Raw genomic sequence first — 72,089 nt, forward strand, 5'->3', positions numbered from 1 at the left:
CAGCAGTGTGCCCAGGTGGCCAAGAAGGCCAATGGCATCTTGGCTTGTGTCAGAAATGGGGTGACCAGCAGGTCCAGGGAGGTTATTCTCCCTCTGTACTCAGCACTGGTGAGACCGCACCTCCAATACTGTGTTCAGTTCTGGGCCCCTCACCACAAGAAGGATGTTGAGGCTCTGGAGCGTGTCCAGAGAAGAGCAACAAAGCTGGTGAAGGGGCTGGAGAACAAGTCTTATGAGGAGCGGCTGAGAGAGCTGGGGTTGTTTAGCCTGGAGAAGAGGAGGCTGAGGGGAGACCTTATTACTCTCCACAACTACCTGAAAGGAGGTTGTGGAGAGGAGGGAGCTGGCCTCTTCTCCCAAGTGACAGGGGACAGGACAAGAGGGAATGGCCTGAAGCTCTGTCAGGGGAAGTTCAGGTTGGATATCAGAAAAAAATTCTTCACAGAAAGAGCCATTGAGCACTGGCAGAGGCTGCCCAGGGAGGTGGTCGAGTCGCCTTCCCTGGAGGTGTTTAAGGAATGGGTGGATGAAGTGCTTAGGGACATGGTTTAGGGAGTGTTAGGAATGGTTGGACTCGATGATCCAGTGGGTCTTTTCCAACCTTGTGATTCTGTGATTCTCTGATTCTGTGATACTGTGAAAGCTTTGACAACTCCAAGCACTTGATGCCTCACATGATGTGTTCTGCTATACTGAAACCTATGCAAAAACCTCATATGTGTGCTGACCAAACAAGCCACTAGAAAGCCATGCAAGTTACTTTCATCTAAAGATTTCATATTTCCTCTTGTTTTCCTTTGGTGTTTTAATTTTCCTCAAAACAAACTCAGCTCGTCCGTTTTCTTTTCTTTCTTTACTAATGACAGTTGTGTGTAATGAGCCTTTGTGACCAGGCTACTGCCTCTGCAAGGATGGACTGGACTACAGAAGAAAATACACTACATTTTCTGAAATTTTAGAAGCCTCAGTGACAGAACCATATTTTCTTCCCTCACTAGGAGCCTGTCAGACACCCTGGACGCTGGGCAGAGGTGCAGACTGAGCCAGCAGTACTTGCCAGAGCAGTCCTCACCTCCTCCTGCACTGCTTTAGGGAACCTAAGTGGCTGAAAATTAGTGCTGGAGGCAGGTGGGGCAGTTATTGCCCAGTCCAGTGAGTGCCTTGATGCTCCTCACCACTCTGCCCCAAAGGCTCAATCTGGCATGAGCTGGGGCACAACGTAGGGGCAGGACTGGGTGCTGGAGAGGATACAAGTCCTTTCTCCTCAGAGAAGTGCTGGATTAGGTGTGCGCTGTGCTACTGCCTCCTCTCCTGCGGTCTGTTCTGCTATCCCACTTCTTGTGGCTGTGCTTATATCACACAAGTGATGTTCTCTTTATTGAAAAACTACTATTTCCTTATAGTCATGGAAAAGAAAACAAAAATTCTCTGAACAAATTTCTCTTGATCATGGGAAGAAAAATCCCATTCAACCTCCATCTTCTCAGCAAATTGAACCTTTTTATTGTCAACAGCACAATTTGGTGCTTCTATAGCTGTCATTATATCAGTATATTTCACAGGTCTGTAGACAGAGGTGTACTTCATACCGATACAACTGTAGCTGTACTGGCATTATATTAATTTACACGTTGTGATAAATAAAAATTACAGCCCTCCATCTAACCGGTATGCCTATTCAAAACTGTATTAAGTGAATGTGTTATAATCACATTAGAGAGAACTGCAATTTGTGACACAGTAGAGTCATTTGTGTAATGAATGTGGGGTTGGCTGAAAAGTGAGGATTTCAAATAGGAAATAAACAGAGGAAAATATTACATTCTAAAAGGTAATAATGTTTTTATGCAGGCATCTCTTGTAAATAAAATATAGACATCATATGTAGAGGGCCGAAGCCTTTCTAATACTTTTGCATCTGCAAAATTGCTTCAAACCACAATTTTTTCCAGAGATATCCCTGAGGTGTCAACGTTCTTTATAGGTTTTATTTTTTTTTAAAAAGAAGTTGTTAAAACTGGAGAGAAGTTTAACTGACATAACAGTGGGATAAATTACTGGGAAAAGGGGAGACAAACCCAGCAGCTGCCAGTTTGGAAAAGGATACGGGTTTTCTCTCTCTCTGGAACTGAATCTCTTGTGCCTTTAATCTTGGGAGGCTGATGTTGCCTAAACCCCTCCTTATCTTTCAGATGGCTCATCACTGCCTTGATTCTGTGCCCACCGATGTTTGTATAAGACTCGCACATTTTTTAAGCAGGAGTTTTATTCCAGTTTCTCCCTCCCTCAACAATTCAGCAAAAAAGTTATATCTTAACAGTCACTTTTCTTCACGGGTATAGGTCTGTTGCCATCGTCTTCGTCAAAGAGACATGCTGTTAGACTTGAAATTGTTTAAATCAGGAAATACTAATGTAAATAGCTTGTTTATCTAAGCTAAAAAAATTTTTTTGAACAATGAGCTGGCATTGTTTTGCATAGTGCCTAATGAGTTCCAGCTCTCATTGAGAATGTTATTATCACTACAGCATGCTATCATAATAAATACTAATTAGATGTTATAATTGTCACTAATGTTTATACCACTCTAATCCATTCCACTCTGGAATATTTAGCAGTGATATGATTCATTTGCCTAGAAGCAAGGTGTCTTTGATACCCATCCTCCGCAGGTATATTTTATGTTAGACCCTGCTCATAGACCACAATGCTTTTCATAGCTGTGATTCATTAATCATTGTTACTAGCCATCTACCAGCTTTTGCAATGTCGTTCTTGCTAGCATGTCACAAAAAGACTTGGAAATATCCCTGAGCAAAGTTTGCTTCAGACAAGCTGAAAGTTTCAACTTCCATAATATTTTAACTGAGCTAAAATTATCTGTTCCAAAGAAGTTTTTAGCAGTTTAGGAGAGTTTGGAACCAAGAGAAGCTCTGTAGATAACATATTTTTATTTCTCTTCCTTTAGTAAAGTTCTCAATTATTCAACTGCCAAAGTAGACATGCAATAAACTCAATACAAGAGGCTTACTCATAGGCTACCTAAGAGAGAAATAAATCACAAAAAGTAATGGAGGGCAATGAAAAAGGCCCACAAGTATTGATCTTTCACTGCCTTAGAGTGCTATCAGTATTGAGTCATCAATTTAAGACCAACAGAGAAACTATATTAAGGGATTACCAGCAGCACAATTTGGCTTCTGTAAATCCTAAAATGAAAGCAAATAAAACTCCAAGGACCTGCCTAATCTACATTTGTTTCTATCTTAATTCTTCTATATTCCCCATAAGCCTTGTGGAAGAAAAAATAATTGGTCCAAAACATGGAATCCAGTCAGTACCTTCTCTTTTGAGCTGATTTAAATGATGTATATCAAATTCCATCCATTCACTCACATGAAAGATCAAGGTTTGTTTTGAATCTCAAATGGTTGTAGCTAAACAAGAATTCGACCTTCTTTGTACACATTTTTGTATTGTAAAGCAGAAATAAATGCAGTAAGCCAGATCCTGTCAGCTCTTCATGGACCAATAATCCATAGGTGGGAGCCGTTGATGCCCCTGGAGTGTCCACCTTCCTACAAATAAGAGCATGCAACTCCACAACTGACGTAGTGACCTTCCAGAAGAAGTAGGATTTGGGTAATCTGTCTCAAAAATCTCTGCAGGACAAGAGAGGCAGGAGGAAAATGTTAAATAGTCACACTATTTGTAATATTTAACAATGCCTCTACCCTCTGCTTGCTATCCTTCCTCTCCACCCCTTTTATCTTCTAGGAAGATTTAATGCCACAGACACAGAAATTTCCTCAAATCTGAGTAAATCAGTGGTTAGCACATTATTGTGCACCCTGAATTCCATTTCTAAGGGGTATCAAGCTGATTTCCTCCCCAAACTCACTCAAATGTTTTAACAGGTGATCAGTGATGACTTAGTAGGATTATGTGCTGTTGTCCTGCTGCCAAAAGATGACCTTATTTTAAAGAGCTCGCTGCAAGACATATAATACAAAGATTTGGAATTTGTTCTCCCCTGTCCCAGAATTCGCTCTTTTACATGCATTTATACAACTTGTTCTTAATTTACTGGTATTTAGTACATATTTCAAAGTCCAAAATATATCAAGCCAAAGAAGAGGAAAATTCTTGTGTATTAGAAAGTAGCGTAAAAGAAGGAAATGTAAGAAAAATCGTATATAAGCTGGAATTTGTTCTTGAATTTTTCATTTTATTTTGACATAGCATTTGTCAATGTTTGACAGGAATTTCTAGCAGTTGCTTTCACTGCTCTTGTATATTAGGTGTGAGAAAAGTGTGGTATTCTGTTGGAGGAATCTTAACATAACCCAATTGCCCTGCTGAATGCATCAACTGTGCTGGGAAATTAAATGTATTCTCCAAATATTTCACACTTAAAATTAGTCTATAAGGACAAAAATAAGTTTCAATATTAAAATAAAAGCCTCAGTGTCATAGCTCAGCTGTAAATGAATTATAAAGGAGCAGGAATACAAAATAAAATGCCATTTTTGCTCCTGTGTTCTTAGACGCTAGACTGTATCATGACTCTATATATGCAGGAGAAACTAGAAAGGCCTTTATGACTTTAAAACGATGGTCTCAACGTGAAATACAGTCTACTTAATATTTGACTGTAATGTAGTACCACATTTGATCTTGCTCCTGAACTCTGATTAGTATGCACCTATAGTGGTAAAAATTACTATGCTTTAAAATACTTCTTGCCACTGTATGAGGGATTTCAAAAAGCAATAACACAGTGGAAAAATTACAGTCTTGCCACAAATGCTGCAAAATATATAAAACACAGAAGCAAACCTAAGAGTCACTACAGTATTTCAGCTATTGATATCTTTAAGTTATGCTCCCATCTCTTAATTTTCAGGAAACCAGGAGTGAGCTGAAATTCTGAGCAGAAATACCCACCTCGCTACAACCTCCTTTAACTCTACAACTACCTGAAAGGAGGCTGTAGCAAGGTGAGTGTTGGTCTCTGCTCCCAAGTGATAGCCATTAGGATGAGAAGGAATGGCCTCAAGTTGCACAGGGGGAGGTTCAGATTAGACATCAGGAAAAATTTCTTCACTGAGAGTTATCAGGCACCAGAACAGGCTGCAGAGGGAGGTGGTTGAGTCACCATCTCTGGAAGTATTTAAAAGATGGGTATAGGAAGTGCTTAGCAATATGATTTAGTAGGGGACAGGTACAGTTGCACATGATGGTCTCAAAGGTCTTTTCCAACACAGAGGTTCTATGTTTCTTTGAAATCTCTCAGTGTCAGGTTGTACTGTTTTGGCGTATTATGTCATAGGTACACTCAGAAAAACCAGAAGCTGCAAAAGACAGCCTAAGTCAATCAAACTGCCTTGGCAAAGACATGAGTCAACCTGCGTCATTTCACTGTTACGACTGTTTTTGTAAAGCTTACAATGCATTGTATCTTTTTTTTCCCATAAGCCAAAAGTTTGCTGAGAAGGACTTGCTGTTTTTCAAAGGCTGGAACAGACACTATAATATCAGGGCAAGCGTTTGGCAATCTTGATCCCAGGGGAACAGCCATGAGCAGATTCAAATGACCTTCTGCAGACTAAGGCTTTTGACTGTTTTGTGAATAGGGTCATGCAGCAATGCTGTCTCCAAACCTCTTTTCTTTGTTGCTGCCTCACCTGTGCTCCTGGTTCTAATATGGGTGTCACAGTATCCAAGTGACATAGAAGACCTGGCTTTCTGCACTGGGAACCGCATCACCTTTCATGCTTAGATAACCATACAGTGTGCAAGCAGCCATGGCTCAGATTACGTCTGTGGATGAAAGAGAATTTTCATATCGTAGTTCTCACTCAAGAAAACCAGTACACCAAAATGGAGGAAGATCTTTACCAAATCTTCATATTTGCATTTCTGGCTTCATGAATGACAAAAGTATCTATTGAGGTATCATTTAATATTCAAAACTAAATAATGTGCATGTCCATCCCTTACGAACATACTCGTGAAGAGCTGTAACAGGTCAGCTGATAGGCATTATCTGGTAAAGCCACTGTATTCCCTTCGCAACTTCAGCCTTAGTAAGTATGTCCTTCTCACCACAGGATCCTTGTCTAGCAGTGAGTATATCCTGCTGTTGCAGGACAGCAACATGCCAATGAGTGCACAGTGAATTATTGAAGGCATTTCAGGATGTAATGGGCAGAGAAGGAGACAGGAAGGTTGCTCCTCTCACAAATGCCTCCATAAAAAAAAATAAATACAAGAACACAGGCTTTACAGGAACGTAGATGGAGACGTCATCATACATCTGAGCTACACTAAAATAAGTAGGTGAAAAAGAAAAACACTGTCATTGGTGATGCGAATGCATTGAATAATTAGTAGATCTAAGTATGCCACACAGAGATCCAAACTTGCCATTCTTTATGACACAACTGAAGAAAATAGTGAGATACTTTTATCATTGTTTTAAGAAATGCACTTTTGCATTTGAGGTTGGGTGGTTTTCTTCATATTATAAAAGAAAAAAGAGAGGGAAGTTAATGATTCAGTGTCTGTTAAAGAATGGCTGACATAGGAAGAAAGATTTAATTAGTGTGCTGAGCTCTGAGTTTTCAGAAAAATATTTCACAACCTCTGATCCCATCAGGAGATTCAGAACTCATTGAAGCACAAACACTTGAAAAAAGCAAGAAGAACTTTATTTAATAGCAAGTAAACAATGAAACACATTTCTAGTGACAGAAACGGAACCAGTGAAAGCTTAGGCCCATGTACACTGTATTATGTGACCAGAGAGTTAGGATTGCACAAACCCACACATCTGCCCAACTGCCTTACCTTATCTGTGCTGAAGTCCAAACATTGATGTGATTGCTATTGTCATACAGGTAATTCTGGAAGATATGAGTGAAATGTGGCTTGGGTTTCCTGGCACCATGCAGAACAACATCTGCCTAGGGACCAGCATGAGGTACAATGCAGGAAAAAAATCTTCTCCCCTTGGTGTCAGACATTACCCTCCGGAGAATCCATTGAAAGAATTTCTCTTGACCACAGGCGATGCGTTCATATACTCCAAGAGACACTCAAGACCTACTGGAAACACAAAAGGCAGATGAATCCTAAGGATGATGTCAATGAATTCACAGTAGACATAGCAGATATTTTTCCTCCAGTGTCACTTTATATGTGAAACTGTGTTTGTACATTTTGGCTTATTTGTTACCAAAGAATTTCATTCTATAGGTAAACTTGATTTTTTTGATATTTTAATACCATTCTTTAATGCAAATGGGGCCATTCTTTTCGCAACAAGAAAGGCGAGATACATAGCAGCTACTGAGGGATATAACAAGTCAGTCACGGTTTCAACTTGTTAAGTGTCTGCTGCTTACAATTACCTTTTTTCTTATAGAAACCAGAAAACAGCAAGACTAAGGGAAAGCAGAGTTATCTTTGTCCTCTAATCTCACAAAAAGGGTAGTTCTACCCATTCTATCACTTAATTCCTAGCAGATGCCTACAAAGTTCGCAGAGGATTTTTTCTTAAAAATTTTGCAACTCCCCATCTGTTAAAGGCACTTCCCCTCATTAAGAATATTTACATGCAAAGTTTTAGACTGCAGCTGCTTTTGTCATGACACCATCAAAATATTTGGAATGGTTTGGGTTTTCTTTTTTAAATGGGGAAAAGTGTATTTTCCATTTGTACTTGGCATTACAGTACTAAGAACCTCTTCTCGTAAAAATCAAAATGAATTTGTTGTGGTGGCACTAGTCTAGCTAACGAAGTTTGGCCCAGCATTGCATCCCTAATTATGTTAATATGTTTCAGAGTCCTTTTATGAACTAAATAATGGCCATTCCTTTCGTCTGACTAGGAAGAGCAAGAAGAACCTTGCCTAAATGCCTTCCCAATCTTACGCTCCCTATTAAATTAATGTTCTGTCACTGAGGTCATAATTCTTAAGATTTGTTCCTAAGGCTTATTTCCCACTTTAAGTTTGCACCTTTTACAATAAGGGCGACCGTGTTTGTGTTTAATAATCCTAACAGATAACACAAGGAAAATTTTGTAACTCAGTATTGATTCTTCTAAAAGCTTGACTATCTTATGTAGTTTATCTATGGCTATCTTAGCAAACTGAGCTGCCGTGCATGATGATAACAGGAAGAAATTTGCTGTTGGCACAACAGATCTTTTTTTGTACAAAAGAAAATGAATTATTGCTAGTAGCCAGTTGATCAAGTTGAGAGAGAGAGCAAGAGAGAGTGCGTTTCACAGTAAAATTTAGGAAGAAAAGTCTGATTTTAAATAGCAACTGCTTGATGCAGCTCTTGAAACAAGTAATACAGCTGGAAATATATTTAGATGTATCTTCTCCACAGGAAGGAAAAGGTCCATATTCTCCAATCTGGACAAGGAGTCAGAAAAAATTAGTCAGGGAGAGAAAGATGTAGGTGCTATAAAGCTCTCTAAAGCTCCAAGAAAGATATGACAGGAAAGTCATGGATAAGCCACAGACAAACAGAAACCAACATTTTGCTTCCACCGTTCCAGGTGTTTCTTTTGAGACCATAGAGCACAGAATATAAAGGGACTGACAGTATAAAGTAGAGGTGATAAAAGCTGATAATATTTTCCCTGCATCGTAACAGGGGTGCTAAGATGGTTGCATCACTCTAACATGTTAGACATGATGATAAAAAAAGTTTTATGGATCATGTAGCTAGAAGGTACAGTGAGAGAGGGAGATGAGCTTTCATCAACTCAGTCAACATAAGTGTTAATACAGGAGACCAATAATTATTTAATAATCAATTAAATAAATATATTTTAACTTCGATGAATATCTACAACTTCTTCCTACTCCAGTATCCCCAAGCAAATGATAGCCAAATGTATATCATGTAGTATGTTCTAAAACCCATCTTACTCCAGCTCCGTAGGTGCACACAAACCCAGAGGCAGCAGTCAACAGAAAGAGAAATATGGAGGAGTTTTCCTTCAGTGTTAATGACAAGGTCATGGCATTACCATTTCTTGAGTCTATCACAATCTACAACGTAAACACAAAACTTCTTTTTTCTTTTGTAGGTAGTTTTCTTTCTCAACCTCCCCCCCCTCAAAAAAAACACCCCAAAACCAAAAAAGCAGCGGAAAAAGAGGCAGCCTTTGCCAAAAACAAAGTTTTAAAAGAAATTTAGCATCAGTTGTGACAAGACTCTTAGAAAGTACAATTTGAAATACAAGCAGTTTACTAGTAAAGAAGTCCAAAATATGACTGTTTTCTATAATGAACACAAACAGGTATAGTATTTATCTAGTTAAAACATGTACTCCAAAACCTGGAAAATGCGTTGTAAACTGCTGAATGGGGAAGAATCCTAGAACAGGGTGCCACAAATGACTAGAACATTTAATCTGCAAATTATTACATATAGGTATACACAGCAGGGAGGCATTGATAACAGATAAACACTAAAATATGGCTCTTCAGCAGTGAGGCTGTAGTTCAGTGGGGAGGTGGCACAGGGTCACGTTTTGGCCATCAGATCAGTAATATCACTAGAGGTACTAATGGGCAGAAGTGGCTCTGCATGGATAACCTCATCGAAGCTTCCTTAAGGAGTCTCTTTCACTAGGTTTTCTGATCCTCTGCAGAACTTCAGCTTCCTCATTTCAGTGGCATTAATTTACATCTATTTCCATGTTTCTTTCTCTGATATCTGAGAACATCACTGCATTATGCTCTTCCTTACCAGACTTCAGGTTGGAGTGCATCAGAGAAACAGTACAGAGTAGCAGTGCAATGCCTCCAGAAATTGACTCATGTACTAATTGCTGGTACTACGCTGCTTGGTGTCTTTTGTCACTACACTTACCTTCCTAAAAGAGGTAACAGATCATGAAACACCAGACTGATTCCATTTGTTAATTTTGGGCTAATCTTCGATAGCCTGAATGAACACATACCCCTCTTGTTTGAAAACACAGATCCATAAAGCAACCATATACCTAAAATGGCAAAGTTATGCCAGTCGTTTTCTTTACAGGACACTTGTATAGCTCATTAGCAAATTTAATTTTGGCCAGGAATACCAATGCCTGAAAGAAATAAATACCAGCATAAAAAGAAGTGGCTTCAGCTTCAAGTCAAATGTAGGAAAAGTGATGTCAATCGAGAAGCAATAGCGGTTTGCACTTGAAGGCAAACAACTTCAACTGCCAAGGCAACACACAGCCAGAAGGCTCTGTCAAAGCTTAATATCAATGTTAATAGTATCAGGAAATGTCTGTCTTCAGCCAAATTGCATGTCTTTCTCCAGACTGGACTACTGCAACATTTTTCCAGCAAATTCAAGGGGAGACTGCAGAGGTTTTGGGTTTTCTTAAACAATAAAAGAAATGGGGACGGAAGGGGGAATCCAATTTCAGCCTATACTGGAATATGGTTTTGGTTTTGTCCTGGGCTCTGAACCCCTTTCTCTGCAAAGTTCTTAATGGCCTGACAACTCACTATGTTTGAGCTCAAGGATGGAGGGCTGCTCCCAGTAAAGTCAGTGAAGCAAGCTTTTTACATCATTTTTCACAATAGTAGCCAGAAAACTCAGATTTTGCCACTGATAAAACTCAACGGATTTCAGTCCTGGAAATATTCTGAGAGGAAACTTAAGATAATCCCCCAAATGTCATATTTCACTTTGGTTGAAATCTATAGTTGAGGAAACATTTTCTTGACTTTTACTTTCCAGCCTTTACAGAGAGCAAAAGGAAGAGAGAAATGCTCCGATATGATATACTGAAAGAAGGATGAAAGATGATTTTGGAATAAAAACTGGAAGTAAGTAGAGCTTCAATTAGAATTTTGTGAGAGAAATTCAAAGGTTATGTAGATTTGTATTTTCAAACGCAAGTTCCATAAACAACAAGAGAAATTTCAATATATTTTCATGGACAGAGGTTCATATACCTAAAAAATCCCATACTTGGTCTGGCTATGGTGATATCTTGGCATAATAATTAAAAATTAGATAATAAAAGTTGAATTGCTCCCGAGGGAGAGGAAGATGGGACAACTAGTCTTTTCTAATTTGCTGTTGTCCTGAAAGGACAACAAAGGAAAAAATTTTCCTAAAGAAACTTCTCAAAGAAGTCCCATTAAAAGCAAAGTAAACAGTCTAATACAAATTTGATTTCTTGGGAGCTTTTATTATAAACCTAAGAAGTAGGTGCATGTGTTTTTTCAAGAATTCACTAACCTATAAAATTTTCTGCTCCTTCACAAGCAGTCATGCAAGTGAAAGAGAGAAACATCTCTTAAAAATAAAATTAAATGTTCCATCTACCTAAGTGCTATGGTAAGCCTCAAAGTATAAAGAGAATTGAGCCATAGGACTTAAGCAGACATCTATGGACACATAAAACTTGACTTCTCCACGTGAACTCCCCATCCGGTGCTCAGAGTCGGCAAGGCACTAAGCTGTCTGCAGCAGCCGCTTAGAAGAGTAAAGGATATTTCCAAGGTCTTTAACCTCAGTAAGTGGTTTTCCAGGAGCTGTATAGTGTTTTTTATTATGCATTGTTACAGTTTAATAGTCAGTCTATTGAACCTGAGGATGACTCAGCAGATATTTCAGAATAACTGTTTCCTTCAGGAATGGGTCTACATGTAACCTTTATGGTTTTGGTGTTTTTATTTCTACCCTTTGTGTCCCTTAGGACACATACATGAAAACGTCATGGATTTTAAGAACTCATTTATTCAAGAAAACAATATTTTACCAGACATGAGTGAAATTTCTCCTACTTCTGATGTGATATATAAGTAACAACTCATTATCCTCTGACATTGCACTTAACAGCTAAAGAAATTATTTACACATAACAACAAAATGATTCTAGAGTTTTTTTAGGAGTTAGTGGTTGTAAAAACAACTAATTTCTGGTTTTCAGATAAAGAATAAGCAAAAATAATAATTGAAATAGAATATGCATCCCCAACCCACCACCCCTCTCACCTCAGGAGTACATGCACAATTAATTTGGAAAGGTGATATGGGTATGCTTTGACAAAGTGACATAATTTTCAGCCCCATACTCCTGGTGTAAAAGGACCTTAAAGAGGCAACTGAATGAGCTCCCTGTGCAGCTGTGAACTGTGACTCCGAAGGCCAGGTTATAGCATTAGCAGACCAGAACCACTGTCTCTGGTTACATATACACCAATGGATACCTCAGTTCAAGGTGGTCAGCAGCTCTTGCTGCTTCTCCTCAGCTGCTCACCATGCCTTTTCTCCCAGTAAGATCCGAGAAAACACCATCGTTTTGCTGTTCTGTAAGATGTTAGCAACGCTCATCCTCCACTAATTTTAAAGAGACTGAGATTTTTCACAAGGTCTAATTCCTGTTTAGAAATTATTCTTCTTCAGAAGTCCTTGGTGTTCAGCAGCTAACAGGGTAAATCCTTTCTTTCCTGCTGATTTGCTGAGGAGCACTCATGGAGGTCATTAAAGGTCAAAGTAATTTGTACGTTCAGTAAGGCCATCACATTCAGTAGTCATTTGACATATGAGTAACTTCTACTTGTCACTATTGTTTTCAGGGTAATCACCAGTGTGATGGATTGCTATATTTCAGAGCTCTGCCACAGCGCACTAGTGTGCTTACGTCTGAATGGGCAGGAAGAGGGAATTAAAAAAGGAACATAAAGACTTTCAACTCCTAATCTTCAATTAAGAACCAGCCCAAATCATGACTGAAGGATTGTTATTGCATCAGCCGTTGTTTGGTTGCCATAGAGAAATGAACTGTGGTTCTCATTTCAGTGCTTAGCAAGCCAGTCCTCACATGCCAACATCCATCCTTGATGTGGGAACCAGTTGTGGTGCTGCCTCAGGAGAAGCTAAAATCTGAACAGACATGATGAGAGGATGGAAACGTTGTGCTCCACTGACACTGGAAAGCATGCGTGCTGCTACATGCTCTAGCTAACTAGCCCCTGGAGTCATAAAATCTCATATGAAGTATAAATAGTTATTAAGGAAGTCTAAGGAATGACTGAATTTATATATGAGCTAACAAGGGTATGCATGTCTGAACCTCAAACTTCTTTCACAAATTTTCTAAATGACCCCTGGTTACCATGTAAGTTATTGTTTGGCCTAGAGAGCAACATTTGTAACTCTACTAGAAGGTTTCCTGTTAGGAGCAAGAGGTAAAACCAGTCCAACCTTCCTTCTTCACAGTTTGTAAGAAAAAAAATGTTTTCTTGGGCCAAGGCTGAGCAGACAGAATCACAGAATCACAGAATCACAAGGTTGGAAAGGACCCATTGGATCATCGAGTCCAACCATTCCTAACACTCCCTAAACCATGTCCCTCAGCACTTCATCCACCCGTTCCTTAAACTCCTCCAGGGAAGGTGACTCGACCACCTCCCTGGGCAGCTGTTCCAGTACCCAATGACTCTTACTGTGAAGAATTTTTTTTCTGATATCCAACCTGAACCTCCCCTGACAGAGCTTCAGGCCATTCCCTCTTGTCCTGTCCCCTGTCACTTGGGAGAAGAGGCCAGCTCCCTCCTCTCCACAACCTCCTTTCAGGTAGTTGTGGAGAGTAATAAGGTCTCCCCTCAGTCTCCTCTTCTCCAGGCTAAACAACCCCAGCTCTCTCAGCCGCTCCTCATAAGACTTGTTCTCCAGCCCCCTCACCAGCTTTGTTGCTCTGCTCTGGACCCTCCAGAGCCTCAACATCCTTCTTGTGGTGAGGGGTCCAGAACTGAACACAGTATTCAAGGTGCGGTCTCACCAGTGCTGAGTACAGAGGGAGAATAACCTCCCTGGACCTGCTGGTGACCCCATTTCTGATACAAGCCAAGATGCCGTTGGCCTTCTTGGCCACCTGGGCACACTGCTGGCTCATGTTTAGAAGTCAAGCTCTTTTTTGCTTTCCGAGTTTCGATGCCAGCTGCTCCTGCTCCACCCGACAGGGTCCTTGTTGTTTCCTCCCAGGGCCACAGTAAGTGGTTCATCCATAGCCCTGCTTTTGCATCCCATCTCTGTCTGCTCCAGGCAGGCACTGCAGCACCAGGATAGGGCACATCCCATGCCCAAGGCCACGGGCACACAGGCTTCAGCTGCTCTGTCAGCTCCCCCAACTCTCCTCAGCCCCACTCTGCCTCCGGGCTGCAGACCCGGACCAGCTCAGGAATCGTAGCGCAGAGCTCACCACGACAACATCTTGTGCCTGAGTGGCACCTGAAAAACACACGGGTGATGAAGCCTACAGAGGGTGCTATCTTGAGCCCAAAAAATATTGTTTAAATCCAGCTATAGACTTTCTATAAGCTGCCATTATGGTCCAGCATGGCAATGCTATTTCACGGTAACATAAAAAATAGCAGTAAAGGCCTTACTCCTACATGCACAAGATTCAAAGGCATGATTTTTCAGAAAATAGTCCTTGGCTAACACGGCTGACATTTCTTGGGAATCCACTATCCGCTATTTTATTGCATAAACGTTTCGTAAGATATCTTACCCTAGTTAAGACGATGAAAATTTTCTTATCTTGTGCCACTTCTGGTAATGTTGTGGTTTGGTTTTTTTGTACAGACTGTGACCTTAAAACACATGAATAAAATACGAACCTTAATCTTATAGTCATAGATTTTGTAATAATTGTCCTTTGTTTGGAAAAAAGAAAAAAAAGAACAATAAGTAGATGTTCCTTTGGGGTACCAGAAGCTGCAGTCAGAAGAAAACTGACAACTTTTACAAGAAAATGAATGTATCATGGATAAAGACTTTCCATACATAAACAACTTGATTAATAACACTGCTGGTATGTTCATGGAAGCATTATAACAATTTTGTGGCAAAGGTGGTGTATCATTAGTCAGAACACAACTTCTTTACAAGGTCACCATCAACCTCAAGACTGCTATACTGAGGCTTGCATCCTATTGCCGTAGCACTTCCCTTTCTTCTTCTGCCCATTTTTAGCTTGAAATTTGTATGCTTATAACAGAAAAAAAACCTAAAAATAACAAACAAAAAAAATAATTGAGTGAATAATATCATGGACAATGGTCATCATCTGCCCTGGAGAGGACAAGCAGGAGAGGACATCCACCAATGTATGCAACCAGCCTTCTCTGAGTAATATAAAACACATTCTCAAAGCTGGGACATATTGAGCACATTCTGTTTTATGGAACAATTTGAAGTCTTTCAATTGTTCAGAAGCTTAGCAATGACAGAAACCTGGCTACACTAAAGTAATTTATTTGGACAGCCTGAAATTTTACCAATGGACCTTCTTTGATGTACAATTTTACCTATAGCTAAGACTTACTGTCAAAATTATTTTTTCATGAGGGTTTTTTGTATCCCACCATTTAGAGGACATCACCTCTGGAAAACTCACTTGAAGTAAAATAACTTTGTGTTAAAATGGAATGACTCAAGTTTCTGACTTGTGAATTACAAAGAAATTAAGGGGAAAAAAAAGGATAAAAGTATACAGCATACAGAAAGCAGCTGAGTGTGGCATTTGTGTAGCTGGATCACCAGCAGAGCACAAACTGTACAGCTGTGCATATCAGACAGCCAAAAGTTGTGTTTAAAGCATGCTAATTAACCAGACTCTTCCCGGAATAAGGAGAAAGAAATTGCCCAAAGTGATTGCATAATATTTAATTCTTTTTCATCTATCCATTCAGTTAAGCAGTTCACATGCCAATAAACTTCAAGCATTTTTAAAGAATGTGGATTACTTGCCCAATTGTTGAGAGATCTGAAGATATTTCTCAAGTATTTGTAGCTATCCTCTGTGATTTTTTGTTAAATTGTGGCATTGCCTTTTCTTAGTTACGGTGGGTGGATACTAAATATTAAACTAATGAAAATTATTGACAGTTGTGCCATAGACCACATTCATTTACCCTGGCAGAAATCCATTAAAATTAATTAAAAAAAAAAAAAAAAGAGTTGCTTCCAAGACACTTTTTTCAGGGCACCTAAAAAATTTAGCTGCCCAGTGATGATGCAACAAATCTGCACTCTTCAAAGTTTTATCAATAGAACATGGTAAATCATAAAAGCATTTTCACCTGAAAATATCCAATTGCTTTGTAATGAAATAGGATGGACAAACCTCAAAACATTTAGTTTAGATCCTTTTAAGTAATGAGAAGTGTTCACACTTATTCCGGTTTCAGACTATAAAAAATGGGATGCACATTGCATGTCACACAAGACAGCTTGTAAAGCTGGAAATGCTGTTTAGGAAAAGTCTCATGAGTTTTCAGCCACTCCACTTTAAAAAATATATTTCCTCTAATGTTTCAATAGAAGTATATGCCGCACATATCATATTTTCAATATCCTTCAGCTGCAGAAATACTTTGGTTATATAAGTGATTCAGCCTAGACAATATCTGCGCAAACTTGTCCTAGTTGGGAGCCAGAAGCTGTTCCTTTTCAGAATGATCTTATTTTAGGGAGCTGTCTGGACTATTTCTCAGAAGCATGAATTTAGATTGTTCTACAGTTAATTCACTCACCAGCCACGGCCATCGTCGACTGCCAGTCCATTTCACCAGCACCAAGAATATATACATCTTCATTTAAAACAATCAAATCAAAGTATAGACCATTCCGTAAAATAATGCCAGACACTGACTCTTTTTCACATCAAGTGTTTTCTAACGAAGTCAAGAGACTGTCAAATCAGCTTTCCTTGGGAGATGTAGGAAGATACATTGTCAGAGGAGAATTGTTTTTGTTAATTAGAATACTAACAGCAAGAATGTCAACGCAATCAACATCTATCTAATTAATTTAAATCTAATACAACACAACATGAACTTTAAGTACAAAGGAATTGATCTTATTGTCAGGACTTTTCATAAATAGGAACTTGTGTAATTGCCTCAGCAATTAAAAACTGAAATTGTGAGAAGGCCAGCTCTTAGTCAGTATAAATTAGTGTAGCTCAATTAATTTAAACATAGCAATATCAATTTACATTAGCTAAGGACTTGACCTCAAATGGAGTTAAAAACTCTTTAAGCAACTATGAATAATATATATAAAAAACTATGACAGTAACATGCAACTGTAGGTAATAAAATATTGGTTGTATATACATACCTATGGAATTATGTCATAAATCCATAGTATGTCCTCTTTATCCACATAGAACAGTGTAAGCTGCCCATGAAATCTTAAATATATTTTTCACCAAGGCTACACCGTTACTGTGTTCATCCATACCCTCAAAGCCTATATAAAATCCTCCTACATCACATCTATTCTTCATGCCTGCGCAGTGCACAGACTAGAGGACGTGCATGTTTGTATGCTCAAAAGAAATCTCTTTAGCATCAAAAAACACCATTAGAAAAGGCCTCACAAAGGCACAGGAATGGTCTTTGAAATGAGAGAGGCTTTACAACATAGTACCATCAAGGTAGGTGATAAATATTAAGGAAGAGACCTGGGAGCTAAAGTACTCTTCCGCTTGAGAAGTTATCCCATGCACAGGTGCTTCTGCTGTGAAGGCTTCAGGTGATGGTGGTTTGGTGGCTGTTTACAGAAGGGTGGTTCTCATGGAGAGCAGGAAGCCTTGCAATCAGTGCAGCTGAGAGAGAAGGAGGTGACTCAGAGTTACACATCCAAAATCTTTTCTTCTGCAAAGGTGAGAAAAATGTTCACTTCAAAAAAGCCAGCCAAATGGATCAAGACTTTCCACTGAAAAATAAATGAGACATCTTTTCAGATTTCATCTGATATCTGGTTTTATTTAAAGTGATCCAGGAACACTGTTTCACCATCGCTGTGGAAGAAAGCCTAGAATCTGCTTCTACAGGTCAGGCTTCATGTAGGACTAACATCTCCCACAGCACAATACAAAGTGGTACCTGTGACATCTGCATGGATATGGCACTCAGCTCCAGCACTGGGTGTATTAGAGTACAAGAGAAATACTCAGAATTTTGAAGTCCAGCCCCTGTGAGGTAAAGTGTGACCATGGGAAAATTTAACTTAATTTTTAAAAGAAAAGTGATAAAAGCATCTCTGATTACTTTAATAGTTTGAGAGATAATGCTTCAACTTAAGGAATGCCAAAAGTATCTGGATGCAGATTCTTCCAGAACTTTCATTATAATACTTTTTTTGTCCTGATTTGACAAAAAAAGCAAATGTTAAAATACGTAAGTTTCCTGTGGGACAGAAATTCCAAATTTAGTTCTGCTACAGCAGACATAAAAATAGATTTGTCATAATGCAGAAAGATATGTGTTTTCCATATGCACACGTACTTTGATACTCCTGTCTTCCCCTGCTTTCTCCAAGAGGATTTTTCCTACCCTAAATGATAGGAAATGACCTTTCCTTGTTAACCCTTATGTAGATCTGTGTGCTTTGTATTTGTGTCCCCAACATTATCAAACTCAAGAAAAAAAATATTACTGTCCGTCGAGGTAAATTAAAAGCGACATACCTGGTAACACCAAGTTACCAGCTAGTGAGTTGTAATTATCTGTGTGGGCCACCAAAAAGAGCTTTTACTAAATGAGCAAGGTACTTTGAGAGATGGATCCCAGCCTGTGTTCATCTGCCCATTTCAGTACCTTTCTTCTAAGCCATTTGCATCTCTTCTTCCCAATGATGTCTGGTCATTCTTTGATGCTGCTTCTGCTGCATCCTTGAGAAGACCTATTTCTAGTTTATCCCAAAACTCCTACACTTTAAGGCATCTATGGAAGTGTTGATAATTAAACCGGTGCAAATCATGCATATACTTTCTCAGTTTTAAGACTTTCATTTTTCCAACATTAAAAAGAAGGATACATGCAGCAGAACTAAGGATAAGGAGAAGAAGTCCTGTAAGGATAATGGTAAATTCTGAATCATTGTCTCCATGCTGAGGTTCCACCCAAATGATCAATCTTTGTTGATCCAAAGGGAGAATATCAGGGCACAAAGCAGCACTACTCAAAGCAATTCCCTCTTTCCTTTCAGGGCCTTATTGTCTTCTGATTTGCATGAAGGCAAATGAGAATTAACTCCGTTCTAGTCAATTGAGTTAAATGAATATGAAATTCATTCTACAGAAAAGGAAAGTCAAGCCTATTTTACTGATAAGGACAAAATTCTGTACACTGTACTGTACATTGTAACAGTTCTCATGCCTTCAGTACATTCCCTTAGTGCCAGTGATTCTGAAATAGAATGAGCTTGAGGTTATCGTACTGTTTTCACCTGCCAAATCTGACTTTACAAGCTTCTGATGAAATGCTAAATGCATCAGTTATAAAATATTTTCATTCTACTCAGATACTTGAGAGCTATTTCAGTCGCAATGCTTTCCTTCTAAAACATCATTCCTTGACTGAGAAAACCATTTATTCAGGATGATTTTGAGCAAAGAAAATCTCATGGGTGTACACTATAATTTCCCAAACATGACATAAATCAGTAGAAACATCCACACTTTTTTTATAGCAATATTCACATAAACTACATGAAGTAAACTTCTGTGTGGAGCTAGCCTTTAGCTTTAGGCATTTTCGTTTCATAGTAAATACTGTGTCAGTCCCAATCAACCTGGAATATTGCATGATCAATAAACATCTGGAGATTTAAACAACAGTGTCCGTGATGCGTGCGGTATGGTCTGCGTAGGAGCAATTCTTTCACCACTCCCTTCTGTTTTATTTCGGTTTTAACCAGCTAAATCAATTCATGTGGTAGATTAAGTGTATATTATGCTGCCATCTGAGCACCATCTGAGACGTGCGTTAGGCCCCATGAAGGTGAGTGCAAAGGGATGGTTTGCCATGGTGCCAGGGTGTGGCAGATGCTGCTACCTCCGTCTTTTGCCAGGTCAGGAGACCTCAGACTGTGGCAACAGTCCCAGCAGGTGATGCTCGGTAACCAAACACTCAGTATCTCAGTTTTGCTCATAAAGCAAGGCTATAGATAGTCTTTTTATTTCTTGTTGACATCCTTACTAGACATGTGGAATAACTAAACATTCTCTACTGGTTACTAAATTAACTTTGCAAGGCCTATTTTATCTACCCATACTCATCAAATTAGCTGCAAATGAAATTAAATACAAGCCTTTTTCATACTGGAGTCCAAGATGTTACATTGTAACACCATGTTTTTCCTTAAATTAACATATTTAGAAATTGTTATAATTAACTTTTACACACATGTATCAATAATCGTTCACTGTTTGTCATAGTTTTGTGTCTTTGCTGATACAGTACTAAGACATTTTAGGTAATCGTCAGATATGCAGCATTAAACAATTTTAGCTAGCTGAGCTGTTCTGATTGAGATTTCTAATGCAGTTTTCAAGTAACTTTACACAAATTCATTTTTAAGGCTACCTAATTTGAGAGGACAGATAAGTTTAAATCAGGCCTTCTATTGGATGATATTAGGTCCACAATATTAAGAAAAGTGTTAAGGATTATCTACAGTTAAACCACACAAAGAAGACAAATTAACTTCCTGGAGTACAAAAAGTCCTGGTGGAAAAACAACAATAAATAATAAGGTTTACTATATCTGTTTTGTTAAGATAAACAAGCTTTTGATTCCTTCTCCTTGTCTGAATATGAACACTTTTTTTTTTCATAATAAATTCTTGGTTTCAAAAGCCAAACTGAATAACACATTTAAGAGCTTAGGCATACCTCTGAAAGTCTGGCACATTGTTTAATGCAATTTCATTTTACATGTTTTTTTCTTTCTGAACATAATAAACACCTACAATTACTTAGGTAAGGTAAAACAATTTAAAACCCTATTTCTTTTCAATCTGTGGAAGCTATTCAATGAATGGACAAAAGATTGCGGTAACGTTACTATGCATCATAGATAAGTGAAACTTAAAATCCAGATTGAGATGCAGTTCAAAAAAATATTAAGAACTTTTAACATTTTCCTGGATTTTTTCTGAATTCCTTAATGCTCAAAAATGCCTGAAAAAAGGGTTCATGTGTATAGACTCCTATAATATTTCCAACACATGCATTAATATGATTGGGTAAATATTTTATAAAATCAATTCAAAAGATAAAAATAAGGACCACATATCACTCATAGCATTTTCTTCATTCTATTATACATTAAATCTATTTTAAATTATAAATATTGTCTATTAGCAACATATAGAATCATAGAATATTTAGGGTTGGAAGGGACCGTAAAGATCACCTAGTTCCAACCCTCCTGCCACAGGCAGGGACACCTCCCACTAGATCAGGCTGCTCAAGGTTCCAACCAACCTGGGCTTGAACACCTCCAGGGATAGGGCATCCACAACTTCCCCTGGGAAACCTGTGCCAGTGCCTCATCACCCTCATAGTGAAGAAATTCTAATTCTTCTAATGTCCAGTCTAAATCTGCCCCTCTCCAGTTTATACCCATTCCCCCGGTCCTATCCCCACAAGCCTTTATGAACAGCCCTTCTCCAGCTTTCCAGGTACTGGAAGGTCGCTAAAAGATCCTCTCGGAGCCTTCTCTTCTCCAGGCTCTCTCAGCCTGTCCTAGTATGGAAGGTGCTCCAGCCCTCAGGTCATGTTTGTAGCCCTCCTCTGGACCCGTTCCAACCGTTCCATATCCTTCTTATGTTGAGGATTCCAGAACTGGACACATTACTCCAATGAGGTCTCATCTCATACAAAGAAGTCTTCAGAAGCTACTCATGTATAATGTGCAACTTTGCCATTTCAACACCAAATACTCATCATTATATTACAAAAATAACTTTATTTATTTATCTTGGGTCAGTATCTCCTTCAAATTACCTTTAAAAACCGTCTAGTCCAAAACCCCTGCAATAGGCAGGGACGGCAGCTGTTAGCTTGTCCTGCTTTTAGTCATAAAGGATCATTCCCACTGTGAGAACAAACTGCCGCATGAATAAAACCTCTGTAGAATGTACCTCCACAAATCATTATGCATTCTTCCAGATCTCAACGATAACTCCATTGGTTCCAAGTATAAGACTGTGAAAATCATAGATTGAAAGAGCCCATGAGGTTGTCTAGTCTATCCCTTTGCTAAGACAAGGTTGAGTTTTGCTCTGCTTGCTGACTTGTATCTAGTAAAGTGCAATTCTTCAGCAATGATTGCAAGTCTTCAGGGATTGCTAAGGAAGAACCATATTCTTTTATTCCCGAAGTTATGATGTATTTGTAACATGTCTTTCCTTTTATTCGACCTCTTTCAGTAGTCTCAAAAGAAATCTTCCCAGCTAATCTTTAGAGCTTTCTCTAGTCCTTCAGCCTACTTTCTAAATAACTTCTTACTGATGACTGACTAGATTTAACTTTTTCCCCAAAAAGTATTTGTTTTCTGATTTCCACTTGTTATTAGTGTTTTCTTAATTTCATTAAACACCCTCAACCAATGCCAAGTTCCTGGCACTGTATACAAACAAAAGCAATTACAAACAACTTATTCAATAAGCATTGCAATATTGCAAAGCATTTGTCGCCAAAACTCTCTAGAAAACAGATTTTCAGGTACATCAAAGTTTGTCCAAATATGAATTTGGTCTAACTCAGGAGGTGCTGCTCTGATTTTCAGCTCAGTGTCATAACTATGGAACCATGATGTCCTATTTTGTCTGTATGAGACCCACTGCACTTCCATTAGGCAGGAAAAATTTTATAACTGCAGGAATTGCTAGCATTTTGTCACAATAATTGCTAATACTGTAATTGTTTAGTACTCTCATGAACAAACCTAGTTTAAAAAGCAAAGACTAGATTGAGTCCACTTAGGCAAAACCAGCTGGCAAAAGCAGGAAACGTATGGCAAAACGTGCTTTCATTTGTATAAGCATACGAATGACACAAACACACATGTAAGAAATTGTCTTTCAGTATGGCTGCTTCTATTCTCTGTTTCCATTGGTTCTGGTTATACTCCTATTATGATAATGTGTTTTTTTTCATGTGTCACCAGCATTAGAAATGAGCTTCCTCCCACTAACATCAAATACGAATTTTGCTACTCTTCAAAAAATTGAAATCAGGACCCTGCTGTCCAGTCAGTCTCACACACAGCTTTAACAAACACATGCAGATGTTGTGATTCAGGGGCTGCTAAAGGCCCTCTGGCCAAGGCAGTCTCTCCTAACGATTTCCATTATAGGGAATCCCAGTGAACATCAACAAAATCAAGCAGTTATTATTGAAAATAAAGCTTTAGAAAGTAAAGTGTCTTTTCTAGGGAAAGACGTAAAATTTTCACCTGTTCAGGTTTGATTCAGCCTGAAAACAAAAATCATTGCCTTTCAGCAGGTGTGAGTATTTAATCCAGAAAAGAAATAAAACCCAGTCTGCCCACACTGTCAGCTAACTACAGAAACACAGGTATCTGCTCTCTGTAAATTCTCGTTTTTGCTCTTTAACCTCCATTTCCCACTGATTTCCAATGTGATTTATGAAATTAACTACTTGGTTAGCTTAAAGATGGTAACAAGCCACAAACAAAACATCCCATATGTAACTGAGAAAAGTTTTATATATGTTGCAGTTCTTTGGTTTTGAGAAAACAATCTTAGTATCCTGGTGTTAGGAAGTCTGACACAAGATCCGTAGTGTTATTTTCATCAGTATGTGTACAGTAAATAACCAACTGAACCAGCTTGGAAAGGACAACCGTAAATGTATACTATACACATATTATGTTGACTTGTGGTATTGCCTTGAGAGCTGGTCTTAGGCTTTTAACATCACCATTATGGACAGGTAAGTGATTACTTTTTTAGTTTAGTTGAAGGTGTAAAAGGCTTGTTTTAGTTGCTGAAGTTTTTCTTACTGTTTTAATCCTGTTGACACTGGGAGACAGTATGATCTGAGGGTGCAAACAGGGCTCTCACGTCCATTTAGAAGAGTTGTGTTAGTTCCACTTACTATCCCTCTACTAACGCTGAGATGTGAATGAGAAGGGTCAAAGGCTCACTTTCAAAATATTGGCTTAGACTGATTTTTGGCAGGCAAGAAAGTTAACTTTTTACTTATATATGAAGTCCAGACTATGGTGAAGCTATTGAAAGAAAGGTATCAAAGTTAATAATATTGGTGGTCCAGTGTGCAGCGTGTACTATGTCCAGAACACATTAATGCTTTAAAACAGGTAATGCTAAGAGCTTTTGTGCCTTCTTTCTCTCTTGGTAGTGCCTGTGCCCCTCCAGTGGCCCTTTGGAGTGATGTAGGACCTGCCATCTACAGTGACAGCAATAACAACTTCTAATGTTAAAAGTTGCATAGACACATTTGGCGGAGTCTCCTGTAGTCTTTCCTCACCAAAGAGCAGAGTAGAGTTTCAGTCATCGTAATGCTGAAAGTAAGATTGAGTCAGTCAGTGAACTGAAACTGCAGAACCAATCTCAGCATCAACAGGGCAGCCTATTCTCCCTCTGCTCTTACAGCTTTGAAACACTTGCTCTCAAAGAGGCAATCTTCCCACTGAACATGAGTACTAATCCAAGTACAAAGACATCACAAAATATGAGATCTCAAAGAACAGACAGAAAGCTCCCTCCTTTCCTTTGCAAGTTTGTAAAGTCAAAGGTTTTAAAGTCATTACTTCTGTTGAGTAATACCTCAAGGCACCAGGAAGAGCTTATTAGCTGCCCATGATTATACTGAAAACCACAGCAGAACAGTATTCAAACAAAGCGGAGGTGATTCCTCAAGATGAAGCCCATAAGCAAACTACACACAAGACTGCAACAACATTTGTCCTAGACACATGCTTTGGCTGGGAAAGAATAAGGAGTTTCAGTCCCTCATCTGAACCTTTCTTGGTCACAGGAACTGCTACCCAGTATGTATGCTCATCTTATTATTAGACTGGAAGGAATAAAGCATAACAAAGTGCTGAAAGAAGAGTAGGACAATGCACTGAAATCCTTCAATTTTATAGTACAGAAGGAGAAGCAGCATACCACAAGGTCATTTCCCATTCCTGAAAATCTTTATATCACCCTAGGACATTGCAAGTGTGACTGAGCATGAAACTCATCAGCAAAATCTTTGCAGTCAATGCAGAATTTGCACAAGCATGTACAATCATAGGAGAAGAAAGAGATTTATAGGATCAGACAGGGAGAAATGTCATGAAATTCTGAGACACGTGCACATCCATAAAAATAAAATGAAATCCAGAATTCACTAAAAGAGAACTAGTCAAAACAGAACTATGGGTTTACATATGTATTTTCAAATGAAACAAAATAATCATAGTGTTTGCCCTTAAAAAGTATCAAATGACTCTGGAAAACAAATAATGTGACGCCAGCAGTTGATGTACTCTTCAGTTATTTTACGTAGGAAACCATATCTGTTTATCTAAAGTGAAATTGGCAAGATTTAAGTGAAGTTTTGCCAAAAGGTTTTGTTAGTCATAAAATATGAGACAATAAGAATATATGCCATGCCTTCTGGGCGTAATCTTGCTTAGAGCAACATAAATCAGGAGTTACTTCAGAAAAGGTGAAAAAGAGTTCTGCATGAAAGAAAACGAAAGCCAGAGTGGTCTGAGCTGATTGGGATACAGTCATGAGAGTGCAACAGCTCTTTCCCAAACATATTATTTTTTAGGATGCATAAAATGGCTGAGAGCCTGGCTATGCAATAAGGTAAAAAAGATATGGCACAAAAATGAAAAGACTATACCACCTGAACTTAGCATCTTCACTTTGGTTTTCTTCCTGTCCCAAAATGTCTTCCCTCTTTTAACCAGCTGGCAATGTTAACATATTAACTGGGCAGGGTCCATGTGTCTAGCAGGCTATTTTTCTACTGCTACTTGTATAAATGGGGTTCAGTAATTAGCACAATATAGATACTGGCAGCAAATGTTTGGCTTAAGACTATTTTTTCACTCTTTTCCTCTTTTCTTTATAGTTAATAATATAACTGAAAGAGTTTAAAAGTACTTAATGATGAATCACTGTCAAATGCAATCCCCAATTTCTTTATGAATCACTGTAACTCTCTTGAAGCATGCAATGAGGGGAGAAAAAATAACCACACTCGTAAGTTTCAATGCAATCTTGAGAGAAAAGTTTAGCTATAGCCTTGGCCAAGATGAACTAACTCCAATGCAGCTCTGCATGCTAAATGTAAAATAAGAATTGGAATTGTTGTTCCTTCCCATTTGTTGCCTTCCATTAGCCCACTTTCCAGGATATCCCATTTTGCAGATTGGAGCTTCAGTCAGAGGGTTGTGTAGCATGAATTACATCGTCTCTCCTCAGTGACCAGCAAGGGACAGAAGGGAGAAGGCAGTCAGTGTAGCTGACAGCTTTAGTAGACCCCAGGAGACCCCAAAGGCAGGCATGCTGGGAACTGCAGGAGGGTAAATACAAAGCCGTACACAATCTCACTCTCTTCCAAACACTGAGGTGGGGAAATAGAAGTTTCCCTTCTTATAGAAAACAGGGTTAATCTCTTTCTTTCTGGTCTTTTGAATCTCAGGCAACAAAACTAAATTATTCTGAGAAAACAGTCCATTAAACCATATCGTATAAACAGGACCTGAGGGAATGGCAGGAAGATGTGTCAGGAGACATTTAAGTTGGATACTAGGAAAAGGTTCTTCACTCTGGAACAGGCTTCACAGGGAGCTAGTCATGGTGCCAAGCTTAACAATATTCAAGAAGCATTTGGACGATGCACTCAGACACATGGTGTAAATCTTGGGGTTGTCCTGTGCAGGGATAGGAGTCGGACTCGATGATCCTTGTGGGTCCCTTCCAACTCAGGTCATTCTGTGATTCTGATTCTGTGAGTTTAAAATTTCTGTTCTGTACAAACAATCTTTTCAAGCACTGTTTTTCCAAGAGATATTTCAATATTAGCCACGGCCGTGTATCCTTTCCTTGTCATAATGAATGTCAGCTTGCACTGGCTGTTGGCCACCACTCCACAAGATCCATCTTTGTGGCTATTAGTACCAGATCAGAAGCACAATCACTTCAAGACGCAAACCGCTGAGAGGTCCCACCAAAACACGAATACACAGGGCTGAACTCTGTCAAAAAACATCTGTCGCAATAACATTGTCCTGACAGACCTTGAAGAAGATTAAGTATTCTCTGCCCTCCAACATCCTAATGCTAGCAGAAAGACTGTGTCATGTGTGTTAGTTAATTTGACAAAATGTGACACTCAGCTCAGACTGGCTTTAGATCAAATGTGCCCTGGTAGGTGAGACGATGTGGTACAGTGCTACTCAAGGTAGAAGTTCAGCAGGAGACTGAAGTTTGGTTACAAATACAGTAACACTCGGACAGGTTGAAAATATTTGGGCAGATGTGTTATAGACCAGAAAATTAAATTCCTGTCAAAATAAAGGCATCTCAAGGAAATGTGTTAATTTCTAAGGCATTTCTCTGCAAGTGTCAAAATATCTTCAACTTTTATTTTTGGGGGACTTTGACAGCATCAAGTTATGTTATTTAGACACAGCTAAAACACTTTTTCAGTTTCATCAGCTGGTTTTATGATATTCACTTGGACAACACATGGTAAAATGAGTATTTACTATAGCTGATAATTTTATATTATGATGTCAACATAATCATAAACTGCTGTCAAAACATTTTAATGTTTCTCAAGGTTTCATTCCTCAAAGACTAGCAGACATTTGGTTTTCTTTAACTCAGTATTAAATAAAATGAAATAAAATTTCTCACTGGATAAGACTTCTCTTTTGTGAACTGCTCAAGATTCTTCACCTTGATTTCATAATGCCATGTTTCAAACAGTGAGTTGCACAAAAACCCTTCTCTATGTGAAAATTGCTGGAGAGGTTCCTTTGTATTGTCAAAAATAAAGGAAAAGTGGGGAAAAAAAGTAAATGTTTATCAGTGTTGGTTTTCTCATGTACCTGAAAAGACCTTAAGTTTGAGGAAAGCAAGATGGTAAACTAGAGGAAATGAGCGCTTTAGAGATACTCCTGAGGACTGACTGAAAATGAACATTGTCTCCTAATTCTAGCCTAGCTATTGCTATAGCACCCCTGGATCTGAATCTCTCGTTCACTATTCACATCTGCTTCTGAGGCAGGTTCAGTTGCAAAATCTTATAAAATGAAAAGTGAAATTTTATAAAGATTACAAAAATAGGTTCTACTTAGAGTTGTTTTAGCATCCTTGATATTTTTGAATGAAAAAATTAACAGTGCAGGATGGTTTGAAGTTTAATTGCTCTTCAATTCTTATTTCCATTTACAGAAGTGAGGACAAGCATTTTGAAAGAAAGTCATTCTTAAGTCAGAATTGATGATACGTTGTCCATCATGCAGTAAGAAAAGAAAAATAGCTGCATATTCTTTAAAGATGTTAGTAACCCTTCCGTTATTATGTCATAGTCCTGGAGTTAATACCTTACAAAAAGGCAGATAAACTCCAGCTAATGCAAATGCTTTTTTTCTGGAAAGGAGAAATGTACTGCGGAGGATTACACTCTTCAAGAAAGAAGTCAAGCAGGATGCTATGTACATATTAGATCTACTACATGCTTTCCCGCATCCCTCACTTGAAACCAGACTGACTGTAATTGAAGGAGTAAAAGTCACCTGCAGGTAACCTGTCTCCACATCTTCTTGTAGCTTTTCAATATAAAAGATAAAGAAAAATGAAGGTTTTAGTTCCTTTTTCAGGCCCAGGGACAGCATACTAGCTGCTTAAGGAATGCTTCAAGATCCAGTAGAACCAGGACTTTCCCACAGATTCTGCCAATGTGTTTAAATTCTGCCTATAATAATAGTCCTGCTATTCCTAGTACCAGGCCTCTGGCAAGCAGATAATCACAGCTCAGCCCAAATTACATAAGATTAAAAATCTGTACTGTGAAGTAAATTTTAAGTTCATTTCCCTTTGTGTTTTTCTCAGATATCTACACATACACTGCTAAAATCTCTGCCAGCAAAAACAAAAGCATATGTCTTTAAAACAAATGGGAGTTGCTTGCTTCCAGGGAAAAGCAGTCAAATCAACTAAAAATATTTTAATATCATGCCGCTATGGGAAGACTAGGCAGTCCTCACATCCTGCATAAACTCAGCAGAGGGTTAGACCAAACATGACTAAATCAGAGATATGGGGCAAAGATGGCTTAAATTGTCCCACCTAGAAGAGAATAAAACAGCTAATTTTTCATTTTACACTTTGGAAATGCAGAAATAACTGTAGTGTTCATTGACAGATTGTTATGAGCAATTTACAGTGTTTCCCAGATGAAGTAAATTGCTATAAACATAAGAAAAATATTGAAAACAATTGTAACATGTCTAAACCTTCTTGTTCACATTTAAAAGATGGATTTTTCCTTATTTTAATGGGGATTTGAATTGGCCAGGAATTTCCAGACTGTCACCCTTACCCATTTCATTTCAATCTGTCTGTCACAATGGTCTCCTTTATTCATAAACCATTATAAGAAAATATCATTGCATGGGGAGATTACTAAGGAGAAAAAATAACTTTGAAAACAATGGAGTGACGAGTGGTTCTATGTAGTTGTGATACTGAAATGCAGACATGAGTTACCATAGTTTTAAATAGAAAATCTAGATTTCATCCTCCTACATCCACCTTTAGGAAAAAGTGGGATAAAGCTGGAATTGCAGCTCACTCAGTGATCTATGTTTGTTTTACTAGCGGGGAAAAAAAGGGAAAAAAATACCTGGACACCAATTAATAAAGCAAGTCAGATTTGCACCTATGTAATAGTCCTGTTACCAAGTTCCCATTCCCACCAAGTAGCAGCTTCATGGCTGCCTTAGACATTTGCTGTTGGCCCATTGCCTTTTCCCAAGAGCTGATAGGAGCCTATCTCATAAACTTCTCTTCGTTTGTCCACAAAGAGTTAAGAGCTGCAAGTCTGGGCTGCAGTGAACACATTTGTGTGGAAGAAAGGCATAGGGAGGAAGGACTCCTTCCCTTCTAAGTGTATATTGCTGACCTACAGGCAGGAGCTGTCACTGGAGCTGGCGAAAAATCATCTGAAACCTGAACGATGGTGGAAAACATGGACATCCCTCTACATGCTATAGTCCCTTCACTGTCTTTTAGGCAGCGGCTCCTTTTACACCATGATACAGCTTTGTTGACAGTTTCTCCACTGGCTGGTCATGGGTTGCACACTCTTACGTCTTGCTACGTGAGGTAGTACAATCAGGGGAAGCGTATTGCTTGAATACCTTCCTGATCCCATCACTCATGGGCTGGGACACCTTGTTGTCACTGCACAACCAAAGATAGCCTGGAGGCAACTGAAGGTTTCTTGAGCTGAAGCTAGTGACCAGCACCAAGCTGAGATGCTATTAAGCTCTCCCTAATTTTCATTTTGGCCCTCTTTCCAATGCATCTGGCGTGGGCCCTGCATTCAGTGCCACTTAACACACAGCATCACATTAGAAACTTAACTTCTTTAGCTACAGGCCATGAGAAAAACAAACAGGATCAAGGATATACCCAGTTGTGGCCAAAAAATATTCTGTGTTTGTCAGTACCTATGTACCTTGGACAGGTGAAGAAAGCAGCCTGGTCAGTGACTCACCCTGCCTAAAGTCTTTCCAGCACAATGTCGTCTGCTTTCTGTATTTCTTCTGCCTTGGTGGAGAGGTTTTCTGCTGGGATACATCCTAGGGGGACGTTTTGAGACCCAGCCTTGGCCTTGCCAGAAGATTTTAACAAATTCATGGCAGAGGTTAGCAGGGGTCTATGAGAGGTCTACAAGGCTGTGTTTTCTTAATGTCACTCTTTTATCTCCACAAAACGCGGTCTAGTGCAGCTACAAGTGACAGATATGGATTTGTTTGTGTAGATGTAAAACCTTTCGGAGTGGGAAGAGGGTGGAGAGAAAAACTGGCTATTGGAGATGTCTCTCACAAAGGATTTTCTATTAATATTTGATTACATTTCAAAGTATTTATTCCTGCAGTGCCCTGCAGATAAGATATGCCAAAACACTGGCTGAGGCTTTTCCTAAACATAAATCCTACACAGTGCAAGCAGTGTCAGTAGCAAGCTCTATCTGTTCTGTATGTATGTGCCTCAATGTAACTGTAAGTAGGTTTGAACAAACTTAATGAAACCTTCTGCTTTCAGAGCACCGAGGGCCTGTGCTTGCTTTTCAAGACTTCTTCTAATTGCTTTGAAACTCTTCATTGTCTAATTAAATAAATGGGAGAGGTGAGGAGGAAGTGAAGGTGTCCCTTATGTTTCCCAGCAGTTTTCAAGTCATAGTTTTTATGATGTACTCCTCCGAAAACACAAAATGTGGGAGTGGAATAAAATGTTCCAACTCACTGAAGGGTCGTTGTGACAGATGCCTCACTGCGGTTTCTCAAACTGCTGAAAACAAGCTATGAGGCAAAGCTGAAGGACCACTTTATTCCCCATCACCACATTCAGCACTACTGCAGACAGAGAAACTCTGTAAGAAAAGTCAGGGCAAATCCTTTACTTCTGCATCAGGAGTGCCTGTTACCTCTGATTTCTAAACAGCCCTGAAACATCAGCAGCGACTGGTTTCAGGCATACCTAAGAATGTATACCCATATATATAGCAGAAAGAAAGGAAGTATTTTAATTCTAGAAAAAGCATACTGATTAAATAAAGATTAGAATCCTTCAAAGACTCTCAAGGGATTAAAAGGGGGATTTGCCAAATAAAGGGCTCACCTTCAACAGGCTACTTCTGCAATTAATAAAACACATTCAAGAAATTTATATGTAACATGCCATATTGTCTTATGGGAATCTTAAATCAGGAGATACCATTTAAGCTTTGATGTTTCCCCAAACCTCATCAAAGTTCCTTGCATTTTCAGCAAGAAAACATCCTTTTTTTTATATCCCCAGGTGCATTCATTCTGTCTTATATGAAGAGAAATAAATTATGGTGTAGCTATGGATCAGATACTGGAACAGATTCCTTTCTTTCCTTCACAAGATATGCTTGAGGCAGAAAAACAAAGAGACACCTTCAAAAATCCACTTATGTCTCCCAGGTCTCTTATGTTCCTGCCACAGTCCTTCAGTGATCCAAAGGGATCACAAGGGGAATTTTTGAGGCAACTGACTCACACCATACAGCTCAGGTGATACAAAGGGAAACCGAAAGTTGCCAAGATTCACCCTGCAGGAGATGACTGGGCTCAGCACTAGTGTGTGTGATCAGCATTTTAAGACACAAAATAGTGATTATAATTAATGATACTTAAAGAAAACATAATGATATTTAGAAGGATTTCTGAAGGATCCTTGGTATGATTTATTATATTATGTTCATAACAAAGAAAATTTATTTTCAATATGTAAATTGTAGTTGGAAGAAAATAATTTATCATTTAAACAATCACAGCCAAATTACAGCTCATAATTTATTAGATGAGAGCATCTAATGTCCCCAAAATGTAAGTATCTTAAGTGATTTTTGTTCATTTTTCTTGGATAAAATCAAAGAAATAATCAGATACAAGTCACTTGGCAAGCTGCGGTTTTTCACAAAACTAATTCTTCCTCTGATAAGAGAGGAATAATGCAAGTTCCAAAATACTTCTGAATACTCAGACAAGAACACTGTATATCAAATTAGCTATGAATTGATGAAATAAGATTAATTTTGAACAAAATCTCCCTAGTGTCATGCCATTGTTGTCTGGCACTCGTATTTTCCTTCAGCTGAAAAGATTACATATTAATGCCTGGATTTATTCACTGAACTTGCAGCCCTTTAATTTTCCTTTCCCGGTGAAGGCTTAGCATTATAGTTGCGTGCAGTAATTGCTAAATTGTGGCTGTGTCTGGAGCTATTTGTCTGAGCCATGACATTCACTCTAGTCACTGAAATAACCAACCCAGTATTATCAGCATGGTTTACCCCCCATCTTCTTTGTTGGGTAGCATAGATCCCTCTTGCTGTGAAAATCAGGGCCCAGCAACTAGTGGCAAAAACTGTTCATAGTCAGTGTGTTAAAAATGAGAAAAGTCACCAACAGTGCTCTTAGACGAAGTAAAAAGTTTTGGAGGAGGATAGTCTTACAGTATTCATGCCACAATACTGTACATCTTTACAGTGCAGTTTTATATTTTCACAATTCATATTGAAGATAGGTGTTCAGCAGCCTTCTAAGTCTGAATTTCTAGCTCGTTGTTTTCCAGTGGTTAAGGATCATTTACTCTGTTCCTACCCATGCCGACAGACTATGACTTTCTTAATTCTTCACATCATGTACGTTATCAATCTAATTCACCACACTCTGAAGTGTATCGATTATCTGCCGGTTTTCTCTTCTTTCCATGCACAATGTGAGGAAAAATTGAGCAGCATCTCTAAAAATAACAGAAAAATTGCAATTAAAAGTAGCTTTCCATTTTAGCGCAAAAAGAGGTCTTCATTCTGTCATCTCTGTGCTTCAGACAATACAACTAATAAACTTTAAATTCTACTTGCTTATGTGAATTGACTAAAATGGTAGGAGGAATCTCCTTCTATGGGATCAAAGTATCACTCTGCAGTGCTCAGAAACGTTGCACCTACTAAAAAGCTGTTTATTTACTGAATCCTGAGATGTTTTCACCAAAGTTCTGTTGTAATTTCAAGTCATATCACTGATCAATCTAGTACTTATTTGCTAAATAGGCTTTAATTTTTACTTTTTTTTAAAAATATCATAATTGTTAAAATGGAATTAAAATAGATGTAGTAATCGGCTAAATAAGTTTAGCATTTATCATCCATGAAATCTTTAGGATTATTTGGTGAGCTTTTTACCACCATCAATCTTATATTTCTCTGGCAGAAAGCTCAAATTGCTAGACATATTAAATAAATATGCCATTTATAAACACATACTATGGGGGGATATTTTCCCAAATGCCAAATAAATATGACAAAGATTACATCTCAAGTAAACTGTCTGGCGAAGACGTAAAATTGCATAGCTTGCAATTGTTCTCATTCTGTTGTCTCCTTAATATTTATTTTTATAAATAAAAATTATTTATTGTTGTCTCCTTTATATTTATTTTTGTCTTATATGGTCTTTCTTTTCTTTTCTTTTTTTTTTTGAGTATTGAAAGACAGATTCTTTCTGGTCTATGGACCTAAAAGGTGACCCACTTTCTATATTTGAGCAGCAAAGAAAGAAGGCTTCCTTTATAAAAAACCTTTGCCGCCAAGAGAAGTAATGTTTTGCTTCAAAGAGAAGTCTGAAATTGATCCCTCCTCCAAAAGACTTATCACGTACATTTTCTCTTCTCATTGTCTCCTCCAGGGTTGGATTCACCTTTATAAATATCAGCTACCCAAAAGAAAGGCATTTGGATAAGTTACCCATCTGGATTTTTTCTAGAATCATCACAAATCGATAAATGCATGAAAATATGATTGATGTCCTTTGAAAACATAAGTCAAAAATAAAATTAATTACTTTCTGGAGAGATGTCATAGTCAATTGACCATGGAGTGATCACAAACACCTACAGCTGAGACCACTAAAGGCAGCAAAATCCATCCCATCTCAATGCACCACTGACACACTCATTTCACTTTTCTCGGTATGTCATTTCTTTCCTCCTTGATTTTAGGTATTTTTAACTTCCTGTTTTAGCTGTAAAGTTCAGGCACCTTTTTTCCTTCTCACTAACACTCAGTCTAGTATCCCAGCTTAAGAATAAAAATAGAATCACCAGCCTGTCCAGACCATTACCAACCTCTCTTTAGACATGCAAAGGCCAAGGCAGCTTGAAGACTACAGTCCCATCCTATCAGCCTAGTTTGAACAAATGCAATATTTATACATATATTTACAGAATGTTATATACTATGCACTATGCCCTAGGAAGACACAGTGGGGAAAATATTTTGCTATGAACAAAGCCTTCTTCTTTACAAAACATTCTATTTCTCTGGCCTCAGGAAGTCTTGTTGAAGTATTTAGCAAATATTTTTACCCATCAGACACAGATAATTATGAGTTACATTACAGTTGCTTGAAATCATATACTACATTAAAGGCCCTTCTACTTGATATCTGTAAAATTCAAATGCACTTTGACAACTTAAAAATAATTTCTGTAGGTCTCTAGTAAAGAACTTCTGTGCTTCCCCTATAAACATTACTGCTTCCCCTATATTTAGGACTATTGATCAGCAGACCTGTGAGTGCTTTAACAATCACTACTTTGTGCGCACAGAAAAAATACAGTTCTCAAGCATTAACATTTTCTGTCATGACTTTGGCACTCTCACTTGTTCCCCCTCTTTTCTGCTACGTAAGCAAAAGAAAAGTGTGGAAGCCCAGTCAGTGAAAATATATTAACTGAGTTTTAGTAATTTAATTCCAAATGTTTCAGAACGTCTAATGAACTCTCAGAAAATAAGTTCATTGTCTTTCAGCTGCTCGACATATTTTCAGCTAATTTAACATTTATAAACACACACAAAAATCAATTTTTGATGTTATATTTGCATGTGAAATCCTGGCTGCACTTGAAGCTTTGTTTGTTTAAGAAAACCAGATTCTCATTAGTGGAGAACAAAAATATGAGCAAAATCATTGCTTACAAATAAAGTAAAAAATGCGAAAATATATGTAAACACAGACAAATAAACAATAGTGCTGATCTTTCTGGTGGGAAAAACATGCAACATTTTCTTGAAGTTATAACATCACTTATTATTTAAACATTTTAAAATACTTATTATATTACATTTGGAATTATTGTACAGATGAGTAAGCAAAAAATCATAAAAGAAAAGTCATCTTTCTGCAGATAAAAAGTGAGCAAGCACACATTAGTTCCTAGTAGAAAACACAGAGGTTCCTTAATAGTTCTGTGGAAAGGGAGGAGGTGTTAATTTATGAGCAGATCAGTTTTTATGTTACAAGTCTTGCTGTCATACTGGTTTTCCAAGAGAAATACGTTTTCTGTGAGCCATCATTTAAAAGAATCTCTTAATATGAATAGAAAAGTAATAGCTTCTAATTATCTTCTGCCTGACATGGTTTGTGATAATAGAAGCAGTATCATTTAAGTGTAGAAAAATTCCCCTAAATGAGACACACACGAAGTTCATAGAATTCCTGGTCAGCTGTCACGACTAGAAAGAGATTTCAGTGCTTCTTAAGACAGCTTAAAGAAGGTAACTTTGAGTTCCTAAGTTGGTAAGTTTTACAAAAGTAGTGAGAAAAAGAATTGTAATACGAGAAGAAATGTAAATATTTATGCATCCTCATTTCATAGTTATGCTTTCTTTTTCCTATTTATCCTATGTGGAAAGTGCTAATCCAACAGTTTGTAACTTTAGAGCTAGCTTTAAGCATTAAAAAGTGAACCATGATCATAACTGTATCTAATCAGAAGTACCATACGTGATCACAAGCATCTCTGAAAAAGATTTACCATGCAATTTGCTTATTCTACTACACAAGACAGAGGGTACAAAATCAGCAACATTACAAATCGTACTTAAACAAGGAAAAAGAAAGTATCTGTCACATCTCTCATGAGCAGCAACATGCAAAGCAATATGTTGTTTCGAGAGGTGTAATTGACGCCTTTACATAGTTTTCAGAAAGTGTACCTTAATAATAAACCTTTGAGGCTTCCCTTTGGGAAATTTTATGTCTCTTTTAGTAACATACTTCTGGGTGAAGATCTCTGAAACATGTAACAATACATAGTATATTTAGGTTGTGTAATATGGTTGGTAAAGATCATACTTTTTTTTTATTTTTCTCTTTAGCACAGTGTGATACCAGTGCGACACTGGGCTTCCTATAGCTTTCTTTCCCCTATTCTTTCCAAATAAGAATAGCTATTCTTTCCAAATAAGGATGCTTACAAACTACCTGACTAAAGTAGAAATACAACTAAATAAAACCCAGCTGAATTCTGGGCTTCATCAGCATTTGTACAAGCACAGATGGGGTCAGCCTTCACCAGGCAGTGATCAGGGTGATCTGCCAGATCCTCAGAGGTACATAATCATTCAGACCTTCTGGGAACATGTATCACACACCTATTATCAGAATTGCACATGAAACACTATTCTTCAAACCAAGAGGTTGCTGAGAGCTCACATACGGACCTGGTGGTTTTCTATCCAAGAGCTATTTAATGTAAAATACTCAGCTGAAGTGAGACCACTCTCTTCTACCTGACAGCCTTTATATTTTGGCTGCAAAGTCAGGCCTTTCCTTGCTCACTAGTCTTCCAGGCATCCAATATGTGTGCGGTGTTCAGTTCACTCCAGGTGGCTGGATATGAATGTTTCAGTCCCTTCAACCTAAGGAGGTCAGAGAACTCAGTTTCTTCCCTCTCAGGATGACTGCCTGGCGATGGATGATGCTATTTCCTTCATGTAGCAGGAGAGCCCTGGTTAGTGAGGCATTTACCCTCAAACAATGCGGCATCTGGTTTCTAAGTGTACAGAAATGTCTAATGAGCTGCTGACCTCAAACACCTACGTCCTACGAGGTGTGATGTTTCAGCTGTTTTTGATGGCCAACCGCAGATGCATTCCTGCTCCGCAGGAACAGCCCTCTGTGGATAATCCTCTGAGGCACTGTGCTCCTTCTCTCACTGAAGTCAGAAACAAAGGAGTACCTCTTTACAGTCTTCACATCTCGCTGAGAAGAAAAGCAGCAGATTTTTTTAGTTTCCAGAAATCAAGCAGGAGATAACTTCTATCATAAGACCTCACCAGGACACTAAACTATAGAAAATCCTGAATTTGATATTTATGTTCTTCACTCACCCATATTTTAAGAAGAGAATAACAAAGCACCACTATAACTCAAGAGTTAGGCAAGTGGTTTTGTGCCATTTAGTGATTGCAAGCAGTAATAAAATAAATTTGGGAAAGACCAAACTGGCAAAGTAATAGCATAGTCCTTAGGAAAACAATTGATGAAAAGAAGGGTCCTGAGAGACCAGGATATGAGTATTTGTGCAGTCTGCTAGGACATTAGGAGGACATCAGTCCTGTCCCTCCTGAAGCATGCACCAGCATGATGATACTGGTATGCCTGGTCCATCCACCCCAGGTATTCCTCTGCTGGCAAGAAAGGCACAACTCGTGTCCTCAATCCTCCTGTCCTAGGAAGCAGTTTCAACACATGGTGTGGTCAGAAACAGGTCTGATTTATTGTCCTGCTTAAGGCTGCAGTGATAAGAGGTATCCTGGGGCACCCACTTGCATACCTTTGCATAGCTTTTCCTGTTTCTTGTCCTCACCTTTCTTTACTCTTTACTCTTTACTCTTTACTCTTTACTCTTTACTCTTTACTCTTTACTCTTTACTGCTTTTGCCACCTCCATCCTCTCACAACTAAACAACCAGAATTACTTCTGCTTTGGTCCCAATTTTGCTACATTTGTACACAAATTTGATTGTCTTGATACTATCGCCTAGGTATATCTGGCTTAATATGCTGTTTCTGGTATGGTTAACTAGATAGTGTTTGTGTTGCATGACAGTGTTCCCAAAAGGTCCTTCAGATTCCCCTCTAATTATCTGGGAAATCCAGTGTCCTGGTTTAGCTCTTAATCAGCCAGGTCAGCAGCTAAACTGGGTAGTTGTTGCCCCAGTTTCACCCCACACACAATCAAGGGGAAAAGGAAATAAGAGAGAGACTTGTGAGTTTGGAACTAAAACTAGAACAGTTCTAATGAAACAATAATAATAAAAAGGAAAATAATAATATTAATCAGAAAATAATAATATTTACAAGAAAATAATAAAATCTAAAGAAGTGTATAAAGCCAAATAAAGAACTAGATTCAGGAACTGAATTCAGAAATGGAAGAATCAGGAACAGACAGACAGACAGACAAGTTCTTCACTGGGCGTCAGATGTAGAAGAAGAAGGCTTAACCCTTGTGATCCCTAAGCTTTATACTGAGTATGACATGTATTGCATGGAATACTCTATTGATCAGGTTTGGGTTTCCTGTTCTATCTGCTCCTCACTGCAGGTGCAACAGCCTTTTTCACTCTTTAACCAATGACATGCCACCAACTCTAGAATGACATTGACTTGCAGAGGAATAAGCATAAGGCATTACCTCTCTACGTACCAATGCCCCGTACCAACACCTGATAAAAGTCATCGGTGTTTACTTCTAGAGGCAGGTATGGTCTGTAAAACCTGTTGTTAACTTTCAAAAATTGAAATTACTTAGAAAAGCCTTAACTGAAAGGTCAGGAAATTGTTTCTGCCCTAGATTCAAATGTGAGCATCCAACGATTTCTTCAACAACTCTCCCTTAAACATCTGTGAAATCCAGCCTCCCTTCAGAGTGCTATCTGTAAACTTTGTCAGGTTCATGCACTATCAGTCACATCCAGCAATTCCAGCTATGCTGTGTCCAATGGTTTCTCACGTGCGTTGCACTTATCTTACCCTGGGGCCAGGACCCCAGCACCTATCTGCAGCCCTGACATAATCACACTCTCTCCCTTGTCCTGCATGTAGGTCCCAGGTGAACGTTGAATGGATCAGCCAAACAAATAAGAAAATAAACTAGTTGTACATGAAGGAAGAATGGAGAAGTTTAGGTGTGAATCATCTATCTAGTGTTTTGTCATGTGCAAGTCCATAGCCTAATGGAGGAAGATTGAGTCTTTGCTTACAAAATTTGAGAGCAGAATTCATCTCATTTAGCATGAGCTACCTAAAATTTTTCTAATGAATGTACCTATACTTTCTTCTGAACTCAACACAAAAAAAATAAAGAATGGAAATTAAGAGAAGTGTCTTCCCTGACTGAAGAGGAATAATTTTTTTTCTCTGAAATTTGCAGGTGTCCTCTGTAGAGCAAAGCTGCCCCTTGTACAAATTCCCTCAATCTCTTCTTTCTTTTTTTTCTCTCTTCCTACCCTCAGAGAAAAATACTAGTTGGGCTTAAAAAGAGACAGAATTGGAACAAAAATCTGGGGCATTAATCTGTATTCCTTGCTCCCAGCACTGGAGACAAAGAGAACTAGGGTGGAAGTTTTGTTCTTTTACTAGTTTTGATTGACAGAGCTATTGCCTTCTTGCAGTTTCACAGGTAAGGTGGTCATGTTGAGTGTAATTTTCAGACAGACGGTGGAATTGAGACAAACAGTGAAGAACAGATGGCCCATAAGAAAGACCAGAATAAAAACATGTGGTTTGGACCTGGACAGCCTACTCCTTCCACATCAAACTGTTTAAGCGTTAATCTATCAAATTCTAAATTTAGGTCTTACGTTGGTGTCTCATATAACAGCTACAGTTAGTACCATTCACACATTTAAGTTCAGCATTTTGTCTTCTGAGGTAAATAGTCTAACTAAAGAGGGTAAATTAAACTGGCTTTGTATTTTTATTTGCATTTAAACACTAGTTGAATGTGGGGGAAAACACTTCTAAGAGAGGTATTCTGCTTTTTCCAGGGACAGTAAGAAAACTTTAAAATATTTTTAGAAATACTCTTCACTGGTTTCCACTCTTCCTACTTGTACTGCTATAGAAGACTGGGATTATACCTGCAAGATGGAGAGAAGAGATATTTGTATAAAAAGTTGATCTTCCTCTGCTTCTGAGATTTAGATAACCGGTATTAAGGGACATATCTCAAGTCCAGCCTTATTCATTTCAGGCTAGTAATAGCACCATAGAGAGAATAAAGTCAGAATACAATGAAGTGGAATAACTCCATTATTCAGGTGTAGCTGTGTAATTCAGGTGCAGGTTTGGAAGATACTTTATGATTAATGCATCTCAAAGAGCTTGTCATTAAAGTACTGTGGGATAGAAATGGATGTGCACAGATCAGAATGGAAGCTCTTTTCTGAAGGAGGACGATAAACAATTCTTTTACTCTTGGAAATACAAATTATTTTCATCTGTTGAATTCATATATATTTTTATACATTAGTGATTCCACAGCTATTCTGGTTACAGAAATTTGATGGAACTCAACATTGATTTAGGGCTTTTTTTTTTTGGTTGGTTTTGGGGAGGTTTGGGTTTTTTACCTGACAGTACAGTCTTTGATGATTTGTGAGCTTTGAGTGAGCTACAGAAGAGCAATAATATGTCTTTCAAAGGTCTCGGTCTTTTGTATTCTTATGAAATAAACTTTGTAAAACCCAATTTTGATCTTATTTACACTGCTGCCAGCATAACTTTATCTATTCCGGTTGACAGACTGGTGCTTAGTAGATTACATAACCAGAGTGTGTTTAGATGGTACAACCAACTTTTGATTACTCATCTTTATGAAATGACAGAGGGTTTTCATTCAAAACAGAATGTGTTGAAGACAACTAGAGAGAAAAATTAACAAATATTAGCATAGCTAACTTTAGTGAATTCCAGCCCAAAGTAAAGAAAAAGAAACCTAATTGACAGTACCAAGGCTAATATTATTTCAAGCAAGGGCAACAAAAGATACAGCAACTGTCTCATTGTGAACTTCTACACACAGAAAAAAAAATTACAGTTTGGATGCTGGAATCAACCTATGTTCTGGGTGCCAGGATACCTGAAGAGTGTTGGTTTTGGTTTCAGTTTAGCATCTGTAATTACCGATCCTCTTCTGCAAACTTAAATACTTTTTCAAGAAAAGTCTAAATTTAAAGAAAGTCCATTTAAAGAAAGTATAATACATTACCTCTCTGATTCAATAGCAGTGTGTATCACAAAATGTAATTCCTATCTGGCTTATAAGGATACCAGGAAAACATGATAGGGTTTGGAGCCTGAAACTTCCATGCTACATAAGGCCAACACTACATGAAGAATTCAGTCTTCAGAAATCGAGAATCCTTGTTCATTCTTCTGAGCTTGACAGACAGTCTTTTCCACAGGCCTGCCAAAATAGATAATTTTTACAGTCATGAATCCTTTCAATCTCTATGCATAAATAGACCTAATGATGTTATATATGTGGTGGTTTTAACATTGTTACGTGCGGATTTTTCCTTATTGCCACATAGTTTAGTATTTTACTGGACAGCCCTTACCTATTTATTTAAAGTTAAGAACATATATGTGTGCATATGACTATAGGAGTCACACTATCATTTCGTTCTTAAACAATGCAGATAGTAGAATAACAGAGGGTGCTGTTACCAACAGTTGTAAACATTTCTCACCTATAAACAGATACAAAATTGGTCTCTTTATTCTGATAGCAAGACTAACTGGGATTATACAAGTCAATCTGTGCACAGGTTATATTTTATTGAGGAGTCTGCGTATATACTAATTATTCCCAACCTTGTGAGGTGATAAATATCATCATTATTTTGCATAGAACAGAAATTAGGAGAAAAATATCTCCTTCAAGGCTCTTCTGAAAGGAAATATGATAGATTAAAGCATAACTTAAATTCACTATGATCTCAGCTGTTATACTGTGCTGTCTAGATTGATGTGATTCTTCCTGCTGGAAAACTCTAGGAGAAAACTCTAGGAGAAAACCCAAGAAGCTTTTAAACATAAAAAGAAAGGTTTGCTGTCTTCAGACTACCAGCCTACAAAGATGATTCAGCTGTTGAAAATTTAGCTAAATAACTATTAGTTCTTGTCCTGCCCTTAAAGCACATACATAACCATTTATTTTCTTTGCTAAAAAACCATTTAGATAGTGTTAACCCTGCTGACATTTCTGTTTTTCTTGCTATGTCACCATGCGTCAATCTGAATCTAAAGCTTTCCCGTGAGAGGTGGCCACACAGTGACTATTTGTGAAATAAGCTTCATCTGTGTTCAACATCCATTCAAAATATTTGATGGAAGTAAACATTGATTTAGCAGGTTTTTTGTTTGGTTGGTTTTAGGGAGGTTTGGGATTTTTACCTGAGAGTAATTCCGTGGCTGAGGACATATCAGTAACATCACAGCAACAACCACTTATTATTATTTAAGTAACTTTTCACATCCAGGATGTACCCATTCATATCTGATTTTTAGCTTCAGCAACGTAGATGGGGATGAGTGCCCTCATCTCTTCCAGATCATCTTAAAATCCTCATTCAAAGCTGTTACAGTCCATAGGAATCACCAAAGAGAAGTGCAACCAAAGGAGCTGTTGGCCCTTGGCAACCATTTTGCAGTGTCTTATATGGGGCTTTTGGATGACCACACTTTGTGTAGACTGGGGCTGGTTGGGAAAAAAATCATTCCTCTTAGGAAGAGCAGCCAACTATTGCAAATACCTTGGCTCTCTCTGAGAAGCACTAGTCATGAACCTCCCAGGCTCTGAAGAATGCAGTCCTGCAGCCTCTATCATCAGGCCCAACTCTCTGCTGCATGCAGCAAGGGCAACCTGATTGACTGTAATGGGCCTTCCCAAGCAGCAAATCTCTAGTCTCATTTGTGAGACAGTCCCCAAGCATGCTGCAAACCACAACAAACAAGGCAAACTCAACTTTAAGAAATTAAGTTTCTTTTCTTTGGGTTTCTTTTTCTTAGGTCCCTACAAACTTCCTCACTCCGTTTCTTAATCCCGTGGAGATAAAGGTCTTCTTCACTTTGATCCATTTTCCTGAATAAAGAGTTAAGTGTTTTATGCTCATGCTGACAATACAGCTTAGTTAAGTGTTAGTTAAGACAGAAAGATGTGTGTAATTACTCAGCTTCACTCACTTACTCTTTATTATATTGCTCTCATGGGAAAGAACATAAAAAGTAAAGCCGGACTGGGAAAGAGGCTTTGGTCTCTTGAGAGGGGATGCTGATAAAAGCTACAAAATGAGGATTGAGGAAAAATATGCTACCATATGTGCTGATAGAGCACAAGAAAGATTTATTGGGAGCTAGCTACGCAAACTGAATAACAGGGCTTTTGTGTGGTCTGACGACTAATTGACATGGGTTAGATTACGAGATAGCTGCCTCAGAACCTCTACAATCAGAACTGCTAACAGAAATACCATTAGAGGAAAGCGGTGCAGACAATCAGGACAAAAAAAAAAATATTGTCCATTAGTTTGTGTCTGACAGCTTTTAAAAAGCCAACATGGCTCTGTCTGAGAGGAATCCAGTCCAAAAATCCAGTGAACAAGCTTGTCACGGGAAAACATGAGAGTTATTTGCATCTGCTTTACAATCACAGCTAGCCAGATTCCTCTCTCCACACAGTGAGTTTCATTTACAGAAAGCGGTACAATTTTTATTACCCTTCTAAAAAAACAGGTTCGTGTGAGGTCACAGGGCTAATAGTTCTGAGTGTGGGGTAGCACTTCTCTTCCCCATTGTAGCAGACAGACTGCGGAGCACACAGTGGCCCTATGGAGGGGCAAAAGCAGCCTTTGCTCACCCTATAATTGAAGGGGAGAAATTCTCACATATGAAAACAGATGTATTATTTAACACTCATACCTTCATACCATAATGGCAGAAATTAACTTAGAAGGAAGCCTTACCTGTGATAACATTCAATATTATATTTTATGTTAAAAATAGATGTTTTGCTTAAACAGAATGGGTTTGTTGGTAAAGTTACTGTTTTTTTGATATGTTCTACCCATTTCAAAAAACGTGACTTGAATTTCTAATGTCATCAAATCCTTTAATAGTATTTTTTTTAATTTGTGTTCAGCTGTGTTCTGCTTTCTACTATTCCATGAGAATCAATTTTATGAGCTCAAAAAGTAATGTAAATCTCCCTTTCATTAAGATGATTTCAATACACAGAGTACTATGGTTCAGGAGCAGTGAGGTGCTCAAGCACTACAGTAATGCTAAAGGTATCAATTGGCTTAGATTCAAGTATGTGCTAAAACATGGACTTGAAGTATGTGAGTAAAATAAGTTATACCGTTACTTATATACCCACTGATATTTGAAAATGGTGATCTCATATTGACAGAAGAGAAGAAGGCTGACGTACATAACAACTTTTTGCCTCAGTCTTCACTGATAATCTCTCTCTTTATCCTTCCTGGGTCGTGAGACAAGATGGTGACCAGGACGGTAGACTACCTCCCACTGTAGAGGAGGATCAGGTTCATGACCACCTGAGGAACGTGAATACATATAAGTCTGTGGAACCCAATGAGACGCACCCTAGAGTCCTGAGGGAATTGGCTGATGTGGTTGCCAAGCCATTCTCCATGATATTTGAAAAGTCATGGCAATCAGGAGAAGTCCCAGGTGACTGGAAGAAGGGTAACATTTTGCCCATTTTTAAAAAGGGTAGAAAAGACGACCCTGAGAACTACCAATCTGTCAGTCTCACCTTTGTGCCTGGGAAGTTCATGGAACAGATCCTCCTAGAAGCTGTGTTAAAGCACATGGAGGGCAGGGAGGTGATTAATGGCAGCCAGCATGGCTTCACCAGGAGCAAGTCCTGTCTGACCAAATTGATGGCTTTCTGTGATGGGGTAACCGCAGCAGTGGACATGGGTAAACCGATGGAGGTAATCTATCTAGACTTCTCTAAAGCCTTTGACATGGTCCCACACAACATCCTTCTCTCTAAATTGGAAAGATATGGATTTGATGGGTAGCCTATTTGGTGGATAAGAAACTGGTTGAGTGGTCATATTCAAAGAGTGGTTTCCAGTGGCTCAAAGTCCAGATGGAGACACGTGACAAGTGGTGTTCCTCAGATGTCTGTACTGGGACCAGTACTGTTTAATATTTTCATCAATGATATTGATAGCGAGATTGAGTGCACCTTCAGCAAGTTTGCAGATGACAGCAAACTGAGAGGTATAGTTTGCAAACCAGAAGGATGGCATGTCATCCAGAGGGACCTGGACAGGCTGGAGAAGTGGATCTGTGAGAACATCATGAGGCTCAGCAAGGCCAAGTGCAAGGTCCAACACCTGGGTCAGGGCAATCTCCGATTTCAATACAGGATGGGGGATGATGTGATTGAGAGTTGCTCTGCAGAGAAGGACTTGGGGGTGCTGGTTGATGAGAAGCTTCGCATGAGCTGGCAATGTGCACTCCCAGCCCAGAATGCCAACGGTGTCCTAGGCTGCATCAAAAGGAGCATGGCCAGCGGGGTGAGGGAAGTGATTCTGCTCCTCTATTCCTCTCTTGTGAGACCTCATCTGGAGTGTTGTGTCCAGTTCTGGAATCCTCAACATAAGAAGGATATGAACTGTTGGAACGGGTCCAGAGGAGGGCTACAAAGATGATCAGGGGGCTGGAGCACCTCCTGTATGAGGAAAGACTGAGAGAGTTGGGCCTGCTCAGCCTGGAGAAGAGAAGGCTCCGAGGAGATCTTATATCAACCTTCCAGTACCTGAAGGGGGCTACAAGAAAGCTGGGGAGGGACTGTTTACAAAGGCTTGTGGGGATAGGACGAGGGGAAATGGGTATAAACTGGAGAGAGACAGATTTAGAGTGGACATTAAGAAGAATTTCTTCACTATGAGGGTGGTGAGGCACTGGCACAGGTTGCCCAGGGAAGTTGTAGATGCCTCATCCCTGGAGGTGTTCAAGGCCAGGTTGGATGGGGCGTTGAACAGCCTGGTCTGGTGGGAGGTGCCTCTGCCCATGGCAAGGGGTTGGAACTGGATGATCTTTAAGGTCCCTTCCAACCCAAACCATTCTATGATTCTATGATTCTGTGATTCTATGATTCTATGACTCTATGACTCTATGACTCTATGACTCTATGATTCGAGATACTCACTCACTCACTTACTCCTTTCTTCAGCATTTTCAGATGGCTTTCAGAAATGTTGTAGCCTGCCTCTGTTTAAGAAACAAATAAACAATCAAAGTACCTTGAAAACACAGATTATGATCTTTCTTTCTTAAAATGTCATCTGAAAAACTCTGAAGCCAATGAACCATATAGCACAGAAGCTGTCTTTCTCTTCATCTGCCTTTCCGCCCTGCTTCACACGTATTCCTTCCAGTGAGATTGGAAGAAAGTTGCAGCTGGAATTTCATATCTACAGAATCAGTGGGATTTACCACTTATTTCAGTATGGTCAGAATATTTTTCAGGCTGAAGGCTTCAAGTCTTTTCCTCTCCAGTTAACCCAAACTGAGGAAAAAAAAAAAAAAAACAGAAAAAAAAAAAGTAAAGGATTTACCAGAAAATGTTTTCTTATAAATTAAGCAAGATAAATCTCTTTTCATTGTAACTAAATTGCAACAGGTAAGAAAGATTTTTACTGCATTTTGTGACACCACTTTTTGATTGATTGGGACAACTGTTTGGTACTGACTCTTATGAGTTCTTTTTCTTTAGTTTTGTCATTGTAAGCCAGATACCAAGTACACAGAGACGGGGTAACAGTACTAGCAACAAATGAAATAGTTTTTGCTATGCTTGCTATGCTTTTTTAACAAAGTTGGTTTTGGCATGCTAATTTCAGTTAAAGTATGAATAAATATGCGCCATCTATTTTTGGACTTTTGTTGTGTTAAGAGCTAATTTTAAATCAGGGCTTAGACTAAACTATACAAGTGGGATCTTATAACACTCTTCTTTTGTGATTTAGGTTCCCTCATAGTAGACTCTTCAGGGACAGGGACGTCGGAGAAGAATAGCTGTTTTATGTAACCTCTCACTCTCTCATCGTCAAAACCTAAGCTCAGTTAAAGCATCTCAACAGTATGACCAGAAGAGGAAACTGTTTTGTAAGGAAAAAAAAAAAGTGAAAGCCAAATATTCATCTATATCCCAACACGGTTTATCAACATATACCCATGTGCAATTGTTCAGATTCACTCTGGGGAGACAAGTGGGTGCACAGGCCAAGATGTTGTGATTCAGGTAGTCTGCAGCCTTGCATATTTGCATCACTGCAGACAAACTATCCTTTCCAGTGTTTTTTCTGCTCCCTTCTAGGTGGGCAGTAGTAATGAGAGTTGTGGTTGCTGTACGAAAACAGCACCGGTAGTTGCAGACTGTAGGACATCACAGTTAAACATTTTTTTCCATATTCACTAGAATGGTACAGTAGTTAACAGTCGTGACTTCAATAATGAAGTACTATATAAAAGCTGTATTAATGAGGGAGGGAGAAAGAGCCTTCCTATAACGTGAAATGAAGGTACAACAGAACAGTAACCAAGAAGTCAGATGCTTTCCATGGTGAAAGGAAATTACACTGAAATGTTCAGGTTATGAATCTACAAAGAAATAAGAAATTGGGGTGGACATTCAGCAATTCTTGGGAATGTTTAAATAATCAGCCCCAGAGAACATGTGCAATGATGCAGAAGGTGTTTCTTTCTTTAATATATAACACCAGACATTTAATCCAGTCTAGTGCAGGTGTGTACATACTAGCCCAGCAACCTACATACCAAACCCAAGTAGGGCTGAGGGCCTCTACGTTGCACAAGTAAAGACTAGGACAGTTCATAGGCAGGGTGTGAGAATGGCTCTGCAGTCTCACCTCTCCAGTGCAGGACAGCACTGGGGTCAGGGAATAGCTGCCCTGGAGGTCTCCAAGCGATGCCCGCTTAGCAGCCTTGTTATTCCTAAAAACACACTTCATCGCACAGCCAGAGTTTCAGTATATTCATAAGACCTGCATCAGTATAATCCCTCTATCAGTGGTGTGGTATAGCCCCAGGACTTGCACCAGGATTGCTACAAAGGTTTAAGATTGTTGGACACAACCATCTATACTCAGAGAAAAAATGCAGGTGTGTTGTTAAGCTGGTACTCTGGGAGTCACAAAATCCAAGTTCTCCTACAGCCTTCTAATTTGAACTTCAGCAAATCACTTCATCAGTTTGTCCTCTGGATCCCCTGTACACACTGAAAGAAGAATTTATTATTATATTTTTCCTACCTGGCTACTTTGTGTTTTCAAAGCACAATGTCTTTAGCATGTCCTTCAGAAGTTCTCACACTGCAGATATGAGGTGCACTCATATGTAAGAGAGCAATTGAGGCTTCCAGGCACTACTGTGTCATAAACATATAACAGTTGCTGAAATCTTAAAGATTACATTGGAAGCAGACCTAGGATAACACAAAGTGAAGGTCAAGAGCCTTTTCCAGAAAAGTAAATATCTCAGAAGATATATAACTTGATTTTTGTTAAACTAAATATTATCTCTTTCTAGCTTTTGAGAGGATTAAATTTGGAGTCTAAAAATTCAAAATATTTACAGACAGACTATCTGAGAGAAGCAAGTTGCAGGTATATAGTTCTTCAAATATTATCCTTCATTAATATCTCTATTAAGTTATCATCTGGAAACATGCAATCACAATCAGAACTTGGCAATACTGTGTACAAAGACCTTATAACAAGGACAATGCTTCTATATCAAAAGGGAAACATTTCTGTCTTTGTGCTGTTTATCAAGGCCATTTGGAACTTGTGATAACTCCAACAGAATGTAACTTTTCTTATCCTCTGATTCAAAGAGGTTTTTGTTGCAGACTCAGCAGTATGGGGCCAGGACTTACAGCTGAGCACTCTCCTTCTGTTCACCAGAGGACACTGGGGAGAAACACAATATCTTGTTCAAGTATTCTAGGCAGTTACTCTTAAAAATAAGGAAGAAATTCCCCACACACACCCCTTGACTTTCATTGTATATAAATACTTCCACTGGTCTGCAAAAATAACTGTGAAGGACAAAAGGGATCTTGCACAGTATTTTAACATCTTTCCAAATGAAAAAGACATACATTTGACCTCCTGTTGGTTTTTTTATTTATTTAATTTTTTTTTAATTTGCCTTTACCAACATGAAGCTCTTAGATAATTTGTTCTAAAAGGTACTCTTCTCTGAATGTTAGTTTAATCTAAACAAGAATAGTCAATCTATTTATTAGCAACATTTTCAGTCTCACAGTAGCTCATAGGAACATGTAGGTATTGCAGCACCGCTGAATATAACATCCCAAACACCTGGAATTATATTTGCCTCAAATTACACTTGTCTTTGTATTTAGTCATTTGAGGTCATCCATAGACAGACAATTGTTTAAATCACAGTTTTCACTTTCAGAAGCCTATGTCTGCTTTAGTGCTGACAGAGAATTTTGTGTGTTCCACACACACAGCTTCCATCATTCTGCATCTACTTTGAGGAAATTACATTGCTCTTCAAAGTCCTGGGCCAAATCCCCTAGGTTTGCAAATTTAGCCACAAGACACTCAATTGAGAATCATCCTTCTTGAAGGAAAAGAGGAGCTCCTTACTCTGAATTCAACAGTCCTGGCTTTGATTTCAGATTGCTGTTACTGTCCAGCTGGAAACAAGTGAAGAGGAAAGAGAGAACTCTTTCAGTGCTAAAGAAAGATGCAACTCCACCAATTCATATTTAGTCCTCTTCTGTGCTGACAATATGGAACAAAGTCAATATTAGTGAATTACTTCAATTATGAATCCGAACTTGTCCAAGAAAACTTGACAAAGATCCACAGAACTTGTTTTTGTTTCTGTACAGAAATGGTTTGTCTGTGTAAATCTGCATGCTATCCTCTAAATAATTCTGCACACATAACACAGAGCAAGCTGTCTTAAAATATCGTGTGACTTGTTTTTTTCATCACCTTAATTTATCTTAGCGAAAATCAGGCATACCAAAGAACAAGTAGTTCCTATTGAGCTCTCCAGGGAGGAGAGATGCTTCATTTAAGGATTTATCTTTTCAAGAAAAGAGTATTCACTGTTTCTTCAGAGCTGACATGGTCAGGAACAGGAAGTGGCAGGCAATAATTAGGCAAAGGATATGTATGGGTCATAGGTAGTAATTTTGAACTATTGTCTTAAAATATTATTGAACTATTTAGAACTATTTTAAAATCTATTGATTTTTGATCTATCGAACTATTTTAAAATCATTTTGAAGAGCTGAAGTACAATTGTGTGCAAGTCCTTTTAGGCTGACGGATAGTTGCCTGATCTCTTCCCTTCACATCTAGGCACTGGAAACAGTCTCCTTAGATCATTACTCAACCTGGCATGTTTTATAAATAAGCATCAATAGCTTCCATTTTGTAACAATTTTTCCCCTTTTACGGGGATTTCTTCCTATTACGATATCACTATACCAAGTCACTGACTGCCAAACCTTCCCAACACTGCTGTGAATACAACTTCTGTTTTTACTCTGTCACAGAAAATAATTGCCATTTGAATAAACATATTTATTGTTCACAATAAGCATCAAATTGATCATTCTCAATACATTTTACAACACAATGCTACTCTTCATGAGTGGTGTATAGGCCTACATGCTTCTGTCAGCACTGAATAATTATACTAAACAAATACAGTTTATACGTTGTCGCGCAAAATTCACTTGTCTGTTTACTGCTGCTCTTTCTAACTAGCTGCCTTTATCATGACACTTCTTTTTCATCTCATTTGAATGATGGAGACTTTGTAAACAAGAAAAAGATAAGTACAAAAGATTACAAAAAATAGTGATTTTTCTAGATGTAGAACTCTTCTTTTTAAGTAATTGTGTCTCTTTGTAGATGTCTACATGAAAAAATCTAAACCTGCATGAATGTTTTAGATAGAAACAAGAGGAGGCATGGCTGTGGCAGAAACACCACTGATGACTACAATTGGACTGAATCTTTGTGGAAACCTTTCATCCACTCTTGCCCAGATTTCCTTTGAAGCTGTATCTGTTTAACGAACACAGAAGTATTCTGTTTCTCATTGAAGCTTCCAAAATATTCTTTCAGATGTATATATCACAGACCTTTTGGAGAAAAACAGTTAAATATCTTCTCTTGGTAGGAATTAATGACACTGAACAAGGGTAGATTGGAAATTGTGCCATAAACTTTAGTGATAGTCATAAGAGAGTTGGAAAGGAACCAGCCTGGATTTCATAACCTCTTTTCTGGAATTAAAAGCTGCCATACCTTTGTGGTGCTGAAGAATGGCCACAGCTTTAAACTTCCAAACTTCATAAATTCCTGCTTAGAAATAACAAGCATGAACAAAGAAAGAATCCCAAAAGAGTACTTTGCAGACTAGAACAAGGCAGATTATCTTAATGTGAATAATACTCGTGATAGGTTCCTGAAATTCTCCTTCCTCAGGAGAGCAATGCATCACAAGTGCAGTCCGTGGCTGGGATCCTCTGCTCTTTGTTGTTCTACAAATATGGGTATTTGTAAAAAATGAGGCACTATCTAAGTATTTAAACAAATACAAAAATATAAATAAACTGTTACAAAGTAGGAAATTGTTTAAAGTGGATTGTGTAGTCCCAGTGGCCAGATTACTTGAGCAGTCTTTCCATGTGTACTTTTAGAATATGCATCGCATTTGTTGCTGCATACAAATGTGAAGTGTATCATCACTCCATAGCTTGCTTTCCAACTGTGGCAGAAATCAGTTCAAAGCTGTCTCACATCTCCTTTCTGTCAGTCAGTCAGCTGCAAGGAGCCTCTGGGACAGGGATCAGCCTCCTACAATATCCCTCCAACAGCATATATTTGTCACCTTGGTAGAAACATCAGTACAAAGGGTAATGTACCGATTGCCCCTGGGCAACACGACAACAAGAGAATGATAGATAAAACACCAACAAACCCCACAACTCATTTTCCCTGAAGAAGGGAAAAAAAGTTGAGACACCCCATACAGAAAGCCTAGCCTGTATTTGGGGACTACCACGTCTCTTTCAGAAAGCAATTTAATTATCTCCTCTACAAGCCTGCAGAAGTTCCTACCCTCAGAGATGAGAAAGTCCCTGTCGTGTGCCTGCGTGGCTTATGAAAGGGGCACAGTCTGTGCAGGACTTGGTCATTCCCATGTAATAAGGTGAACAGACTCTCATACATGCATGTTTATATGCTTCCAGTCCTTCAAAACTGTCTACTGTTAATTTCAAAGTCTTCTTATAAGTAAGTTTTACACTGGCTTTTCACGAATGAAAGCAACAAACAAGTAAATTTATTTCTGTCACTATGGATTTTTAAATATAACCTATGATGCATGTGCTGCCATGTTCCTGTTTGCACTCTCAGAGATTTCTACCAACACATCTTTTGCATTCTTCAAGTGAGTTGCAAAAATTACATGGGAGTTTTAAAAGCTCACACAGAATTACTCTATTTATATTCTTCCATATATATAAATTTTTAGTGCCACACAAATATTTGTATTGGCACAGTATCCCCTGCTCTGGAGAATTTAACTGGATTCAAAAATTGTATTAATATCCCTGTTAATTTAATCCTTTCACAGTATATATTAAAGTGCAAGTATCTAATAAGAAAAGATAAAGACAAATTTAACCAGGAAATTAGACAAACATCTGTAATCATTACAGAATTGAAAAATACTTCCAATAAGTTCTTATTTTGAATACTCCTAGCTACTTATAGACTTTGATCAATTTTTATGGAGGGAATACCCATACCTACCGACATTGGCTGCAATATGAGGGGTCTGGACTCAATGACCCAAAGAGATCCCTTCTATATCTATATTCCAATAAACATGCTGACAAAATAAAAATAATATAAAAAAATGCAAGTTTACAAGTACGTCTGCCTTATTTTTACTATATTTAAACACTCCTCACAAATAACTAAATATGGTAAGAAATGTTGAGCTGTGTTGAGTTTTACATTTCTTGATTTCAGAGAAAATAGAATTTGAGACATTGTATGAAAGACCAGCCTTTTTCTCAAAGCAGGAACAAATACAAAGTGTTTGTTAAGCTTTTCATTAAATGTAGCAAACTGTAAATTTTTGCCCTTCTGGCTCACTTTAATTTTGTTTTCTAATTCTATTAAACAGAATGATCTCAAAGCAGTCAAGCATGTAAAAAAGGTTGAAACACTCTTGAAAGACTATGCTGTTCTTGCTTATGGTCTCCTCCTACAACTCGTAAGTCCTGCTTATTAGCCTCTTTAATATTGTTTTTAGGTGTCCAAGATCTCTGTGTATTCCTTTCAAGCTTCTGAAGAGTATACAGGCAGGAAAATGAAAGTGTCAGAGAGGAACTAGGCTATGGGGAATCCTGCAAAAAGACAGGGTTTTTTTTTTTGCAAATGTTTATTTTTCTCATCTTGAGGCCTCCGGGTATGTTTGATTTAAGGCACTGAAAGAGCAATCAGTCTAGCTGGTAGAAATTTTTTCAATAAGCAAACAAGCGCAAAGATTAAAACTCTAAAAGTGTTCCCGTTGCATCATACTTGGTGGTAGCTAAAATCTCCCCACTTACTTGCTTAAGTTGCCAAATCAGCTGAGCAATCTCACAGAGATTTTCATGACATTTTACTAGCAGCTTTGATAAATAAATGGATCACATTAGAAAGTGGGTGCTGGTTTCTAGATAATTTTTACTAGTATGAAAGATATTTGCAAATGTTATCCATTGACTGCTTTTTATGGAAAACCTGGTCTGCATGCTTTGTGCAAATAAAAGCTATTGAGACATATATATTCCAGTCTTGGTTGCAGAGTTGTGCAAGTGAATTTTAAAGCATAAAGGTCTTTGCATAAAGTGGGTACATGAGAACAATAGACATACCTGTTCTGCCATAACAGTGAGTCGTGAGGGTCTGCATGACGTGCTTTAGCAAAACCATTCCAAGAAGAGGCAACAGTACCCTGAAACTAGAGCCACTTGAAGGGTTTACCTACACAGCTTGTTGAGAAAAATGAGTGGGAAGTATGTGGAAAAACCCAATAAAAGCTCCCAGTTAAGTGAATGAAAGTATATTCATTCCAGGAGCAAAACTGACACTAGTGCTTTCTAGTAGAATGGATGACACTGAACACATGGCCCACGATTTCAAAAAAATCTAATATGTTCTGGGTTTATTTTGTACAGAGAGACATATGTCAGAGGTGTGGCACACCAAGAGCCTAGATAGACAAAGTGGCAGCAGTTCTTCACTTGCCAGTGATGATAAAAGCAAGCAAGATGCACTTGTTAAAGCTCAGGCTTCCCAAAACAGTTAATATTTCACTTCTTTTGTTGCCATCTTTATCCCTCAGTCTTCCTCAATTAACTTCAGCTCTTCAATGTTTCAATGACTACTGCAGGGGAAGTAGTAAATCTTGGCAGAATCCAGAATAGTACAGCTGGCTCTTTCAAATGACTTGGCTAAGATCAGCTAAAGCAGTGCAAAACCTGCTGTAAAAATTGAAAACCTTAAGTTCTGACCTGGTGTATTCCTACCTATCCAACATCCTGGACCACTTTTAGGGAAAACACACCAAATCCTGGAGAACCTTTGCCCATTCAGGAGAATGTCAGACTGAATGGGAGCCAGGGCAGCTAGTAAAGGGGATGTCTTACAGAAATCATTTCAGACTGTGCCCCATTCTGGGGCTGCAGTGAAGGCAGAGAGCAGGACAGCCCAAATCCCTCAGATTCATGCCCAAAGCCAGAACAGTTCTCAGAACCTGAGAGATTTATTGGCAAATAGTGTACCAAGACACTTTTTATTCCCATCACCCCCTCTACATCTGCTGATGTGCACTGAGAACTTGGACAAGAACTGCACTCTTGGAGATATCTCTCATCCCACTGAGATGCTGGCCACCTAGTGAATGTTTCATAAGGAACCATTACTTCTACATTGTAATAACATACACTTTTTTCTTGAAATTTCACCATTTTTGGACTTCTAGTACACCATTAATGGATAATGTTAGGTTATGTAATAAAAAGCTTATTTACATCCCCAGAAAGGAGCACAGAGAGATTGAGATCTGGGGGGGCAGGAAGCCTAACTAATAACCTACCAGATCCATTGCAGGAGCCATCAGGCCAACAACTCACCAGAGGAGAACTTAAAGGTGGGGAAAGGGAGGGATCTAGATGATTTTGGGAGGAACAAGTGTAGGAAAATTAAGAGGCAAGATAATAACAAAAGGTCAATCACATGTAAACAAGTGTTGGTGGATATGTCTGTATGGCCAAGCTCTGCACCTGGTCAGCACAGTCTCTCCTGTCTTCATATTATATTTCTTTCTAACTCTTTTTCTGGGTAAAGGGTCTCTGTTAAGTGTTCACGGGTGTGTATGGGGGTGAGTGCAGCAATCGGGGCAAGACTGCTGGAGGGACTATATACACACACATATGAATTTATACATATTCTTACCAGTGGTCATCCATCCTGGTCTGCCAGAGAGTGGCACAGGATGAGGCCAACAGTGGTGTCTGTGTTTGTGTGAGTGCTTTGAGTGACTTTTAAAATAGAAATTTACCACAGGAACCAATTATTTTAAGTTTTCTTCCTTTAGACAAAGAGTAGAATCCACTATTGTTCTATAAACAAAATATTTAGCTTTGGGTTAATGATAATCAATGATACCATGTAACACTATTTCCAGGTCTGGAAATATTTGCATACTTGCTGTTTACCACAGGCCCAAATCAGTCAAAATACCTGTCTCAGAATGTGTCCCAGTGTCTCCCTGATTCTGTATGCCTATGATGACCTTTCAGCCAGCCTTTTCATTCACAAGGGCGATCATGTGGTCAAATAAGAGGGGGGGTTGATACTTTTTACTTGGTTAATAACTGGTTTTAATCCATCCAAAGGTTACTAGATAGTCATATTGTATGCTTCCATATAATACTTCCTTTCCTAGGAAAAGTATTGCTGTTCCCATCCCACCCAAAAAAATTGGCTATACGCTTAACACTCCCAAGAAATTCACTTGAATTCTTTGAAAATTGCCATCTTGTCCTGTTTTCCACACCAAGAAAACAAACTAAAGAGTTTGAAATGTTACAAGCTGTAAAAGCACGATATTTCTTAAGATTCCCAAAAGCAAAAAAAGGTCTGGTCCAGCAGCATTAGCCTCCAACAATGGAAAACTTCTGCAACACGATTAACTGTTCTTTAAATTCTTACCCTTTGGTTTAGAGTGAGCTGCAATAATTCTTTATTTTGAGGTTTGTTGTTGGTTGGGTTTTTATAAGTAACTGGAAATGATGTCTAGAATTTTCATAGTAAGAGTTGAAGGGTGGTAAGATGTAGAAAGCAACAAAATGTGGTTTCAATATGGTGAAACTTCCAGCTGGGAAACTAGATATGGTTGTACTGAAGATTGAGTACAAAATGTTGGGTGATGAACAGCAGTCCTGTACTTGCTAACTAATATTCTCAGTCACCTAAATAATATTGGACTTACAAAAAGCAGCAGTGATTTTGTTGCATCAGATATGCGGCAGAAACAACATAGTTGGTGGTCTTAGCTTTTACAGACTGTTGCTTTAACACACAGTCAAATAGAACAAATTCTGGTGATTTATTGTTGGACTAGATTTCACTCTCTGGGCGACATGCCATGAAGTTGGGGTCAGGGCTCTACAGTCTGCAATAAACATATCTTTTTCAAACCAAAAGGCACATCTGACTGCTAATCTTTATGCACTATCTATTAGATTCTTACTGGCCCTACCTTACCCATTAATTACTGCAAGCCTCTATGTGTTAAGAAAGTAAAAACAATAATTGTCTACCAACAAGTCACACAGAGTTGTTTTACCCATGGTCAAATGCACAGCTGGCATTGAATGTCAGAAAAATGTGAGAGGGAGCAGAAAATATGCCATTATACTCATGGGTTTTAAACAATATCTCTAGTTAGTATTTCACATCACAAACACCAGTGACTTAGAATGCTGGAATATACTGTGATTCAAGTATTCTCCTCATGTAAAGGCAGACCTAGGTCTCCTGGGATGGCAAATAAACCTAACATTGCCCTCTGAATAATTTTGGTGCCAAGATGAGATAAAAAAGCTATTTGCATAGCAGGCAGATATGCATAAACTGTTCCTGCTGAGCACATCAAAACTACCCTGACTACAACTCCAGAGTTTTGGCTGGAGCTCTCTGTAGCTGTAATTACACTCACTAATTCTTTACATTAATAGAGGGTATACGATAATAGCAGAGAGTAGGATGCTAGCCAGATTTCCAGTTACAATGCTTATTTGACAGGAAGCTAATATGATTAGATTCAAATTATTGTAAGGCTACATAAGGAGAACTGGCAGCCTCCTGTAAAGTGAAACTGTGGTAAATGATGTGAATAAGAAGAGGCTCAGGTTCCACACAGTAGCACTTTACCCAAATAATTGTGATCAATTCCCTGGTTTCTGCAATGCAGCTCCTCTGCTCAAATCCACTATCACCTGATCTATCTCCCAGCTTTTTTCAAGAGTTGTGCACTTTGAAAACCTCTCCCATGTCACTGTGTTCATTAGGATGAGGAAGGCTGCAGCCAGAGGGAGTGTTGGGGCTGGTTCTCTAAGAAAAAGACAGTTCACACTGCTGTGGCTGCAGCTTAACAAAGTGTTAACACTCAGGCACTGACAAATAGCTTAATTCCAATCTATTCTTCACATTTTTTTTGGTGTGTGATGGCAGCTAAGGCTGAATGTTTTTCATACCAGTGCTCTCATAAAAGAAGATACATTATAGTTCAGGAATTATGTTGGAATATATTAGGACCAAAATACCAGAGATAGAAACATGACACATAAATAGAAAGGTAAAAGGATTAACATTGCATACAGTCAAACATTATAAGATAAGGTGAATATGGTACCTAAAATTCCGTCCTAGTAAAAGGCACTCCCTTTTAATCTTGGTGGTTTTTTTCTTCAAGACTCAATATATTCATAACTGATACTTTACCCAAGAATTTAACCGTTTTCTTGCACTTGCTGGAAAAACTACCAGCTAGCTCTGTTTCTTGAAAATTATCTGACAAACATATTCAAATACATCTTTTGTCTTTAAATATTTGTAGACCTATAGAGCCATGAAAAATATTTAATTTTCATTCTCTGAACTAAGTTTCACTGTATTAACTAATAAATCCTAATGAAAATGTAGTCTCATTTCATGAGGAACTTGCAGTGTTTTCAAACAAATCCTTTATCTGATGTAATTTGCTAGAAAAGTGTATTAATTTTGGTATTATTCAGACATGATTCACAGAACAGATTTTATATCTGACATTTAAACTGAATGCATGAATTATGTTGGAACGTAAAGACTACATTATAAAATTTTAGCTTTCTGATAACTTAAGACACCTGATCTGAATAACATATCCTCTTGAATCTGAAACTTGCTTTCCTTAAACTTTCATTAATTAATCTATTCATGTTTAAAATTCACTGTTATAAACAAACACACATCCCTAATTTTGTTATTTGCATAATTCTGCAAAACAAACATGAAAAAGATGAAAGCAAAGAGAGGGTTTTATTCAAGGAAATAACTGTAGGAAATCACGAGTTTCCACCTCTGAAAGTTTGAGTGTCTGAAAAGGAAAGATTAATTACCCTTCAAAGGTGCCTATTTCTATAAAGGGAGCCAAGGGTAACAAGCTTATCCTTAACTTGCAAACATCTGAAGGCAAGTAAGAAACACCTCTCATGTGACAGATTTTAACCCTCTGTTGCAACTACTTTTCCATTGTGGCATGCAGGATTTGATTAAGGACAGGTCAAGCATAAGATACCTCAGTAGGAATGTAATTTCTCAGTACATTTGAAATATACGTATAGCATATTTAAAACCTTCCCAAATCTTTTAAACAGGAATATAATAGACTAAAGCAAACATCTCATGGGAATACTGTAAGCAGTGTTAATCCTGCATTAAATTTGACTAGACGACCCATTGGGCTTCCTTCCAGCTTACTCTGCATGTTTCTATGGAAGAAAAAGGTACATAAACCATTAATGTTGCCAAACTTTCAAACACCCTTAGATTTAGTAGTTCCAAATAGATCACTGCAGTTCTTCTCTAACCATATACAAATCTATATCTATGTAGATCTCTTTCTACGTCTCTGGTCCCATTGATCTTTTTCCAGGATGATTTAACTTTTGGTATTCAGAAGATGTTTTCTGTTTGTATCACATTCCCAGTTCCAAATTGACCTAAAACAGTGGGGACCAAACTTTCCACCTCCAATAGCTATCTGTGTTGGCATTATTGAAAAAGAATAGACATTGTATTTGCTTTTTCCACTGTGTGCTTTGTCTGAAAAAGTCACAGCAAGACTATCAATAAAATATTTGAGTACAATGACAGCATGTAACATTTTCTATTCTACCTTCTAGAAGGAAATGACAATTTCTAAAACCCTGTTGGAGGTGCCATTGACTACCGGCTGAAACAAAAGTCAGAAATGCACTTCTTAGGTCTCTTAAAAAGATACATCCTGTACTGTGGATGAGTTTGATCATCTTTCTGTAACCAGCTTTCAGAAAAGCCCTGTTGTGCACATTGCTCCTCAAAAAAAAAAAAAAAAAAAAAAGGCAAAATGCTTGCTAAATTACAAGTGTGTTTATAGCTATTCAGTAGAGTATTGCTGCATCTCATTTTTTTGCTTCTATCAGGTTTACAACCCAAAAGCTCTGAGGGTTTCTAAGTCAAAGTATTCCTGCAAAAATCATGGCATTATTAAGCCAGTTTTTCTAGAAAACGTCTGGGCTTCAAAAGCCAGCAAGATTAAAGGGATAACAAGAAAGACTATTCCCATTTTATACAAAGATGTGCAATCAGTGTGACTCACTAAGCTCTGTGAAGTTTCATCCATATTCAAGTTTCACTTACAGGTGAGAAACTGCTCTGCATGTTTGAAATAACCGCTGGCAGCACACACACCTGTGGTCAGTTTGCAGCAGAAAATAGGAGCAGAACTGTTAGAGTACAAGGACTTAAAAAGGAACTTAGAATCCATTTTTTCAACAACACTTTGAGTATTTTGCTTAGGAAAAAAAAAAATCTAAATTTTTTATCTGAATGTGTTCAAGTACAGTCCAAGATCTCAGCTCTGATATTGTCCACTTAAACTTATAAAGAAAGAAAAATGAATTCTTGCTTTTTCAAAAATGAAGCCGGTTGGGATACACTAAGTATCCTTCTGTTTGTGGTATGGCCTCTCTTCAAGTGGAGAATCATTCAAGCACAAGCCTTTCTGAAGACATAACACTAAGAAGCACTTTAACAGATTGCTAATGGACAACAAAGTAAAAGCTACGGAAAAACAAGCTAACACGGGGATTAAGAAAAAATAAACAACGAACTCTGAGGGTGGATCAAAGGTTTTTCTGCCAGAGTGGACTCAAACAGTATGGAGCTCTAATCTGAGTCACAGCAAGAGTCATGCAGCTCTGCAGCTTGAAATAGGAGGAATCATAGGCTAGGTAAGTCTGTACAGGTACCAGAAGCCAAAAAGCATGTACAAGTGGGTGGAAACGTATGCATGTGGAACCAACATCCAGAGACTTAATTCAGTGAGAATTTTTTTGAAAATGAAATTGAAAAGAGAAGAAAAACAAAGAAGAAACCTAAAGCAAGCTACATAGTCAGGTCTATACAGCCATCTTCTGACACCAAAACCAGTCCTACTACTTCTACTCAAATGCCCTGCTCCAGCAAATTGAAATTAAGAAAAACAAAATCTAGACAATAAAGAAGAAAACATATGCTGTTCTTCATTCTGTGCTGTCTTCTGCCTACCGTATTTGTGTGTCCATCTTTAAAGCATGACATCCTACCGCAGGGGACTGCTGCTCCTTTTTTGTCTGAGAATCTCAGGTGTGTGAAACAAGCCGACACTTTACTGGATCAGGCATCACTCCAGTGCAGAAAGCAGGTGTTGGGTTTTTTTTCCCTTTGTTTCTTTTTCTGTAAAATAGTCAAAACAGGCTGAAAAGGAAAATGGAAAAAAACCCCAAACTCAACAAGCCTACATCAGATCAATTTATCTTTTAATTACTATTTATGTTGAAACTTATTTTGAATTGTAAGCAAATGGATGATATGATGACGTTAACTTTGCAGCTTACTCCTATGTAGACAGGGCAGGTGAGTTGGATCACATTTTCACTTGTCAAAACAAGAATCAGCACAAACACAAATAAAGACAGTATTTACGCAAGGTCAAAAATACTGCTCGAGAAATTCTGTTGGTTTTGCAGCAGCTTCAACCCTCATTCAATCCTATGATTTTTTTTTTCACCATTATCCTTAACAGCTGGCTTGTGAAACAGTCTTGTTGGTGTTTGGGGTTTTTGTCCTCTTCATGAATTAAACAACTCTGAGTGGTCACTTAAAGTGTTTTGTAAAAAGCTTGGAGTAAGTCAGCAGCTTTTGTCAAATCTGTTGTGAGCTAACATGCAAGTGCTTCAGCATTTAAAAGTGGAAGGATTTGATGAAGAGTCCAGCTGTCTTGTTGCTCGTGTTGAAAGTGTCATTTTCTTTTCAGCTGCTACGTAACAGCCTCAGGATCCCAATCTCCATCTCCAGCTTTTGCAGAAAGTACTTTTTACCGATAAGTTTTTTGCTTATGATCACTTTCAATTACTTCTGTATTTCTTCAGTGGAAGAAGCAGTAAAATAACAAACTTGAAAACAAAGGCATCATTTATATATGACACATTATATGTTAGAAGAACTTGGAAGAACTCTTTGGTTCAAAGCCAAGCACTCAAATGTCTAGGAAGGCCAGAATGAAAATTATCTGGGCAAACTTAATCAGGCATTATAGGCCTTCATTATATGAATGAACACAACCACTTTCTGTTGGATCTTTATCATCATTGGCTATTGTATTCTGCTCATTACTGTGTACTATGCATGACCTGTTTTAAATTCCTTAGAAGGAATTTCCTTTAGGGGCTGTTTTGTTGGTGCTTCTTGCTTCTTACATCCTCAGTTCAGCTTTCCCCTCACTTTTTTGTCAGATCAGGCATATTCTGCCTCGACAATGCGTGGGCACCAGAAAGGTGGTTATGAGCAAACATTAGTATTATTTTCTGTCCCAGTCACCAAGCTGGCACCAAGCACTTATGCCAGACCACAAGTGAGGTATCATTTTCAAAACGAGCATAAGAAGAGCACCAGACAGAGGAAGTACACCCAACCATCCTATGGAAATAACAAGTGCAAAGTCTGTCTCTTTCTATGAGCTGAAAAAGGACTGAGCACGATGAGTAAGGACAGACTGCTGAGGTCTGGAAATTCTCCCAAATGTGTGCAGATTTAAATATCTTAAAGGTAAATTGGGGTAGATAACCATGAGGTGTATGGCAAAGACCTGTTTTAAACCTCATTATCAAATTACAGAACTGCAAAGCTTCTCAAATGGAGAGAAATACCAAAATCATTACTTAACCCATAGACAAGGCAGACTTTTTCAAGGTATATAATATAAAACACAACCTGAGGCAAAAGTATGGCATGGAAAGCTTTAGTTTTATCTCGACAAGATTAAAAGCAACTTTAAAAGAAAGGTTTAAAAGAGTTTGATGATGGGAAACAGCAAGAAGGCTTCGCCATAGGTAACACCACTAAGCGTGCTTGCCAAATGCAGAGGTCTTTTTACAGTGCCTCTTATGATAGGCAGATACTGTTTTTCTGATAAACTTCAAGGTGCTTTTAAATAAAATTACATTCAATTCAAACAGTAGAAGTAGTACACTTCTGCATGTTTTCCTAATTCCTAGTCAGCTCTGCATGCCCTATGAGAAGCCAAAATCAGATAGGTGTGTTGATTTAGCAGTGAGTAAAGACATCACACATTTTCACTTTTTGAGCTTAGAAATTGCATAATATAGTGTATTTCCGCAGTGTAAGAAGGCTGCTCAGGTTTTACAACAGTAAAGCAGACCTAACCTGTACCCCAAAGACTGCGCTGACTAGGTTGACCCCAGATATTTTTCCAGAGCATGAAAATCCTAACTAACAAACTGATCTCATCACATCTTCCTAACAGAAAGAAGTTCATTGGCTCACCAATGTATTTATATCAACTGTGTAGGTAAGACAGTATTTGAGAATCTAGCACTTCCGCTGGAAAACCAAAGTTAGCTGACATCATGAAGAGAATTTAAAATCTCAAGAATTTCAAGAATTGCCCTGACCTTTACTTCTTTTTTATTATTATTTAGTAGATTTTTTGCTTTTTTTTCCCACTTAGTCTATAAAGTCTCATGGAAAGTCAGAGTTTAGTTATAATCAAGTTGTGTGTCATACAGAACAGAATATCATGTTGTTTCTGAGATAATAGCTTGCTCTCCTCAGTAATCCTACAACCCAAACAGGCTTCCCTTCTGACTACAGTTAGCTTCAGTATATGTACCAAGTGGCCTTTTTTAGGTGTGAGAAGCAAACGTCACAGGCATCCATTGCCATTTCTTCCTGTTCACATAATTTTCAAATGGAAAAACAGATTTTCCTGGAGTCTCGGTGTGCTAGATGCTACTGTTTCATGGCCCTTATGCAGACAGCACATATGGGACACTATAAAAACCCCAGGCAGCAGGACCAGCCATTTAAATGCTTGTGATTTAATGCTGTGGAAGAGTCACCTTTCAGAAAAAGCACTCATAAGATCTGAATTGGAAGTCTTTAGCAGCATAAAACCTACACAACTCAAAAGCTCCTTGTGGAGCTGAAAAGGAGCTGAAAAGTTCCTTGTGGGGAAGAGAGCAATGAACAAGGAATGCCTTAAAATAAAGAACAATGGTCCCAGCAAAACTTTAGTAACTATACTTCAAAAATATAAAAAATAATGATTGAATTTATTTAATAATATTTCTATACATCTGTCTCTAAATTTAGTCCTCTGCAAGTCCAAGCCTAAAATACTTCCATTTTAGACTAGCTGTGCACCCTACACCTCATTTGGGCATGAAAAAAAGTGTTTATTTGTAATGACATACATTTTCTGAAGAATTTCTAAAGAAAAGGGTAGGCTAAAAAAAGTACTCTTTGTTTTTCTCTCAGCAGTCCAAAAACTTCCTCAGTCTTCTTTTGCTTAGTCAGCTTGGCTTCTAAGAAGATAAGAACAAATAGGAAAATTTGTAAACAACTGCTTTATCAGTGAAGCTAACACCAGCAGAAGAGCCCTCAGCAGGATCTCTCAAAAATCATAGTGCAATGCTTGTTTTCTGTAGCAATAGTGGAGGTGTATCTTCAAGAGAATCTGCTCAAATCAGTTTATTGTCTGTGTTTGTGAACATCAAGTACAGAGGTAGGCTGTATGCCGAACTGAACATCAGAGGCAGTACAGACATACCTAAACAGCAAGTAAAATTATTGCAGTTTTTTAAAGCTCTAAGCTCTCTTGAGGAAGCAATCTCCTCAGCTTCAAACATTTTGCGTGTCGTATTCTGTAGCAATAAATTCTGAAGGATGCCAATAGTGACAGAAGTTTTTCAGCTGTCTCACCCTAAATGTCCTCAACATGTTACAGCAGCAGGTTGTGTCCTACAAAGGAGATTTTATTTGGCCACTCTCTTGCCAAGAGTAGATATTAACCAAATACTGCCTTATTACAAATATTTTTTCTGAGACTGTTTCCCAGACTGCCAAAAGATTTACAGCATTTTCTCCACTCAGATTGGCTCATGTGCAAAACCATCTTTATACAAACAAGGCAGATGAAAAGATTTTTCTGCACTAAATGTACATTGCAAAAAGGACCCATGGTCATAAATATATATATATTAATTTTTCAAGAGGAAGAGATGGTTGATACACACCATTCAGCTGAATGGGCAGTGCTAAAGGCATCAGGGTGCTTTGCAGAACACAAACTAAACCTAGCACAATATTGGATGAGTTATAAAGTTCACCTTAAAGGACCAATTACTTTTACCTAGCTCATGATTATTGCATTTTTCTTTAACGATCCTTCCAAAAATTTTGCATTCTACCTGTTTTATGAGTGGGCAAACCAAAATATAGAAGGTAGAAAGATATTCTGTAAAGGTTAATCTAGTTGCACCTACACTGCCTGACAGTTACAGTCTTGGCAGGTGCAGTAAATCCTGTGGTTCTGATCTCCTGTGCAAATCTTATTTGCATTCTGCTTCCATGTTTGGCTTTGGAATGAAACACTGGTTCAGGATCAGAAGCTGCAGTGCACTCCAGTAGGTCCTTGGGCTCCATGATCAAGAGAGAATACTGAGAGTACTTCCATAGTTCACCTACCCCACAGTTCAGACATAGACACTATCCACATCAATACCCCCGTGCTTGTCATCCTCTTCAATGTTACTGAAATGAAAGATACTTCTGATTTCCATCTGGATGGAAAGTACTTTAAAAATTTCCTTAAAATTAAATTACTAAGTAATTTCAGTAATATCAAATATCAATATCAGCCCTGCTGATACACACACACTCCTTGCTAAAATTACTGAGAATGAAAGAACCTCTTCAGGAAGATGCAGTAATTTTACAAATAGAAGCTTATAAACAGTCTCAGAAATGTAATACTTTGTCATTGATATGTTTGGTTTTTTCCTACTATGAAATGTTTCTGTTTTGAAAACAGTGCAATGATATTATAACACATCTCCAGGGCATAAATTACACCACCAACTCTTTCTCCAGCAGCTGTTGTGTGAGAAAGTAGAAGAAAAGATCCTTGGACCACATAGCACCACCCACTTAACATTGAAGTCTGGTACAATGTGAGATTAAGCAAATCATGCCTTTGAACCCTGCATTTCCTCAGAGAAACTCTAAATCTTTGCCTCTCCTAAGAGCTCTTTCACCCTACGCTCCTTGCAACCTTTGGGTACTGCTGACTACCACTGCTCTTTTTCTCCCAGTGCATCTGTTAGGAAAGACACATGGTGCATTCACACTTTTTATCCTAGCCTTATCAATATACAATTTATACAGGAAATTATACATTCAAGAACATCACTGAGAACATATCAATAAACACCATCTCTGATTTAGAAACAGGCATATTAATAGAATTGGATTTGATATGAAATTTCACCAACACACCAATAACACCAACACCAACACCCATCAAGATCCTGAAGCTGTAAATTTTTTCCTTAAAGGATTGCACTCATCATCTTTCTTAGAGCTATGTGTGAGTAAAAATAAGAGATATCACTTTATTCAAAACAGAAATTTCATTTTAAACACAAATATTTAAACACACAGCTCTGACTTTTTCTGTTTCCCTTACAAGTTTGCCAGGGCATCCAAATAAGGTGACAGTGACTCAACATTTCACAAATGTCTCTCTCTACCTCTGTGTCTCCACTGTATCTATATTCAACTCATTTGGTATCTCTAGGACCAGGAGCTAAGGATGAAGTCTGAATCCTGCTTGCACTTCTGCTGCTCAGTTCCCAAGCTTAGCCTTTTAAGATTGATCTGTATTGCAGAATCCACTGCAATGGCATGTCTTAAACCAACAACTCAACTGCCTGACATATCTACTTCTTGACTGTAGACGAATGTGCTCAAACAACATATGTTGTTTCTTGTTAAATTCCTTATTTTTTTAAAACTCAAGGAAATGTTGGCATTGCTTGGACTGCCATGAATGCAAACTAATCTCAGATTGCAGAGCAACCTGAGCATACATTGTCTGTGGTAGCTCTTTTTATTGTAAACTACCTGGAAGACCTACCTACAATAAGTACATTTGCTTACTCCCTAACAGCAACAGGATGGATTTACGCTTTGACTAGAGTTTGTGTCAGCTCCTGATACAGGTAAACTGGCTTAAAAATCTCACCTGAAAATGCAGACACTGCAGGCACAAAACACATTTTGAAAAGAGAAGCTTATTTTGACAGGAGGAAAAGAAAGGCTTAACTGAAGTTTTCCTTGCAGATGTCTGTAATATTTATTGACAGGTCAAATCTATAATGAATATGTTTCTGCAAACTGGGTAGAAAAGCATCAGGGTTCACCAAGTATCTGTGCTGTGAATTATTTGACATTCATGGGATTAAAATGATTGCAACACCCTGAGCACTTCTTTGGTAGGTGCTGACAGTTTCATAGTAACTGGAAACACAGTGAGAAATCCAAAACTCATAAACATAATCACAAACGTAAGGCTGCTTCTTCTCTCGTTATCTCTGTGATCGGTATCATTCACTGAATCTGTGTCATTTTTGCTTTGAAAGTAGACCGATTAGTTCAGGCTCCCTGCCATTGTCACAGGTCAGAATCACAGAATCATAATCTCATGGAGTCACTTGGTTCGAAAAGACCTTTGAGATCATCAAGTCAACTGCACCTGTCCTTTTCTAAATAATACCTCTAAGCACTTTATCTGTCCATCCTTTAAATACCTCCAGGGATGGTGACTGAGACACCTCTTTGGGCAGCCTGTGCCTGTGCTTGATAACCCATTCCATGAAGAAATTTTTCCTAATGCCTAATCTGAACCTTCCCTGCCACAACTTGAGGTTATTTCCTCTCATCCTGTCACCTATCACCTGGGAGAAGAGACCAATACGCACCTCACTACAACCTCCTTTCAGGTAGTTGTAGACAGTGATAAGGTCTCCCCTCAGCCTCCTCTTCTCCAGGCTAAACAACCCCAGTTCCCTCAGCCAGTCCTTATAAGACTTGTGCTCCGGCCCCTTCAACAGCTTCATTGCTCTTCTCTGGACATACTCCAGGACTTCAATGTCTTTCTTGTTGTGAGGGGCCCAGAACTGAACACGGTATTTGTTCAGTTCTCACTAATGCCTCACTAACGCCGAGTACAGAGACACAATCACCTCCCTGGTCCTGCTGGCCATGCTGCTTCTGATATGGGCCAAAATGCTGTTGTCCTTCTTGGCCACCTGGGCACACTGCTGGCTCATGTTCAGTCAGCTGTCAATCACCCCCAGGTCCTTCTCCTCCAGGCAGCCTTGCAGCCTCTCTTCCCCCAGTCTGTAGCACTGCACAGGGTTGTTGTGTCCCAGGTGTAGGACTCGGCTCTCGACCTGGTTAAACCTCATACTGTTGGCTTCAGCCCATCGATCCAGCCTGTTCAGATCCCTTTGCAGAGCCTCCCTACCCTCAAGGAGATCAACACTTCCTCCCAGCTTAGTGTCATCCGCAAACTTACTAAGGGAGCGCTCGATCTCGTCACCCAGATCATTGACAAAGATATTAAACAGGACTGGACTCAACACTGAGCCCTGGAAAACACTGGCCTCTATCTGCAGTTAACTCCATTTACCACCACTCTTTGGGCCTGGCCATTCAGCTAGTTTTTAACACAGCAGAGGATGCGCCTCTCCAGGCCAATGGCTGCTAGTTTCTCAAGCAGAATACAGTGAGAAACAGTGTCAAAGGCTTTACTAAAGTCCAGGTACACTATATCCACAGTCTTTCCCTCATCCATTAAGCAGGTCACCTTGTATTAGAAGATCAGGTCAGATTGGCAGGACATTTCATAAACCCATGTTGACGGGGCTTGATCACCAGGTTGTCTTTTGTGTGCTATGTGATAACACTCAAGATGACCTGTTCCATGACCTTCCCCAGCACTGAGGTCAGACTGACAGGCCTGCAGTTCCCTGGATCCTCCCTCCAACCCTTCTTGTAAATGGATGTAACGTTTACCAGCCTTCAGTCCAATGGAACATCCCCAGTCAGCCAGGACTGCTGGAAGATGGTGGAAAGGGTTTTGATTACCTCCTTCGCCATCTCACTTAGTACCCTTGGGTGGATCCCATTGGGCCCTTGTGAATGTCTAATTGGCTGAGCAGGTCTTTAACCATTTCCTTTTGGATCATTGGAGCTTTGTTCTGCTCCCCCTCCCTGTCTCTGTCAGCTCAGGAGGCTGAGTACCCAGAGAAAATCTTTCCCTACTATTAAAGACTGAAGCAAAGTGTCTTGGCCTTATCCTCATCTTTTGCCACTATTGTTCCCCTTTCATCCAGTAAAGGATGGAGATTCTCCTTGGCCCCCTTTTTGTTGTTGGTATATTTGTAGAAATATTTTTTATTATTTTTCACCAAATTGGCCAATGTTCTAGTTGGACTTTAGCGCTTCTGATTTTCTCTCTGCATGATCTCATTTCATCTTTGTAGTCCTCCTGAGATGCCTGCCCCTTCTTCCAAAGCTCATATACTTTTCCCTTCTTTTTGGAGATCCACCCAAATCTCTCTGCTCAACCAAGCTGGTCTTCTTCCCCACTGCCTCATTTTTCAGCAGATGGGGATGGCCTGTTCTTGTGCTGCCAGGACTTCCTTCTTGAAGAGCATCCAGCCTTCTTGGGCTCCTTTGCCCTTAAGGACTGCCTCCAAAGGAACTTTATCAACCAGCCTTCTGAACAGTCCAAAGTCTGCCTTCCAGAGTCCAAGGTGACTGTTCTGCCGATCCCCTCCTTACTTCTCCTAGAACTGAGAATTTTATCATCTCGTGATCTCTGTGCCCCAGGCATCCTCCAACTGTCACATCTCCCACAAGGCCTTCTCTGTTCACAAACAACAGGTCCAGTGGGGAACATTTCCTAGTCAGTTCTCTCACCTGTTGTGTCAGGAAGTTGTCTTCCACACTGTCCAGGGACCTCCCAGACTGTTTCCTCTCTGCTGTATTATACTTCCAGCAGACAGCTGGTAAGTTGAAGTCTCCCACAAAGACAAGGGCTAGCGATCATGAGACTTCTCCCAGTTGCCTGTAGAATACCAGCCTCTTCTTCCTGGCTCCCACCAGAATATCTGCCTTATTGGGTGTTCCACCAATTTTTACTCATAGACACTCAATCCTATCTTCACCAACACTGAGCTCAAGGCAAACCACTCTCTAAAACAGAGGGCTACCCCACAACTTTCTCCTTGCTTGCCTACCCTGCCTGAAGAGTTTATAGCCAACCATGGCAGCACTTCAGTTATGCAAGTCATCCCACCATATTTCCATAGTTTTCTTGCAGTACAATGGCTTCTAGTTAATCTTGTTTATTGCCCATGGTGCACAAATTGGTGTAGATACACTTTAATTGGGTTATTGATCCCACTATGTTCCTGAGGGGTATAGTCTTAATTCGCAAGTGACTGCTCACTGTAGTTTCTAACACATCAGTAACCTTTGCATTTTTGCTGCTACTTGAAGTGTTATCCTCCACTTCCTCTGAGGTGGCAGACCAAAGGGCCTCACTGGCACACCATCCCTCAGACACCAGAGTGCCATTCCCAGGCTTTTTTCTACCAAGCCTGGTTTTGTCTTCTTCCCCCTTCATAAGTAGTTTAAAGCTCTGTTGATGAGCCCTGCTTGTTTCTTGGTAAGAATCCCTTTGCTCCTTGGGCACAAGTGTACTATGTCCTTTGTCTGCAAGCCTGGTGCTGTGCAGGCCAACCCCTGGTCAAAAACATCCAAAGTTTTTCTCCTCACATGAGGTTCAGAGGCAGGTATTTATTTCCTGGGATTGTTTGATGTGGTGAAAGGGGGTATTTCATATCCAGAGCTTAAAGTTACTTCTAGCCATTCTTGTGCTGTTTAATTGAATCATGAGAACAAAATCTTTTTAAGATGCTTTGTTTATCCTGTGCTGTAAGGTAGCACTTCCCATAGTCTTAATTTATAACTACTGCTGCATACTGGAACAGGCACTAAAAAAGTGCATGCCATTCTTTACGTGATATTAGCCCTAAGAAAAACATCAGTAAAGTTTTTAATCAAGCAAAGAAGTACTTTTACAAATGATTAGATAGACTCTGTAGTCTAAATCCAGGGTGACTTTTAAGTCCTTCACCACTCTCTGTCCTACCCACTTTGGAAAGATAAACAAAGCAGGCTGATTTTATTTCAGATTCCCAGGTAAACTAGATCTACATGCAGCCCTAGCTGCCTTAAACCCTTTTGGCTGTCTCTCACCTTCTACTTTTCTCCTTCCAGTTGCTGCTGTGACCTACTCAGTCTGCAGCCTCTTGCCTTGGGCAGCAATAAACCAACAGCACTTTTGTCTTTCTTGGTCCTTATCTTCCTCAGGAAAGCCAAGAAAAGTACTTCTTCTCACTTTGGTGCTTGCTAGAAAATAGTCTTGCCCCTGCCACTGAGTTTCAAGCTCACTTTAATAAGGCAACTAAGAAGTTAATTAAAGAGGAAATTAATTCTTCCTTATTGTTCTCCCACTGATTTCTCCAAGGCCATTATCACGTCACTGGTACCCACAGACCCAGTTATATATTTATTTATATACTGCCATGTCTCTTTTCACAGAAAAGGAGTTATGACGCCCAGAAAACTCTTCATAGAGATTGCCATCTCTGCCTGGTTTCTCATATCGTTAAGGAATTCATCCCAGTCAACTTCCTGAAAGTTCGACACTGACTATCTGGTGAG

General features: G+C 38.7%; 1 long non-coding RNA gene across 1 annotated transcript; it reads right to left on the reverse strand.

The window, feature by feature from the left end:
• Positions 1-32,489: 32,489 nt before the first annotated feature.
• Positions 32,490-49,184, reverse strand: LOC128851871 (uncharacterized). The gene is made up of 4 exons (XR_008449405.1): positions 48,837-49,184; positions 46,712-47,071; positions 41,729-41,926; positions 32,490-33,409 (listed from the first exon to the last, which is right to left on the reverse strand). It is a non-coding gene; the product is annotated as an uncharacterized LOC128851871 (long non-coding RNA).
• Positions 49,185-72,089: the final 22,905 nt, after the last annotated feature.

This window comes from Cuculus canorus, chromosome 3 (genome assembly GCF_017976375.1).
Source record: "Cuculus canorus isolate bCucCan1 chromosome 3, bCucCan1.pri, whole genome shotgun sequence".
NCBI lineage: Eukaryota > Metazoa > Chordata > Aves > Cuculiformes > Cuculidae > Cuculus > Cuculus canorus.